Source organism: Lepisma saccharinum, chromosome 1 (genome assembly GCF_977018435.1).
Source record: "Lepisma saccharinum chromosome 1, izLepSacc3.1, whole genome shotgun sequence".
Classification (NCBI taxonomy): Eukaryota; Metazoa; Arthropoda; class Insecta; order Zygentoma; family Lepismatidae; genus Lepisma; species Lepisma saccharinum.
The window spans coordinates 172,705,052-172,769,480 of NC_139229.1; the positions used below are offsets into that span (position 1 = coordinate 172,705,052).

At 37.4% G+C, this 64,429-nt stretch overlaps 2 protein-coding genes across 3 annotated transcripts; one reads left to right on the forward strand and one right to left on the reverse strand.

Annotated features, from left to right (window-relative positions):
- The first annotated feature begins 4,637 nt into the window (after nt 1-4,637).
- Nucleotides 4,638-60,634, forward strand: Med (Smad/Smad4 homolog Medea). Of its 2 annotated transcripts, none has more exons than XM_083142719.1 (12): nt 4,638-5,255; nt 16,433-16,583; nt 21,169-21,273; nt 33,523-33,697; nt 34,649-34,831; nt 36,804-36,980; nt 37,980-38,177; nt 41,563-41,809; nt 51,226-51,394; nt 52,989-53,127; nt 54,074-54,204; nt 59,062-60,634. In XM_083142719.1, exons 2-12 carry the CDS (start codon nt 16,452-16,454, stop codon nt 59,140-59,142), a joined length of 1,737 nt encoding a protein of 578 aa, XP_082998845.1. In that variant the 5' UTR covers nt 4,638-5,255; nt 16,433-16,451; the 3' UTR covers nt 59,143-60,634. The 2 variants fall into 2 exon arrangements, with proteins under 2 accessions (XP_082998845.1, XP_082998854.1); XM_083142728.1 differs by having other exon boundaries at nt 41,605-41,809.
- A 2,412-nt stretch (nt 60,635-63,046) lies between these two features.
- Nucleotides 63,047-63,769, reverse strand: LOC145987187 (protein GVQW3-like). Its single transcript, XM_083121703.1, has one exon. It carries the CDS (start codon nt 63,767-63,769, stop codon nt 63,047-63,049), a length of 723 nt encoding a protein of 240 aa, XP_082977829.1.
- Nucleotides 63,770-64,429: the final 660 nt, after the last annotated feature.

A 64,429-nucleotide genomic window follows, 5' to 3' on the forward strand; every position in this document is an offset into this window, starting at 1 on the left:
GATTGCCCTTTTGATGTCTCTCATGTGGTTTCCATTCTGTTCTAGCGTGGTTCTAAGATGGGTGAATAGTGATTGTAGATTTTCCTTTTCTGAGATGGTTACTGCTTTGTGGGCTAGTGTGTTCAGAACAGCAAGACGTTGTGCCTTGTGGTGGAAACTATGTGTATTTAGATAGAGCTCAGTGAGAGTGGGTTTTCTATACACACGATGACTGAGGGCTCTATCTAGTTTGCAGCGAATTAGTATTTCCAGGAATGGTAGGTAGCCGTGGCTATGTGGACGACCAGCATTGCATAGTTTCCTGGAATTCCTTAACAACCACTTTCAAACATCAAGCTTTTGTCATGGAGATAAAAGAAGATGGCTGGTCAATGTTAATTTGACATAATAGGTTGCCTAGTGCTTTTACCTATACTTATTATAACACTACATTTCGAGAGAGCACCTCTTGTCTCATTTGCAGGTGAACAAATTAATTTTTGCAGAGCTGTCATAGTTTGATCTCCACCATGGAAAAAAAAGAAATTTCTTCACCTGAAATCAAGAGGTGTGTGTTAGAATAATTATAGATAAAAGCACTAGACAAATGATAATGTCCAATTAACATTGTCTGCTAATCAGTAGCGAAGCATGTACTGATGAAGGAGGCAAGTGATGTTCAGTTCAACATGCATATAGTACAATGGCATGCTGGAATAGGAGGTGAGGGTAAAAGTTATGTGTATAGTCTCTGCAATCATCATATTTACTTCCAAATTTCTCTAACGTTATTCATATATATTACTAAATACCTTACGAATGAACGTTCCGTATACGACTAAAGGGGTATGGAATTAACTTGAGACAACATGTTTAAAGTTCGGTAAATCCGGTGTTGGTTGCCGCCCCTTCTTCCACAATTTTCATTTTCACACTTTTCTCTTTCGAGCTAAATGGTGAGATTTAAATTGCTAAATAATACACAAGTAGAGGCACATATTTTTGGTAAATAAAAAAGCAAAATTTTGGTACAAAAACAGCCAATTTCGGGTTCAAAAGTGGTAAATAAAATGAAATTTCGCTGTTATAGCGGTGAAAAAGTGGTATATAAAATCACATTTTAGTTCTAAAAATGTGAATATAATCCTAAATTTGATTTAAAAACTGCACTATTACACAAAATAAACATATCCCTTCTAATAGCACATTAAATCATTACCAGAATGTTAAGTTTATTCCTGTATAAAGGGGTCCATTTTTGCTTCTCAAATATTTACAGCAGAATTAATAAATTTTCCGTAAATTGCATAACTCCCAGGATATTTCAGACTTCAGAAAGTGTCACGTCGGTACATAAACTGTAAATTTCGTGTTTAAGAGTCTATTTTGCATTTTGCAGTTCATTTGGCATCATTTCGTGACAAAGCAGGGTAGAAAAATGCACCTCACACCTTTCAGAAACATGAAAAATTAATATTACAATGTGATATTTCACATTTCGTGTTTTCGTCAAAAACAAAATATGCATGCCTCTTTACATAAGGCCTCCCTGATGGTGTAGTGGTAACATTGTCACATTGTAGTCAATGGGTCCTCTGTTCAATACCCAGTTGAGGCATAATCTATGGTAGTTTGGATCTTACTTTATAATGTCCTCGTCCAGGTCTGATTAACCTATCTGTGCAAAAAGTGAACTTAACCCATCTCAAACAAACAGAAAAAACACACAGTTCGCCATATCAACCGTCCCCAAATTCATGTTCGTTTCGATAAATTCACAACACAAACACCAGCAACACACTCTCACTTCCTCACAAATTCTTTCCACAACTACAAAGCATTCAAACAAGATCACCTTGAAAAGCTCTGAAACAACAGAAAGTGATAACAACTTATTTCCTTAATTTTATCACTAACTGGGGAGAAGATATCGGTTTGGAGATAGAAATTACGCTGTGGAATCACAATCATTTACAACAGAAAGAGTATGTATGTAATGTTTAGGTAATAAAGTGCCATAATAATGCAAAATGTTCCTGTGTTCTTAATGTGTACACTGTATACAATTTACTTTGCGCTGCTTACAAATATCAGAAGATAGTTATTTTTTCAGATACTTTTTTTCCACCCCAAGTTCTATTCAAGAGCCATCAATTTATTCAATTTACTTGTAAAATTTGTTAAACAGTTTACTTGAATTACTGTGTAAATAATTTAACAGTTGCCAACACTGCAGCTGTCAACACTGTTGATGTAATTTGAGCTGGATGCAGGGTGCAAACTGCAGACATTCCTCTTCCTGAAAAAAAACAATTGCTCGCCTTTTCCATCTTTGTCGCAACCCCTAATGTCAAATTTTTGATGCATTTTAAAATTCACGAAATGCAAAATCATTTGTAATTTAAGTGACACATGGAATTTATAACAATGATAATAGCTTCTTTCAGTATTTTATGATGAATAATTCACTGGTTTCTGCTGGCAATGTCTCCTCCTGCTTTCGGTTGCTTTCCGAGAAGCACAAGGCTCTAGAATGCTCAGCTTTTCTCTAAGGGTTGAGGTCTATTTCTCCAACAAGATTTCATGCGTCAGCTTATGATCCTTGTGGGTCCGTTGGTTTCCCATTGAGGCCGCCGCGAGTAGAGGAACTGGTGCTCTTGATAGGTTGCTGAGGGAGTTTGAGGCCGTAAGATTTTGCGAAAACGATTGTGATGGAAACTAAATAAGGCTAAAACATTAAGTACATTAAATAATATCCTAATAGTGCAAACAGTGCTTGCATTGCGTGTACTATATCTTTGCCACTGCTGCTAATAAAGAACCATTGTCACTAACATTGAAGGAACTATGTTATGTGTGGAAATATGGGTTAGTGTTGTGTGTTTTGTTAAGCATGATGAGTGACTTATCCACACACGGAATACAGGCTTACACCCCCCAGATGGAAAATTCTAGATAAACCCCTGGCCCATTGTGCAAGTTTGTGTCATATGAGTAGCCTGGTGAATGTTTTGAGAACAGTGACATGCCGAAAGGTGGGTTGGTGGGAGTCATAACTCAACCTTTGGCCAGTATTCCTTAAAAAAAGAACATCAAAGGTAGGAAAACATGGCAAAATGAGGGCTACTACTAAGAGAAGTATGTGTAACCCCCTCCTTTTGAAAATCCTGACCACACCACATTGAGAAGTATTAATAATAATGTTACTTTCAACTAAAACCATTTGTGATTTTATGTTATTGATAGGGTTACCAAAGAGGACATTTTTAGATATATCAAAAGATTTTTACAGAAGCACTGTTGACAATTAGGGGTGGGCAACTGCCACTTTTGCTCCTGTACTATGCTAAACGTTGTCCATCAAGAGAAAGTAAACTGTCCTTGCCTCCCCAGTTTTGGTAGCTTGCCCCTAATTGTGGAACCCAATTGCCGCCACTGTTCAGAATTGTTTATATATATATATAATTATTCTGATGTCATGAAACTCAAATCAAAGGAAGCTGCAGAGTCTCGCATATTCTTATATATTATTAAAAACTTGCGGCTCACCATGAGCGGTAGATGTCGCAAATGCTTTGAAATTAAAACCTCGCACGGCATGGTGGCGACAACAGAAGAGATGTGAAAGTCCATTTTTTTTTCTTTGTTGGAAGAAAAGTTTCTTGTCTTTCCACATGCCTTTGTGGAAAGGGGCAGCCTGGTCAAATTTTTGCATCCTATACTGTCATTGGAGAATTTATCCAGAAGATAGATTTCCTTTTATTGTGCATGGATTTCTCCACATAATGAACTGTAGTCAATCTATATTTCATTGTTGAAAGTCTTGTAGCTGAACCCCACACTGCATGAATGATGCAAAGAAATGTACCATTCTTTTTTTTATATGAATTTTGATTTTGTCCAGCAGGAATTTAAAAATATGAGAAATGTCCTGCACTGTGAGTGAACATTACAAACATAAGGTTTTAAAATTGGCTTCCCAAGAAAGAATAAAGGGGATGATATTAGTTTATATCAGGCAAAGGGCAAAGTGAATTTTTAAATCAAGAGAAACTTGATAATTGACATACATGTGATGCAAGATGAATGGAAGCAGCGGTTTATCCCCACACCACCACCCTATAATTTTTCGCAAAGGCACAATTTGTAGTAATTTTAATTTACCTTTACCCGCCCCACTCAGTATGGACATTTCTGGAAACCCCTGTACCACAGATCATTGGAAAATTTTCCTTTTAATGAGGCAGTATTGAGAAGTTCATCAGGGCAAATAACGTAAGTAAGTGCTGGCACACTAAAAATTTAAATTTTATTATAATTATTATTCTCGCATTTCCTTTGTCTTCTCCCTCTACTGTGTTAACTGATGCCCTCCGTCGATGATTCCTTTTTTTTAACCCCCCCCCCCTTCAGGATTTTTTTTTGTACTTCGGAAGTGCTGAATGATTTCGCTTTTGCCATAAAATCTTAAGCTAAGAGTTTGATGTAATAGTTTTTAATGTAATATCAAATGAGATACATCTTTGATTCTACTTCTTAATTCACTTTCCGTCATAGGTAGGTGAGATTTCCGTTCGGGAAATCTATTTTCTATAAATCTGCCAGTGGCGCCTTCAGCGGATGTTTCCGATTCCGATACTAAGTTGTTTTGTGAGCCTGTGATGAGGTAAAACAGTAATTTGTTGTTTGTTACGTGATTTAATTTTTACATGTGAAATACTAAAAGAAATATATTAAAAATAACTCGTTGCTTATTTTCAGAATACCAACTAAACCAAAACAACGAAATAATAACTTGGTACTTGCTGTTTTGTGTGTATGCTCGCGTAAGCTGTAAGCGTATATGACATTGCGGCTCCATTTCATCAGGCTTTTTCCACCCTGAACAAGGAGAATGTGTTATGTGAGTGGAAAAATTAGCAGAAATCGGAGTGAGTGGTGTATGTGTAATAAATTATAAGTGTGTTTTGCTCACGGAAGTTTTAAGAAACAACCCGTGTGTACAGGATTGCAGACCATGCAAGGCTGCTGCCAGAAACTAACAGGAAGTCGCACACGTGCTTGACAATATAATTTATGTTGTAACTGTTCTGCAAACTCAACGAGATATGCACATTACGCTATAGAAAAAAAACAGTGCGAGATATATGTAAATTATGAAGCAAGGGAACTGAAGTTGCAAATCAATCAACCGAAGGCCTGCAGTTGTGATTATTCTTGTTGACAGAAGCGAAGTATTTCCAAATAAAAACAAAGGAAATTTTGACTTAAGTAAGGTGAGTTTAGGTTTTTTCTAAGTAAGATTTTTAAGTCCGTGTATCACATTCTACCTCCCCAATAAAATGTAAAGAAAACAACAAGAAAAACTAAGTCTGTAATGGTCCACCTAGTGAAATGTTAATGCTGCAGAAAATTGTACCTGTAGACAGAAATGGGCCCAAGTTCCTTTTGTTTTATTGCGATTTCATCATGCTACGAATACAATTTTTACATGGTTCGATTTCGATGTACGTCTGTTAACACATACTGCGAAGTTTGATCGATTACTTAAGGTTTTGTTAGTGTGACTTGAGATGACCGGACCCCTCTCCGATTTTCTTCATATTTGATATACTCAATAATTGAGGCCGCCTAATCACGAATCTGAAGTTAAGATTTGTCAGTCACGTCTATAAATTGCGAACCATTGACTCTAGCCTCACGAACCATTGGCACATGGTTAGGTTAGTTTCGGTTAGGTTAGGCAAACAGTTAAAATTTGGTGTCGTGGTAGTATCAGGATCTAGAAATTTGAAATAATTGTGAACCATTGACGCTAGCACCACGAACCATTGGCACGTGGTTAGGTTAGTTCGGTTAGGCAAACATAGTTAAAATTTGGTGTCATGGTAATATCAGGAATATATATATATTTGGTTGTGAAACAAAAAATGTGGCGAAAATCGATAGTTTTCATTCTGAAAACTAACGCCTTATTTTCGCTTATTTTGCAATTTCTAGACGTTTCCTACAAATTTTAAGTTCAGATTCGTGATTAAGAGGCCCCAATTAGTGAGTACGCGAAATATGATGAAAATCGGAGAGGGGTCCGGTCATCTTTAGTAATTCCGTTTTGTTATATATGTGCTTTCATGGTTAGGTTCCCTTAGCATTAAAATAAAGTATGTAAATGCATTCTACGGTTTAATTGAAGATGACGGGAGTGTTCCCCGATTTGTTTGAAAGATAACAGTATGGTATAGTGAAAACACATTCACTCGTTTATTTCCTAATTATTTACATTTGTACTTACCTGTTATGCATAGCGGAACATTTTTGAACGTGGAAAAGCATAATTTTTCACATTACAATTATTTATTGTTCGTTGCTAATTCACTTTCATTACACATAATATGGCGGGCAAATCTTGACTCACGTTGTCTATCGTCAGCTGATATGCAGTGTTTCCAAACTTATTAACCGAAAAATGCCGCACAAACTATTTACAGAAGGTTTTTAAGCGAAAATGGATCCACAAACCATTCACGGAAGGTTAGGTTAGCAAACATAGAAAATTAAATTGGAAAAAAAACAAAACACTTACACGTCATCTTGTAAAACTACCGGGTGGTTGCTACACTAACACTTACTAACTGAAAAATGCCGCACAAACTATTCACAGGAGGTTTTTAAGCAAAAAAAAATCAACAACCCATTCAAGGAAGGTTATGTTCAGTCAGGTTAGGCAAACTTAGAAAATTAAAATGGAAAAAAAAACGCTCACACGTCATCTTGTAAAACTACCACGTGGTTGCTACACTAACAGGGGGTTACATAATCGAACGCATGGAACATTTGATTCATGTAGTCGACTGTAATGGTGGCAAGAGCTATCGTGCATCGGAGATAGGTTAATGTGGAATGCTATTATCATTTTTTCTTGTCTGTATAGGAGTAGTAAGGGGATAGGACTGTCATAAAGGGTGTCGGCAGACCTGAAAAACCGGGAAAAGTCAGGGAATTTGAGGTGTCAAAAAATGTCGGGGAATTTTGTCTTTTTTTTTCATTTAAGATATTGTTATGGAACCCTGCACGGGAACAGCAATTCTTGTTGCTAAGTTTCGCCCTCAACTTTTTATGCCACTTTTATGCACGACACAACCACAGCACCAGAAACCAGTAATGGCAGGAGGAGAGAGAGAGAGAGAGAGAGAAATTTCCAGAGGGGCAGAAAAATGTGTTAAGCCTCTAAATATTACGTGGAATATAAATTGAATTATAATTTTTTCTTGTCCGTATGGGAGTAGTAAGGGGACAGAACTGTCAACAGATGGAGGGGATGGGAGTCGTAGTAAGGCATTTTGTTGGACAAACTGAAGCAACATGGAAACAAGTATGCTCCATTGATACATACAATTTTTGTCGAATATTGCCACCCGACAAAGTATCTCCGACAGAAATTGCGTGCATGGCACTCTTATGGAATTGATTTTTGTTGGATGTCTTCGGACTGCATCATCCAACAAAAATCGCATGCATAAACAAAAGCTTTAGACTGCAAATATGCTGCTGGAATTTTATTACTCTTCTGGCTCACTTCACTTTGTTTAATGTAGGAGTGTTTACAAATGTTTTCTTCAATCATCCTGACGTATTACTGGTTTCGAACAAGTTAACATAAGTTTACAATAACATTGCACTATTCTTAGATATCAAGAAGAATCCAACAAAACAGGATATATATTGAATACTATCACGAAAAAGTGAAACATAAACCTGCATTTGTGAATGTTATAAAAATTTGTCAAGTGCATGTTCCCAACCTCAAATTTACTGCAACACTAGTATTGCAATGAAATTAACGCCACTCTGTCCTGTCTGTTTAAACTCATGAGAGATGGTCATTAATCTCTCACTGAGTGAAGTTAATGTCCAATATTATGAAATAAAATTAATATTAAATACATAAATATTTTAATATCATATTTACTCGAATCATTCAATCATGAAAGCATATCACTTTCTTCAAGAATTGACTTTTCTCTGCCAGCTCTGCTAATTTTCACTTTTCATCTACTGATATATACGAGGGGTGGCCAGAAAGTAATTTCCAATTAGTAGGGACCTTGATTTTTCGCAAATGCGAAAACCGTGAAAATTTTTAATTGCTGCGAAGTTGTGTTTATGAATGTGCAGTGATGATGTCTGGTCACACATTTCTCGCTCATTCGAAATAATGCAAATTGTTGGCATATTTAGCACTTTTTTTTTAAAAAAAAGTCCTAAAACATTGAAAAATTCCATGAAATCCAACATGCTTGTTTTTCTAATCTTAAATAAACAAAATGTACCTTATCTGTGTACATAGAACGTGCAAGTTTTCCAAAATTTTATTCAAGATTAAACTATAAAGCTTGTTATACATGGCCACATTATACTGGCCACGGTGGCTCAGTCGGTAACACGTCTGACTACCATGCTAAAGGTCCCGGGTTCGATCCCCGGCCGGTTCAAATCCGGGAACTTTTCTAACGATGGAAGTGGCCCCTGCGCCCACCCAGCATCGAATAACATGAGTACAGGGGGGGGGAACCCTGGGGGGTAAAGGCAGTCAGGGGCATGATGCTGATCACATCACCCCCACTCACGACCGGATCAAGAAAGTGTGGAGCGTTACCCGCACAACCCCTATACGCCTTCATGGCTTGGTGCTATGCATAGGGGAGCACTTTGCCTTTACCTTTTTTTGTTATAACATTTGGGCTGAAAAGTTCGTAGGCTGACTCATAGATGGCGTTACTAGAATTAAATCCATGTGATTTTTACTTAGTACTAACCTTCAAAAGATACGTGTATAAATTTCACAGCTGCCGGATAATTAGTTCGTGAGATATAGCATTGTGAGTGAAGCAGCTTTTGTTATTGTGAAAAAATGGATAAAAGAGAATTTCGTGTGTTAATAAAGCATTGCTTTTTGGCGAAAAAAAAATACTGTTGAAGCCAAGGCTTGGCTTGATAAACATTATTCGGACTCTGCACCAGGAAAATCAACCGTTGAGAAGTGGTTTGCTAAATTTAAACGAGGCGAAATGAGCATCGAAGACGATGCACGCAGTGGACGCCCCAAAGAGGCTGTTACCGCCGAAAACATCAAAAAAGTCCACAAAATAATTTTAAATGATCGTAAAGTGAAGTTGATCGAGATAGTTGAGACTTTAAAAATATCAAAGGAACGTGTTGGACATATTGTGCATGAATATTTGAACATACGAAAGCTGTGTGCAAAATGGGTGCCGCGCGTGCTCACAATCGATCAAAAGCAACAACGTTTGATGATTCGGAGCAATGTTTAGCGATATTCAACCGTAATAAAATTGCTTCCCCATCCACCATATTCTCCAGAACTGGCCCCCAGTGACTTTTTCCTGTTTGCAGACCTTAAAAGAATGCTCGCTGGAAAGAAATTTAGCTCTGATGAAGAGGTAATCGCTGAAACTGAGGCTAAAGAGAAATCGTACTATAAAAATGGCATCGAAAAATTGTATGACCGCTATAATCGTTGTATCGCCCTCGAAGGCAACTATATTGAATAATAAAATCGAATTTTGTCAAAAAAATATTTTTTACTATGTTAGCCTACGAACTTTTCAGCCCAACTGTTACATGGAATAATTCCGACAGCCACATTAAATCATGTATTTCCATAGATTTTTTCAACTTCTATCAAAACAATTTGCATCACAGAGCAAAGTGGCAGGGTTGTAACAGAAGATCTAGTGGGTATCTACCGTCACAAGGGAGCCGCATCTTCACTATTTGTCGCACGAGATGTGTTGTGAATTACCAAGCTAAGTGTGCACCATTGGCATTTGTCGAGCGAGAAATAATGGAGCTCGGTCGTTAGGGCATCTGACTACCATGGGAGAGACCCGGGGTTGATACTCTGCAGGGGAGAACCGGGATCTTTTCTATCTTTTCAAACTGCTCCGGTGCCCACCCAGCATTGTATCAAGCGGGTACCTGGAGGAAACTTTGGGTAGTAAAGGTAGCCAGAAGCATGGTGTTGATCACATCGCCCCTATCTTCGGCTGTGATGAAGAAAGTATGGGGCCATTTGAAACAGTAGTTTAAAAACACCATGAAGGTATAATTTTAGGTATTTGCCAGAAAATGCGCTAAAATGAAAATGTGAATTTTGGGGAAAATAACACCGAATAATAAAAAAAATAACAAAAAATCAAGGTCCCTACCGATTAGGCATAAATAAAACAGGAATATCAGTAGTAATTTATTTAATCAGTAACAGTGAGTCCTAACAGCAAAGTGTCTGACAGCAAAGACTGGAACTATCTCTACAGCAGTGTAGGTGTCAAATCCTTGTCCTGCCAGAAACCTCTTCAGTTGAACAAAGAGATGGAAGTCGGTACATGCAAGGCCAGGTCTTGTACAGGGAGTGGTCCAAGATCTCTCACCTGAAGTGATGCAAAGGGCCCGCTTGTACTCAGCTGGATGGGCTTGTGCGCATTTGATTGGCCTTCTGTGATCGTCTGACCATACTATCACTCATGATATCCGGTCTGCAAACGTCACACAATTGCTGGTGGTTCTGTGCCAAATTCTGAGTGTTCAAAATTCTGATTACTACAGGTAGGCTACATCGCAGTCAGTGGGAGACTGTATGAGTGCTGCAATCTTTAACCTAAAACTGTCCTAAAATGGCTGCATTGCGACTGTACCAGATTACATCTACATGCCACTTCTTCCTGCTCGCATGTGTGTGTCGCTCTCCGGCCACTAGTGCTGCATTTAGGCACCATTGGAGCTTTTTTCAGGATGCCCCTCATATATGAACTTTTCAGAAGCTTTTATTATTAGAGTGTTCCTGTTTTAATGTGTGGTGAGCTAAATCAGGTACCTATACAATACAAATTGCTTGCGTTAAATTTCTAATACCTACATACCCTTTTGTCAGCAATAACGGTGTAACTGCATGTTGTCAGTTTCTCAGTACTTCACTTGGATATACCTTACTGAAGCAGAAATCTCATTGATAATGTAGGGAAATATGACACTTTCTTTTGTACAATTCAGTTGTTTCACTTATATCCAAGAGTTAACTTGTTTGCTTTACAGAGAAGAGAGAAGTAGCTTTATGCATCGAAAAATGAGTCTGCACTCATGGCTCTTGCAAGCAGAGGGTTCCAAACCTCAGTGGAAATATCAACATATAATACCAAGAATGGATAAGGAGACTGATAAATTACAAAATGTATTTCTTAATCAAGTATTTTATTTTAAACTTAAAATTCCATAATCTTTACCTACCTTGTGAATTGTAAATTCACTATTTTGCAGTTTGAATTCAAATCATAGAGAATAGAGAAATTGTCAATTTCATAGAAGATAATATTGGTACTTAACAAATCCATACCTGGATCTGAATGAGTTTATTATTTCCATTTGCAAAAACATCGATTTAGTTTAGTTTGTAATTGTCAGGGAAAAAGGTAAATTTTGTCCTGGAAAACCTGGAAAAGTCAGGGAATTTAATTTCTGCTTGTTTGTAGCCACCCTGGTCATATCACTTTCTTCAGTAATTGATGTCTGCTAAATTTTCACATTTCATCTACTGATTTATACGAGGGGCATCCAGAAAGTAAGTTCCAATTATCAGGGACCTTGATTTTTTGCAAACGTGATAACAGTGTAAAATTTTAATTGCTGCGAAGTAGTGTTTATGAATGTGCAGAGATGTCTGGACACATTTTTCACCCGTTCAAAATAGTGAAATAACGCGAATATGGCATAAAATGTGAATTGTTGGCATTTTTCGCCAATTTTAAAAACTACTAAAACAACGAAGAAATACCTTGAAATCTAACATTCTTGTATTTTTTTAGGCTTATTGAAACAAAATGTGCCATATGTGTGTGTGTAGAACGTGCAAGTTTTCCAACATTTTTATCCAATAGAAAACTATAATGCATGTTATACATGGAAAAATTCCGATACACATTAAATCACATATTTCCCAACGATTTTTTAACTTCTATCAGAACAATTTGCACTACAGAGCAAAGTGACAGGGTTCTGACAGGAGATCGAGTGTGTATCTACCGTCACACAGGAGCCGCATCATCAGTATTTGTGGCACGAGAAGTGGTGTGATTTTAGCAGGGATTGAGTGCTCACCTACTGCCACAGGGGAGTCGTAACATCGGCATTTGTAGAGCGATAAATAATGGAAAATAACTTCTTTAAAAATTGGTTCGAACATATCAAACTTTCAAGAAAATACATAGACAATGTGACCTACAATTGAAAATAAGAATTTAAGAGCACAATGGAAGTGTACGTTTTGGTATATTTGGCAGGAAAATGTTCTAAAATAAAAACACGAATTTTGGAAAATATAACACTAAAAAGTAAAAAAGAAAGATAATGCCAATTTTTGATGCCATAATATATCGGTATCTGTCTTGTGAAATTGATTGATTTAGAATTTGTGGGTGCACCAGCAAGTATGGCCATTATGCACCATTCAGTATATATCAGGAGAAATCCCCTTATCTAAAACCCTTACCTTAAAATAAAAAACGGGTATGGAAAATAACTTTCCCAAAAAACTTCCAAGGTATCAAATTCTCACCAAGAAGCATAGCCCATGAGACCTAAAATTCGAAACAGTACTTTAAAAACACCATGAAAGTATAAATTTAGGTATATTCCCCAGAAATGCACTAAAATGAAAATGTGAATTGTGTGTGTGAGGGAGAGGGGGGGGGGGGACTAATGGCACCAGTTTAGGAAAAAATAACTAAAAATCAAGATCCCTAACGATTAGGCATAAATAAAACAAGAATATCAGTAGTAATTTATTTTACTTAGTTTATAATTGTCAGGGAAAAATGGAGCGAATGAAGAATATAGAAAATCTCTCCAATTTCGGTAATTTTTGGTATACTAACTAAATTTGGCCTTGTAATCACGAATCTGTTGTTAAAATGCTGGGGTCACGTGTGGAAATAGAGAAAAAAGATGATGTAAGTGGATTTTTTTTTACAGCTGTATTGCATTGTTTTAGGAACAAAGTTTTAACTAAGCTTGCCTAACCTAACCTTACCGGATATGGTTTGTGGGGCTACCCATGCATAATGTACTGATTAGAAGGCCAAAAGTAGTTAATATACCAAATATTAACGGAATTCGAGATCCTTACTTACCCTAACCTTACCGAAAATGGTTCGTGGGGATATAAGTTAAATGTTTTCCCAATGAGCACATATTGTAACAAAATATATGTTTTGTAGCACTAGCTTCCTCACTGTGCAAGATGCCATTTTTGTAGAAGAACGCTTGAACACACCATTGCTTAACTTACCTCTAATCAAAGTCAGTCATCTGTTCCGCCATGCTTCAACGATAAATGATCTTCAAGTAACGAAGCAACAATTAATGCTCTGAAAGTATCGAAGGAACAATGTAGCAATGCTGTAGACATCGCAACGAATGCCGAACGTCACTTGTTCATATCATCAAACATGGTTCCTGTGTTTCTGATCGCGGTAATGAAGAATGTAATTTTGCAACATATATAGACGTAAGTGTACAATTTTTTCACATGACCCCCAAATCTTAACCCCAGATACGTTACCAGGACTGCATGTTTAGTGAGTATAGGAAGTAGGAAATAGATTGGAGACATTCTCTGTATTCTTCATTCTTACCGAAAAATGTAAATTTTGTCCTGGAAAACCTGGAAAAGTCAGGGAATTTCATTTCTACTTGTTTGTAGCCATCCTGCATTATCTCCATATGCAACTTTCATGCTGCAGAGACAGGCATTTGTGAAGGAGTCTTTATGTGATTTTTTTAGTAGATGTTGACAAAGAGTACTCTACTAGAAAATGAAAAATTTTACACAGGTTAGTGCCATTTTGCACCATGAAAACATGTGATTTGGTATTGGTGGATGAGTTACCAGGTTGAGTCAAAAGTTTGTTCTTTTTTCCATGTGGGAAACAGTGAAGCTGGAGAAAAAGCCTGGAAAGCCAAGCGAGCACCTCGCGATGGGCATGTGTCGTACACACCACCTGATACATATATACACACAGGCACAACATATTTCGACAAGGCACAGTGCAGTTATGGCGGTCTGTCATGGAGGTCGACAAATTGGCCCAGCGTATCTTATTACGACATTTTAGAAAAAAGGGGTGAAAGCTGTGAGCGCTGCGAGGGTAATTTGTGTAGTGGAAGGTGAGGGCAAAGTGAACATTAGGGCAGCACAGAAATGGTTCAAGCGGTTCTTGTCTGGGGGACATGAGTGTGGAAGACGATCCACGATGTTGGAGACTGGGTGCCATGGATGCAGATGCCCTGCTACAGCACATAACAGCCGTTGCAAGTGCCAGTACATGGCAACTGGCATGGCAGGTTGGATCGTCCCAAAGCACCATGATGTGGTGAAGGTGAATAGGATGAGAAAAAGTGTCAAAAGGGTGGATAAAAATGATGGAGACAGTGAAGACTTACCACACAAAAGAAAGGAAGTGTACACTGTCTCCTTCATCATTTATATATGTAAAACTGGATAAGAAAGTTCAGCTGCCCCTGTACTATCCACCAAGTGGGTTTGTCTCTCGATGGCCTTGACTTGTTCCCTACGAGTTGACACCACAAGAGGCTGAGCGACGAGTTTCCATCTGTCAACAATTGCTTGAAAATCGACGGTAAGACAAATTTTGACATCGCATTGTCACAGGTGATGCTATTCTGCCGGTGGTAAGCTGTGGTTGCGGCCATGGAGAAGCAATGCCATTTGTTGAGGGAGGGAGTTTGAAAAGAAGGTCATGTTGTGAATGTGTTAGAATATCGATGGTCCAGTGTTCTGGAAACTCGTACCAGATGGTTGTGCTGTCGATGGGAAACTTTACGCTATACAACTGCAGCGGGTTCATGATTCTATGCTTCAGGAGTACCCTACCCTTGTTGCGGGTTGATAACGCCCCATGTCACCAGTTACGAATTGTTACCCAGAAACTGCAGAACTTTGAGGGAATTGAAGTGTTGCCTCATCCTCCATACAGCCCTGATCTTGTATCATCCAATTACCATTTGTTTCGCTCTCTTGTGCATTTCCTGCAAGGATGACAGTTCGACACATTGGATGCTGTGGACAGGGGTGTGTGAGTTTTTGGCCTTGAAACCAGCCGAATTGTATCGTCATGGGATCATGGCTCTCATGGAACATTGACAGAATACCATACAACAGAATGGCCTATACTTTGCAAAACAAGTCCGATGTCATGCCTTGTGTCTCCAGTATCAATGTCCATGTGCAAAAACGAGCAAACTTTTGACTCACCGTGATAGGTCTAGAGTGACTTAACCTTGTATCCATTTCATTTTATCATGGCAGGGGTAGACAAAACTTGAAAAAATTCAGGTGCCAACTGCCTTTTCTCAGGAACCTGGTTCTTTTCCATGAAAAAAAGCCATAAATCCAATTAAGATACAGCTACACACTTTGAAATGTGACCTTAAAACATCAAATTTTTAAATTAATACAAGATTGTATTAAAAGTAATTAATTCTTGCACCATAGTCACCTTCCAAGAGATGATTCTAGCAGTAACAACATAAATAACTATGCAATATATTCTAATATATGGCCGCCAACTCTAGCATATCGCTGCAGATTTTATAATTTGGCTAGCAACAGTGCAACTATTTATATTGACATGTTTATTATTCTGATTTAGCGATGCACATGAAAAAACACAAACATTAAAAAACTTATCTTGTAATTGTTATATATATATAAACTCAGGAATAGGATGAGAAAAAGTGTCAAAAGGGTGGATAAAAATGATGGAGACAGTGAAGACTTACCACACAAAAGAAAGGAAGTGTACACTGTCTCCTTCATCATTTATATATGTAAAACTGGATAAGAAAGTTCAGCTGCCCCTGTACTATCCCCCATCATTGTAATTAGCCAGAATTTTTAGATGAGTGACATAAAAATAAATTAAATCAACCGTACTACTGCTGTACTCCTACACTTGTTGATATTGACAGTATGTATGGTATAGTTGGGGAACAACATAAATATTTCATTCTTCCCCCCACGTTGTGCTATGCACAGTAGAAAATAATTAAATTTGCATGGATGCTATTATATTACAGTTCAAGTTTCACAATATACAAATAATTGTCAAATTTACTGGAATTCATGGAACAAGTCGAAAGTATTTTGGATCATTATAATTTTCAAAATATATATTTCCCCTCAGATATTTTTCTCGGAAAGGTGGTAAGCCAAATTTCCATTAGTGTGAGTTAATATACCTTGCAGTCCAAACCTACCCAGAATGTATACATACCAGAATAGCTATAGTGACACTTGAAATAATGATCAGATGACCAAACAAATATTTTGTTTGTACCTGATTTTATTTTTTCATTGCAGCGACATTAGAAGTGATACCATGACATCAAATGCTCCTACATCTGCAGACGCTTGCCTGAGCATTGTCCACAGTCTCATGTGTCACAGGCAAGGAGGAGAGTCCGAAGGATTTGCCAAGAGAGCTATTGAGAGTCTTGTCAAAAAGTTGAAGGTGAGATGAATTCCATTACAATCAGGGTCGTGATATTTCAGGTGAAAATACTGTCTTACAGTACAAAATCACACAAATCTAAAGTAAGGCATGATGGATGACTCAGAATTCTATCACGATAACCTTCAGGTCTGCACTTGTCATTTGGCAACCCCAGTAGCATAGTGCTAACACTGTTACCATGTAATCAGGAGATTCTGAGCTTGAATAAGGCACATTGCACGTGGTTCAGGTCCAGTGGTGATTAGTCTGAGCATAAAGTGAACTTAGAGAGGCTGCATTACAGGTATCAGCACCAACACTGCAATCTTTTATCTTGTACATGCGTATTGCTTTCATTGTAAAATTATTTCTATTGTAGTTTACCATTCTTAAAAGCACATAAACACAATTTTTGATGTAACATTTTGGGAGAACACATTCTTACTTCAATTTTTGTTACAGTTACAACAATGGAATAAATGTAACAAACATGTGAAGAAGCAGTTATACAATAAGTCTTCTCTGTAATGTTACATTTTTTAAACATAACTTAACTGTGAAATGGTATTTTTATTGTTTTAAGTAAAGATGATGTCAAATTGTGTATAGTTCTGATCACAACTCTGTACTTTTTTTTTCTTCTGATGTTCCTATACTGGTATGTACTAATTACTGATCGGGTGTTCTTTGTACACCACTCATAGAGGAATTCTCGCAAAAATGTGTGATGCCAGTCAGGTTCAAATAGTCATATCTCTTGATCTCATGGTAGTCCCTAGCACACCATGCTATGATGCCAGGGGTCCTGGGTTTGAATACCAGCCTGGGCATGGGTGTTTCTTGTGAGTGTCCTTTCATCATATAATCGCTCATCCTCATCATAATAGCCTAAAAGTGACAGAAAAGCAAAGTAAAGAAAAAAAATGAATCAATCAATGAAGTCCATGGTATTCCCAAAATGAAACTTGGCATAATGTTAGAGTATTCTTACATGCACAAATTACAAGGTAACCAAAAAAGGTCTTGCCATTCTAGAGCAGTGATAAACAAAGAGCGATACAGTGGACGGTACGTACCTTTAGGTTTCGAAGTAATCTCCATCAGCATCCAACACCTTTTGCCAACGTTCCTGCAGCTGCACAATACCCTGGTGTAAAACTCGGCGGGCTTGGATGCAAAGAAGTCCGTGAGTGCGTTCCGCAGGTCTCCCTCATTTGGGAAGGATCTCCCACGGGGCTGGTTGTCGAGGGAATGAAACAGGTGGTAATCTGTTGGTGCAAGGTCCGGTGAATATGTTGGATGGCACAGTGTCTCCCAGCCAAGTTGCTGAAGGGTCTCCCAGGTCCTCTTTGCCACATGTGGCTTGGCATTGTCGTGCAGGAACAGCACACCCTGGCAATTCACCAATGCCGGCTCCTCCTGCCGCAATGCACGGTGCACTCTTTGCAACTGCTGAGAGTAGAGGTCAGCAGTGATGGTCTGACCAGGTGGAAGGAGCTCGTAATGCACCACTTGCCGACAATTCCACCATAGAGAGAGCATAACCTTTCGTGGGTGCAGAGGTGGTCTTGAGGTGTGAGGAACAGGGTCACGTGCCGACAACCAATGTCTGGTACCCTTGGGAGTGTCATAGAGGACCCACTTTTCGTCACCAGTGAGCAAGCGATTAAATATGGGTGTGTTCAGGTGCCGAGTGAGCAAGGACAAACAGGCTGTCACTCGTTGTTCCTTGTTGGCTGCCGACAATGTGTGGGGTACCCACTTGCTTAACTTGTATGACTTCCCTATCCCATGCAGGTGCAGTCTGACTGTTTCAGCGGAAACATGGAACCTTTCTGCAAGTTCATCACACGTTAGACCACTGTCCTCAATGGCTGCATTCAGAGCCTCGTCATCTAACACGTGTGGTCGTCCACTGCGAGGTTCATCCGAAAGGCTCACATCTCCCGAACGGAATTTCTGGAACCAATGCCTGGCAGTGCGTTCGTTCACGGCATTCTCCCCAAATGCCTGGCAAATGCGGCAACTTGATGCGGCAGCTGACAGGCCCACTTTAAAGTCATACAACAAACACACGCGAAAAAGCTGCTTCGATGCCTCCATTTCTCTTCAACACTGGATGAGCTATGACTGCTGTGTGTGCGCAATGTGCCTGTATTACTGACAGTCGATGGTCAGACTAACTCCCAATCGTTTGGCAGGCACGTGCATCATTTAGTTTCCTCTCTGTGAGCGCATGATAAATGGGACGTCAAAAACGGCAAGAACTTTTTTGGTTACCTTGTACATTTTTATAAATTTTTCAAGAAATCAGTTTTTAAGATATTCAATGTCAAAGGTCACTGATCGTAACAATACAAAATGCACAAATATAAGCAAGTTATATGTCATTGCAAAGATTGTTTCTAATGTGGCACCAATGACATCTGTAACTGCAATAGCAACTGAGTTATGACCATTTGAAGTTGACAAGGTGCTGGCGAAAACGTTAACTACTTCTCCCCTCGATAATGTAAAAATTCAGATCATTTCAAGGCTGGAATTTGATATCTATATTACACTCATTATGGTGAACCTATGTGCGAAAAATTAGAAAGATTATAGAGGGTTGAGTTGAGGACTGGGACACTTTGGCGTGGAATGACCCATGTACATAAGGATTGCAAATTAATTGGAAGATGCTTAAAGTTTTTCATACATAGCAATGTATTCCTGGCAAGCCGAGATTTACATTTTTTGAACAAGGAATGATATTTGTCCTCTCTTATTAACATTTGCGTCACTTATTGTGGGTTACTCATAATGATGAGTTGATGAAATAGAGAAATAGATGAATTGTGCTTTTTCATGCAAGGATACATCTGATCTTTAGCCAGGATTGTAATGTAGGATCCCTTCTTCGCAGCATGCTACCATATCCAATAGCCCTTTCTAATTTGTTTCACTTTTTGACACTAGTCGTACTGCAGGTGCAACCCAGTGTCAGGTTATTGAAAGGAAAATGTGTTCAACCAATTGGATCCTGTACGCAAGAATGCCATGTTTTTTTAAAAAATGCCAGCCTGCTTCATTCAATGTTAATTGATTGATTAGCATGTACATGTGATCACACAGCACTCTGTACACTCCTACAGAATATGGTGCAAAAGCCTGTTAAGGGATGACTTTTGGTTGCTTGAGTGTTACCTTCGGTTGTAACTCAAGTTTGGCTCAACCTGTTGTGTTTTCTGTTACTTCTTAATATAACCTGCAGTTATAACAATAAATAAATACAACAAATAATCGGTGCTCTCAAATCAAAGTTATTTGAATAGTTATCATACCATAATATTGTACGAGTGATCATGGATATTGGGAAAACTTAGTTCTAGCTTGAATTATAGCCTGAAATTTAGTTTAACAAAATAACGACTATTTATTTCCTGGTTAAGAATACAAACAAATTGTTAGAAATAATCCCAGCATAAACAGAAGTACATGATCTGATGCTATTAATTCAATAAAATTCTGTCTGAAATTGGAATATTGGTTTGTACGTAGGCCTAGACCAACAGTACTGGTGTATAATAGATGTACGATAGCTTTACCCTTGCACACAGGATTAGTTCTCTTATTCCTTGATTGAAAATAGTCACTCAAAGAAAATTAAATTTTGTCTGAAATTATGTGCAATTCTTGAATTTATTTCTTTACCTGCTGATGCTGTCCTTTAATCCCAGATTAAATAACATGACATCCTGACAGTGTCAAATATACAAAGTTAACCAATAGCATTGTGCAACAAAGTACTTGGATCCTCACCAAGGTAACTGCAATTCATATTTCTTAATCCTCTTTCTTTCTGATTAAGGAAAAAAGACCTTGGGTGGCTTGAAAAAGGGTATTCTAAAAAACAACGAGCTACTCTGAGTAACTAAACATTAGCTCTTCACCAAATGAAGAATTTCTGAACTGCCATTGGACTAGCCATGCTGAATTCATGCTAAGGTTGCCTCTCACGCCCAAAGTAATGTAAGAATGCCAACCACTTTATGTAGGCCCTTTGAATAATAACCAGTAAGTGGGAATTCTCCACCCCTATCAACTTGTAAGGACAATATTTTAAAAAATACTGGTTTCTGCCAGCTTGTTTCCATATTCACACAGTTCAACTCTATTGTAGAGATATGGAGATTATTAAACCGAGAAAACCTCGTCATGTTAATATTCACACTTGTTTATTTTAGTTCTTTCTCTTTTTATGTCTTTGTACTTTTTTCTTCATTTGAGCGTATATATTAACATGACGAGGTTTTCTCGGTTTAATAATCTCCATATCTCTACACTATAGAAAGTCATGTTAAAATCTGCATTCAGGAAAGAATTACACTGCCATTAAACAACACTATGTGACACTAAATGAATGAAGTAGACAAGTCAGTGTTGCACTTTGTAACCAGCTAGGCATGTGAGTTCAAAGAGTGCAGCGACCTAGAAAGGACTACTGGTTTAAAAAATAATGCAAATTCATTCAGCCAACCCTCATTTGCTGTATGAGTAATTCTGCTATTTGATACTCGGATTGTTTGAAGAGAGTCAATAAATTGTCATGTGTTCCTTGCAGGAGAAGAGAGACGAGTTGGATAGCCTGATAACAGCCATTACTACAAACGGTGCTCATCCCAGTAAATGTGTAACAATACAACGAACTTTAGATGGTAGATTACAGGTATGTATGTAATTTTTAGAGTGAGACCTATGTGGTTGGTGGATCCACTTTTGTTTAGTGACTAGCCTTTATGCAAGTTGTCCAGAAAATCCTCAGTGAGGATCTAGATGCTCATTTTCAGCATTAACAGGACAGTGTGGAAAATTGATTTAGAAAGCTGAACGAGAGGTATGGAGACTTGATATGCTTGCTGTTCATGTGTCATGTCAATCGTGTAAGTCATGTCCATTAAGAGGTTGTTGTGGCTGAGTTAGTAATTAGAACAACATTGAAAACCTTTCAGGAAAAATGAAATTTTTCCATGCCCCAGAGGATCCACCAGGATGTAAGTTTGGAAACAGTCCTGGCATATCGGCTGATCACATTTGCCCTCTACAGGTGGTCATCCATTTTTGAAGATTTGGTTTCAGCATGAGAAATAAAGAAAATAATTGCAACAACGTTAATATCCTATTTTTTAAAGAAATGTACCTTTAAAAGTCAAGTATTACTTGTAGTGGAGAGAATTCACGATGGATGGCGTGCCAATGCTGAAGGTAGATATTACTGCTTACCACTAGTATCAGATTGCACCGCTAGATGGCAATGCTCATTTTTGACAATTAAAGTCATGTCTCTTGTTATGGCCGGAGGCTATCGAAGTATACATTTCTTAAAGTTTGAGCCCCAAAAGGTTTGCTGTCACCTTATGCACAGGGGTGTTTTGGTTTAAGGGTGATTTTACGGGATGCCGTAACTTGCCCACGAAAAATTATAATATAACATATACAGTGCGTTACGCTCCATGCAGTTATAAAAGTGTATATTGGGCTTTATGCATTAAATAAGCATCAAGGGGTCCTTGATACACACACTTAGGTATACAGTGTTCAATTAACGAGGAAAATAACAGTCGAATTTCTTGGGTCGAACGTGGTGTGCAAGGAAGAAGAAGAGACGCGTTGTGGTTCCCACAAAAATATGGATGTTATGGTACTTGGATGAAAATATGAAGTGGTGTATATGTCGGTGATATTTACTTCCGCACGTTATACATGTGGTTGTGATGTCATGATCTTCAATTTTGCATGCTCGAATCATGACTTGCTGTAATCGTAAGTCGCGAAGGATCAGCTGATCGTGATATTGAACGATAAATGGAAGTAGGCCTAACGTTCGCATGATGTCTCCTGCCCTTTCCATGGAGGTATGCAATTGTGAATTCATAAATGTTGCATGAGCTCATGTCCCAGTCCTTAAAAGGGTAGTTCTACCAAATTTAACGTCTACCACCTAAGCATGCTTGTGTGTGTATTGTGAGAAGAAAAATAATCGCTACTTTTTGAACCTCATGGTACGAGAACAATGGCTAGCGACACTATTACATCGAAGGTTGTGTTGTACTGAAATCACGAATAGAAAACATGTTACATTTGTTGAGAATAGATAAAGCTTCGTGCATGTGTGATCTTATGTAAAATGTTTCTCGAATTTAGGTTTTGAGAAAGCATATTTTCAATTACTATTTTTGTGTCAAGGTCACATGACCATATATGGGCATACATATGGTTAACGTAGTAATCGTATGCTAATCGTTTTCAAAGGTCGCAAATAGGTAGGTGACCATCATTGAACTGGTTGTTCAAATAAAAAGTAAAATCATTATTAGTTTTGACCTAATGTCATGAATATTAATGGCATTGTTGACAAATTATTACAGAAGGTTGCCCACGATAAAAATAGTCGACTTTTATTGGCCATCGCGAATGACGCCTTGAACTGCTGTTATGTCCCGATACAGAGCTGGCTACACTGGGGCCTGTACTAGATAACAGTATCAGTTCAGAACGATCCGTGGAACGATGAAGGTAAAAGTGACAGCTTTCTGGGAGGGGTTCATTTGTGGACTTTCCGCCGCCCATTATAGTCACTCAGCAATAGTGAAATGGTGCAAATAAGAGGGTTTAATTGTCAGCAAAGCTGGTGTGGGTCTCATCATCCGATGATGAGCCCAACAGGCCCCTGCGGAACGTGGTGGGCTGGAAATTGTGAGGAGATCACGACCCCAGCCCACTCGAACTCCCAATACAGTGTGCACCATTAGGACATCAGTGACACCCGACAATCCCCCAACGCAGAGAAATTTGGCTATATGCCTCGGTATCTCAAAAGGCACAGTTTCCAACATCATCCGGAAGAACCTCTTATTGGAAGTGCATCACAAAGCGCATGGACACCGCCTCACAAAGTGCCACATCCAGGAGAGGTTCACAAACGCCAGAAAACTGTATAAAACATACCTTGCAGGGGACAAGTAGAAATGGGTGTGTACCCTGGATGAGGGGTGGCTCTACCTAGAGTCGTTTTCACGTTCAGAAGACACAATGGGCTCTTATGGGCAATGCTTTTCTTATGGGAAATACGAGCGCGCTGTTGTGAAATTTCTGGATTTACAAATTTAGCTTAAGTAAAATCTGTACCTGCAGTTTTGCAGGAAATTTTGTAGAGAATACGATGGTGAACACAAAAAACTGGTAACTTGCTTACATAATTTTAGATAAATTAAAAACGCAAATTTTTCCGTGAAAACACAATTTTTACATTGTTTTCATTCCTAACGTTGAAACATGCCGTAAAATTGAAGCATTCATTATTAAAAAAATTGACACTGTTTTTTAATTGTCATAGGTGATGGTGGTACTCAGAATTTATGAATACTTTAAAGCATATTCGCATTAAAAAAATATTAAACTAAAGTATGTGAAGATTTTTTATATTCGTGCAGTAGAAAATGTCGTCGCTGGCCATTTTTTGTTCTGTAATTCCAAGTAAAAACGTCCAGCGACAAAGGTGTGGAGAAAATAATGAAATTATTTTTTATAACCACTCAAAGGTTCCCAGAAATATTACTTCCATGCATTTGGAGTTTCTTTTTAACCCATACCGCGTGCGAAGTAAGGAGACGTTGTCTGGCCATCTTGAGCCGACTCACCGCAGCATTCCGGCTATCACCACCAAGTTTTTGAGTTGTTATTTTATTTCCATTCAGTAAACATATGAACTTCATGCAGTTTGTGATAATAGAATTGAAATTACTTAAATTTAATAATTGACAATTATTTCCAATGCTGCTGTTGTGAGCAACATTAGTGCTGTCGCAAATACACGTTGTTTTTGTTTACATTACTGTCGACATTAATACTGAAATGAAGATCACCTTTCAGTTTCCAAGGTACACATAAATTCATAGACACCATATTAACCTTTGAAAGGCTTTCCAATACGTGACAAAATATGGGGCTTCAAGATAGAAATATGACATGCCTTGCTTGAGTCATTCATGTCTTATCAGTTCACGTGGGCCATAACTCATTTGTTTGTTTGGGTTGCAACTTGAATTTAACCCATGTGCCAGGTTCCACTTACTTGAGGGAGAGATCTACTTTGGTCTGTTTAGACTTTTTCCCTCTCCCGAAAAAGTGTTTTCAGTTGTGTGAGCTCTCAGTGATTTTTACTTTTTTAAGTGATTTCTGAAGTGTCATATTCGTGCATTACACTCGCGTGTGTAGTGATCTCAATGGATCATAGTAAAAAGGGTAACTGTAACGTTCACAGTATAATATTAATATTAAAAATTACATATAATTATCGTTATATATACAAAATATGTAACACCTTCATTGTGAAGGAAGGTCATCATTTCCCGGCGACATGAGCTAGTGCTGTATTGGCAACACTGTGTGGTTTCTCCATAAGCGCCGTTGTGTCTTCTGAACGTGAAAACGACTCTAGATGAGACCAACAGAGTTCGGTCCATTTTCTACCGTCCAACAGACCCGAAGAGCCGTTCTGACTTTGTGCTGCAGTTCAAGGAAAAGTTTTCCAAGGTATTTCTGGTGGTGGCCGGATATTGCAGTCTGGGAACGCTGCCACTCGTCAAAGTGCCTTCCAACACCAAAGTCAACGCAGCTTACTTCCAGGAGAATGTTATGGCCCCTCTGTATGACCCACGCATTCCCCGCCTGCACGGTGATGAGATCACACATGTATGAATCCACATGGACAAGGCCACCAGCCTTACCGGTCTAGCATCCCAGGCATTCTATGCAAGGAAGGCAGAAGAGAGAGGAATTCGAGTGATCCCATTTTCGTTCATCCTTGTGAAATCTCCGGACGCCTCACCAATGGACTACTGTGGGTTTGGACTCCTCAAACAGGCACTTGCTCAAGGCCATCCCCGTACTTTGCAGGGTCTTTGGAAAGTTGCCAAAGGGGTATGGCGAGACATTCCCCTTCCCATTGTACGCAGAAGTTTGCTACAGTGGAAACTACGCTGCCGGGCGATCGTTCGGGCCCGTGGCCGTCACATCGAACACAATCTGTGGTGCTGCAAGGGGATTTACTAGGCAGTTACGAGGTTCAAAGTCGACTATTTTAATCGTGGGCAACCTTCTGTAGTATAATGTAAACAAATGAACTAAATTGATGCTGGACGTTGGAAACAGCTGTTCTGTTTGTTCTATAATATCCCGTGTATTCTTTAACGTGTATGAGATTCTTAAAGTAGGTCATTGCTTGCGAGCAACCGTTGTGAATAATGCCCATGTAATAAATAAGTACAGTTATCTTTGAATTCTATTTCATCCCAAATATGTGTCCAAACATCAGTAGGTGTAATTTGCTTGCTTGTGTGTGTATATTAGTGTTTTTCCTTACAGGAGGGAAAACTTTGGAAATGCTGGTCATGAAACAGTTGTATTAACTTAGGGGAGTACACACACCCAACTGACAGGGGGTAATGAAAATTAGAGCTGCCTGTGCTTACGTTCTAAGCTGAGTCATGTTTACATTTAGATGCACCACTGCATTAACTTTTATTGAGCCACACACTAACAAAGGGGCATATCTAAAGTAAAGTCTTAGGTGCAGGTCTCATATCAAGAGATATTATTATTGATATTGGCTCAGTGATAAGTGTGTAACTGTGTTGCAATTTAATGACATGTGAAGTCCTGCTGGGGTACCTCTGCATGTAGTGTTGATTAAATAGGAACAGAATAGAAGTTATATACATATTAAGTTTGAATACTTTCTATATTTGCATATATATATATATATATATATTTGAATAGTGAACACCAAACAGTATTTGTTTAGATCAGTCAGTTTCACAGTGGTAATCCTCCAACCTGCATGTAAACGCTACGAGGGAGACACACGAAAGCCAGTCTGAAAGCAAAAGTTGAAAGTTTTTGTAGGTAGGGAATATATGGAACTGGAGCTGGAGTTTTTCGTGACGTTATTGTGTAAGGGTCATCCTCACCTCTGACGTACCGTCTCACCCTAGTTTTTGGAAAGTAAATGGTTCTTCAAGGACTATTTGGAATTTTATATCAGATTGACAAAACATCAGGATTTGATATTTCATATTGGTTCATCCCTACTGGAGATTATATCTGTAGCTTTCTGCATGTGAAGTTTAATATTGGTTTAAAACCCAAATTTATATTTCACTGGGACATACTTTAAGGAGGAGTGGTAGTGGACTATTTTCTAGGGAGAAGGATAATATAATGAAAGTTGATGGGCTTAATGTTTTTTTAACATACAAAACCTGTTTTCCTGCAAAGCACCACTTCCTCCAAGGTCTATAAACAGTTAATATATTGGCTGCTAAGTTATCTCAAAAATATATTCACAAACTCACATATGGAAATATATGTTATCCATTACAACTATATGATAGAACTTGCCTAAAATATTCAGTTTCAACCCAATTTTGCTACTTTTTTTTGTACTTCCCAGGCAGTGGGTTCCAAAACCAGGGGGCAAGGTGCCAAAACTGGGGGGGGGGGGCAAAGACAGTATATTTTCCTTTGTAGATAAGATTTAGCATAGAGCGGGGCAAAAGTTCCGAAAAGTGGGGGGTGGCAACTCGCAACCCCCCCTCCCTCTAATCGCCACCACTGTCCCAGGTTATTTGGACTTCATGAATGGATCTCAGAATTTTTTGGATCATGGATGATTTGACTGAATGCAGATCATTGAGCTAATACTTTTCGATACTGGCATATTGGTATTTGGTATTGGCTCTACTGTTAACTTATCTGGATATCCTAACATGCATAGGTTTAAATTACAGATGACATCTATGAAATATTTTATAATTAAGGCAGACTAGCAGCACATATGTTCAAGATAATTTGGAGATGTGGTCCAGAAAGCGAGGTGCCTTGATTTCTATGTGGAAAGTAGAGTCATGTTACTAGAAGTTGTCTTGGCTCTTTTTTCTTGTGCAATAGTTGTCTAGTCCCAATAACCAGTCATTAAAAAATTATGGTAAAGGTTGTGGGGAAGTGCTGCTAATATAAATTTCCTATATTGCTGATATGATAATTGCTACAAATTGTCTGTGTAGACACAGATCTCTTAGATATAATAATAAAATGTTTTTGATGGCTTGCTTTGTCATACTTTCAAGATTTGGAGGGGGTAATTGAAAGGAAATAAAATTTATAGTCATCAATGTTGGTTTATTTATTATGATATGTGTAAATATGGGTAATGTTACCACCATATAAACATGTGGGTTGTAATTAACAGGTGACAGATTGTATTCCTGGTGTTGACAAAAAATTCCTACGATTGGAATCATGCGTAAAACTAACCAGAGTTCTGTAAACCTATATGAGTAAATCAGTTTACATGATATTACATATCATTTTACATATCCTCAATATTCTGACCACAGGGAATATCTTAGAGTTACACAATCATTCCAGTCAGTGAGGTTGTAAGTACCGGTGTGCGTTGAGTTTATTTCAAGAGAATGCTTATGAAATAAAATTTCAAATGATAGTATGTTGCAAGACTGGAGCTGTGTGATTGAACTCATATCAGTTTGCATCAGCTGAATTTGTGCACGTGTAGCAGAGTACTAAACTGCTTGCCAGTAAAACACACATGTAAGCTTTATGAGCAAAGGTCATGTTTATGTAGACAAGCACTAATTTTAAATGCGGTTAATTGAATTTTATTGCTTCTCCACAATATTGATGTTACCCATGTTTTTGGTTCTTTTTTCATTGCATAAGACTGCATTAGAAGAATATGATGAGAGGACTTTTCAGATATGATGTCCAATTAAAAAATATTTTTATTTTAAGCAATTATTTCAAATATCATTGCTTGAAGTTTGCAAGGAAAGCATTATTTTTTTTTTATTTGTTATTGTCTAATTCTTGTGTTATTACACTCCATGATTGATTTGTGTTATTTTTAATCAGTGATATTTTTTTTTAATCTTGAGCCCTTAACTTTGTACTTGGCACCATTCTGTTAAGTCTTACAAGAGGCACAGAGTTTAATCTGCAATTATTTGCAAACTTAGCCATAGGAAGACGAACTTGTGTAATTGCCATCTTCCTCCCAAGTACTTTGTACATGTCCATATTTTCCACTTGGAATTCATTTGATTCCAGAATATGCTGCAGTATGTTATTTAAAAATATTCAACTTTCCATTTTATTGGTCAGGGTGTAATACAACAGAATATCCAGTCTTTAATGAGTCAATACTGCATGAAATATCAAGCCAAGCCATGCCATGCCCCTTTACTATCTACTTCACTGCAAATATGTTCATATAAGTTGATTTGGGAGGGGATTTTTCTTGCTCACTCCTTGGTTCGTATCAACAGCAAGTGTGTTGATTCCATTCACATTGTCATTTTTGTGTGGTTATTCCTCAACCACTGATCTCTGCTTTCTATCTCACTGCCAAGCACATTGTTGTTGCATTATCTATGGTGGTTGCGGTAAACCCAGTTATAATGTTGTAGAGATGTGCCGATATGAAATTTTGCCTGATACCGAAAAAGTACCTATACCGATAACTGATATTCTATCAAATGATCCTGAATGTTTCAAAGTAGAGCATGGAAATTATCCATAAAAGTTAACAAGAAAAGGGGAGAATTTTGCTCTAAATTATAAGATATTTATAGATATATCAGATGAGTAAAATAATTTGTAATTTTACGGATACACTGAGAAGCCTATAACTGCCGATACCTGTCGAGTACTGACTAATCTGTCCCAGCCCTATAATATTGTATGGGTGATGTTCTGTATTCCCATATTTCATGTTGTAATGTGGAAATATGAAACATTCTGTATACAATATTGTTGCATTCATTTTGCAGGTGGTATACCAGTGATTCTTGCCGAGTCTCTCCATCTGCAAAGTAGTAATTCTGATTGGAGCACACTTGTGCCTAAATTTCATTAAGAAAATAAATTATTAGCATTATACAGTGGACTCTCTATTGTAAGTTCCCACTTAAAAAGGAAAGGGGAAAAACTGGAAGTGACAAGTACAAGATCCAAGAAATAATTTAGACATTTTATTTTATTTGGATATGTAACATTAAATGTTTTACACAGTGTCAAGTGTTCTTCTGTGTCAAAAAGCTTTCAGTAGGCCTTTGCCAATGGCTTAGTAGTAATGCTGTTGCCTTGTAATCAAGGTATTTGGATTTGATCCCCTGTGGAGCCACAAGCAAGATATTGGTTTTTTCCATTGATGAAAATCTGAACTTGGAGAGCACCTTAGAGTCACTACTGAAAGCCCCATGCATCTCCTTGATTTTCTGTAATGGATTACTGAAATGCAAAATCTATCATTTATTACCACATTTCTAAAATATTTTACATATCTGTCTGACTGTCACTTATAATAATAATCCAGGGTTTCTACCAGTCAAGAATGTCAAGAAATCAACATGTAGGTCAAGAAAGTCAAGAATTTTTACAATTGGGTTGTGGTTAAGTTTTCTTCACTTGGTTTTTTAAGAATTACATTGTATGCATGAACGTTTGTTAAACTATTAAGTAATGTGGCCATTCTCCATCCAGGATGAAGTCTGATGCATTAATTTTTGCACACATTAATACTTAAAGCAAGTCTAAATCTCTTATTAAAGTACAGCTTCAGTTTTCATCGTAACCGGCCTTATGGTAGGGGTTTTTCATTGAATAAAAATATTTTCTTAATTTCCAAGTATACCTAAGTAGGAGCCGATTAAATAAATGCTAAGAAAAAGGGAAAGAAAGGTCAAGAAAAATGAAAGAAAGTTGAGAATTTTGGATTTGATATTTTGGTGGACACCCTGCAATCTCCCCACGGATTTTCTATTCAACACAGATCATCTATATTGACAAATCTGTAAGGTAGGATTTGAAAGATAGATGGTATTTGTGTTAGTAGCTTTCTTTACATCAGTCTTGAAAGCCAGAAAATGATGAGATGGTGCTCAAAGCACTGACCATGTATTACCTAATGATGAGCTGCTTCGCTGGTCCTGGCCCTCAGTTATTTTTTTTAACATTGGAGCTTTTTTTAAGGCATGCAGTAGACAACAGTGTGCTTAAATAAACATAAAACAAAGCTGCCATGTATGTTGTTCGATTCTTTGCAAATGTTGTAATGTTAATGATAAAATAGCAAGTGATTTAAGTTCCAGAAGCTGCAATTTCAGGAACCTTCCTTCAGAAAGATTGAAATGCAATGAAATTTATGAAGATCAAATCAATAGCTTTCCAAAGCAATATGTATATACTATACAGCGTACGTTTTTAGAAGCGATATTGGGCAGAGCCACGCAGAGGGTGTGCGTGGCGACCAGCCAATAGTAGGAGTGCAACGTTGTACAGTTAGGATACTGCGGTGCACAAGTTAAATGCTGTATTCTGTTTTTTTTTTGCACGCAAGAAGTTTCATAAAACTCGCCACTTTAAGGTTCATCATAAGATGGGGAAAGACATTTTGAACCTGACTGTCCGATGAATTTCCGTCGCCTATAACTGGAGATATTGCTTCTTGAAGAAACACGGGAAACAGCACGTCTCAACACACACACACAAACAATAACTCTTTTAATTTCCTTCTGTTTTTTTTTTTCGTTGCCATCGTGTTGACGCCGCTGAGTTGTTGTGTCTTGGAAAAGCTATGGGTGTTGAATTCAGCTGAATATACACAATGACCCTTCATTATTGTCGGCATTCAGGAACATTGCTCTGCGAATCTGAGTCAGTTTGAGTTCAGCATTTTCGTAGCAAGAGCGGTGTAAAATTATTTTACTCGTATGCCACGAAGAATAGTTGTGAGAATGAGAGGACCCTTATTGATTTAATTTATATTACTTTGCTTTTCTGCCACTTCTGGCTAATCGCGGAGATAAGGATGACTGATAATATGATGAAATTGATGAAGGGACACTTACAGACAGCCATTCCTGGGCCTGGATTTGAGCCTGGAGCCTCTGGCATCGTAGCGTGCTGTGCAATATAACCCTTATGTTCGATAGTTGTGCAATATTATGTGTTCCGTGAGTGTTACTTAATAATGTCGCTCTCGAAACCTAGCACCAGTAGGCTATTACAGGCACCAAGGGTAAAAATAATATGTTCAGAAGAGATAAATCTTATTTTTGAAGTGTATTCTTACTTCAAGGAATTGGCGTCGGAAGAAGTGCGTGCTGAAACAGTGTTTCTCAGAATCGAGAACTTACGGCTAAAGTTGTGCTGTAACACTAAGAGAATGCTTGAATGGTATTCATTCAGTGCCTTTTGATGTATCTATGATATGACTTGAACCAAGGGACCACGTGACAGATTGTTATTTTTGTCCCACTGTAATGCGTGGTTATTTCTCGAAGAATAAAAGCATGTGTGTATGCCGATATGTCTAAGTCGGTACCACATAGTGAGGGATTCCCAATTCCTAATCGCTATCCACCTTAGTAGAATTGAACATTTCTCGTGTCCGGGAAGGTTGTTTCAAATATAAAAGATAGTGTTAGATAGAAAGAGATAGGTAAGTTACTTTTTTCAAAACTTTTATTTCATCTGGAAATTAATTGAATAAAATCGCCCAATGTCGGTGCACCTGGTACTGGACTCTTGACATGGCCGATGTTGCCCGTACACATTTTTTTAAAAAAAAAATACGTATTTTTGATGAATATGGCATAAATAACAGATTAACACCATAAATCGTCTGTAATGCACAGAATTACTCTCACAACCCGTAATATGCCTTCATTGAACGGTACTGTATGCACGGGGAACTTTACCTTTCATTTTTTACTTTCTATGCATAGAATACATAAAAATGTATCATTATTTTACGAGTTCGATAAATACCCATAGAGACCATCGACACACATAAAAAAATATTGCAAGCGACTCCATATCTTTGTCTTTTATCCATGTTTTTCTTTCCTTGGTACAATGTTTTTTTTTCACACCATACAAGCTTTTATTCCATACTGAACGTTCATGCAGAGAATTATTTTGATGTTTAATTTTTATAGAATATCCATATACATAAAGTTAATAATTAATACAAGGTTCATGTCTCTATTGTTTTTTGTACAAAAGTTAAGAATGTTCAAAGTGTCTGTTCCGTGACATTTGGGACATCCTGTATATCTCGGAAATGTAACGTGATACACAAATTTTGAGACTTTCTCTGAATTCCTCGCACCAAAATTACATGTTATTTCATCCAGGATACAGAAAAAAAGTTGAAATTTGTTTGTGTAGTGTTATTTTATTGATCTATGTTTATAAATATCTTAAAATTTAGTGCAAGATTCTGCCATTTTGTTGTAATTTTTATGAATAATCTCCATGCCCTACTCTTGAAAAAAGTAAATGTCTAAATATGCAACTTCTTTTGCACTTCAGTCACCTGGAAACAAATGTTTATTAAGGAGATCAATGAACTATTCAAGTTCTTCAAGGACCATTTGGGATTTATATTGAATTAATTGGTAGAGTATTGGTGTCGGTACTTTATTGGTATTGGCCAAAATTTCATATCAACCCATCCGTAGTATATACTTAGAAAGGTTGTGGTAGTGAAGCAGTGAGTTTCTGTGTGATTGGTGGTTACCTAAGCCAAATGTTGAAATATTGAAAAGAAGTTTACATGAAGTCCTCAATTTCTTAATGCAGGGAATATTTTTGTTATACATTGCTGCCACCTCATAATCAAGAGATTCCAGGTTTGGTTCCCTGTGGATGCACATTGCACTAATTTTGAATCACTCTTCAAACTGTTAATACAATTGCAATTGACCTGTCTGGTCCATGACGTTATTAAAATAAAGTTTACCAAAATTCTGACCCAGCTTTACTCATCTAACACACATGCTTACAGAGCTAAATATGCTCTTTTCACTGACATTTCTGTCTTGTCCCACAGGTTGCTGGTAGAAAGGGTTTCCCACATGTAATATATGCAAGGATATGGAGGTGGCCAGACCTGCACAAAAATGAACTCAAGCATATAAAATATTGTCAATATGCCTTTGATTTAAAATGTGATTCTGTTTGTGTGAATCCATATCATTATGAAAGGGTGGTGTCACCTGGAATTGGTGAGTGTTCATTGTTTTTCCTTATCTTTTTAAACATGTTGCACATAATTTTGCATGTAGTTCTATAATAATTTACAAACATGATATTTATATGTTGCAGTCTGATGAGCAAGATGTGCAAGAGTTAACACAAAGGACAAATTAATCAGAGCTCTGGTTACTTTATGGCAAAAGTGTGCCATTTTGTTATTTTTATTAATATAGAGATATTTGTGTACCTTGATTTCTGTAAAATAAGATTAATCTGCTTTCATAAGGCAAAATGTACGGAAGTAGCCAGCTAGCATACATTAATTAATAAGCTAGCCTATTTTCCATGGTATTAGCATTAAACCTGAGACTGATTCAGTGATGCGAAATTTGAAATTATGTATTATTATAACTAATTATATCTCAGAAACTAATAATCGTTGAGTCAGAAATGATATCTTGGTTTGTTCAGTATAAACCAGGCTCTAATATCATTCTAATTAAAAATAGGTATGTTTTAGTAATTAGAAGATGAAAATTTTGAAGAAATTCCTTTCTTTTCAGTAAAAATGAAATTTGATCCTTAAGGATTTTTTTTGTTATACATTTTTAGCCATTGTTTTATAACTGTATCTTGAATCAAACTAAAAATAAATATCTGATGAAGGGAGCATTTGTTCTCCTGAAATATCACAATAAAAACTGTGTTTTTATGCTTGTAACAACCATAGACTACAAGATAAATAATTCTGCAAATAATGATAGTAGAAACACAAATGATACCTTACTTACATAGAACAATGACACTGAAATTCACCCTGCTCGAATGCAGCAAATTAATTGTGTCACCACGCATAGTGTGCATTGGTGAAACAGCAGAAACTATAAGCCTACACAGGAGCAAAGCATGGTATGTAATGTAGGGAAATGACAACTTGTATGTTGAAACTCTTTATCACTGATTTGTATTTTCCCCATCAGATCTCTCAGGCTTAACACTACAGACTCCTCCAGGACGACTGGTGAAGGATGAATACTCAGCTGGGAGTGGAATGGAAGTAGACAGTGATGCTCCGGTTCAACATACACCACAAACTATACAGCATCACCCTCCCCAATATCCCATGATTACACAGCAGCAAACACAACCACCCTCGGCAGCAGGTAATTTTTAATTTGTATCCAGTTGTAACACGGAGAAAGTATTTATTTGTACCCAGGTTAAACGGGGTAAAGTTCTTAATAGTAATAAGCAAGGTGGTACCTTCCTGGTGGCGTGGTTTTGGTGCATCTTGCAACCCAGGTTCAATTCCCTGTGAAGGCACAATGCACAGTTGTGTGGATCCAATTTTACAGTCCCAGCAGCCTGTATGAGTACAAAATAAACTTCAAGCAAACTTAACTTTTTTTTTTTTAAAAAAAAAAAGTGATACTGACACTATGCATAAGCTGATAATTGCAACAAATGTGCCTTTGTTACTAAGAAGCTTTTAAGTTGTCCATCATATCGTATTAAAGAATTATTTACTTTCGTAGGGTATCACAATGTATGTATGTAGCACAATTTTTTTCATGTATCAAAGGACAATTCACTCATTCAGTATGAGAAAGTGTCACATGCATGGGCTTAAAAATCTCATGTTCACTTTCTTAGGTGCACATAAAATTCTACACATGCATTAACAGTCGTCATCCTTATTTCGCCACAGAACTCTTCCAGTTAGCGCATGCGCACTTGTATAGATAGTCTTGACTAACATAGGCAAATTGTCTATTACCCTACTTCATTTGATTATCTTTAATTGAGCATGAATTCATTGTATTTTCCAGAGCAATATTAGAAATAAAGTCCAAATATCAGGTCATTTTTAATAAATGGAAGATCCAACGAAATTGGTACATTAACATAACTATTCTTCATTCTCCTGTTCACTATAAATGTGTAAATAGGCTACTGTGCACTCGATTACTGGATTAGGAAAAATTGTATAGAGTATGGAATTTGGGCTGAGGATTTTGGGCCAAACCCACATTTGAATACCAATCTTTTTTCTCGGTCTGTATATATTTTTTTTTTTAATGTGTGTGTCCCCATCCTCTTGTAACATAGATTCATTAAAAGTTTAGTTTTAGGTCTGTTAAGGTGATAATTTTCTGTATTCTTGGACACTTAAGAGGGAGGGCTAATTGCTTTTTATATGTGTCGAAGTTGGTGATTGTCTCTCGTAAAACCCAGTTTTACTTCATTTTATACCATGGTATAATATTATGTGGGAAATGAACTTCAGTTATTAAAATGTAATAGTACGTTTTTTCAGGAGACCAAGCTGTGAAACTTAAAATGTGAGAAGATGTATAATCGAGGAAAATTCATAGCATTTTGCTATGTTGGGACGGACCATCAAGATTGAATGTATAATGCAAGAAAATATGATATCTGGGAACGTAAAATCGGAATTCCACTGTACTAAGCATTTGCAGAGTTTACCTAAGATATAAATTATTTCTTAAATTCAGTTTAGAATTAACAAGAATATTGTATATGAAATTGCAACTTTTTTTTTGAAACTATACTATGAAATTTGTTCCTAAAGTTAAAGTGGTGAACACTATTTCCCTGATAGCTATGCCATATTTTAGTGTTTTAAAATTTCTGAGTAATTCTATAGGTTTTACTTGGCAAGCATGATTCTCCAATTATAAATTTCACAATTTTCATCTGTTATCAGTGTGTTTATTCCTTGGAAGGTTTGCATATCCGCAGCTTGCAAATTATTAAATGAAAATAAAAGTTTCTTACGTGTGGTTTTAGAAAGGAACCTTTTAAACAACGTATAAGTAAAACTTGTATTCTTATGTCAGTGTTTTGGTATTTTTTGTACTTAATGTTATATTGGTTATCTACATTGTTACTACTCAATACATGTTCATTATTAGAAAAGGCTCTCTTATTATAGAGGAAGGCACTGTGTTATCTATTTACACCAAAGACATTTAACTTACTGTTTGTAAAGTTTATTCAGTTCATGAATCTCTCCAAGACATTACCATTTCCTTTCAATGGTGCAGCGGCAAAGAGGAAACCATTGCACGAGTGTAATGCTTTGTTGGCTATTGTATTTTTTTTGTTTTTCAGCTGGTTCTGCTGCTACTCTTACATTGACTCACACAGCAACTCCGTCCCAGAGTCAAACGCAGGCAGCGCCTACTCCTCCAAGCACATTGGTTTCACCTTCGCAAAGTAATTCAGCATTTTTCAACCAAGACAGCTTGCCATCCACTGCTGAAAGCCAACCAATCACCGGAAGTATTGGTAATTTCTGTATTGATCTATATATTTAAGAAAATCCACATCTGTTTGATCCGAATATGTAGCAAGTTTTACTTACTTTGAATTTGAATGACACACTGCACGAAGTGTTTATGTATAAGTATTTAACCATTCGCCAACCTTAGACTACCCACGTATTGTTTTGTTCACTGTAACAACACAAAAATGTCATTTCAGAATTTATAAGTGGAACCCTGATTTTACATTTTTGTGGTGTAAAAGCTAAAAGTACAGGATAACGTAAATTCCAGGACAATGTTAGAGCACTTTGTTCCATTGGGACCATGATTGAATGTATAATGCAGGAAAGTATAAAATCAGGGTTCCATTGTATTTGATCTGATTTTGTAGATTTAAAATTTTATTTTTTACTATAAAAATGTCAATAACAGTGTGTCATTGTGTTAATTGGTATCTATTAGTTACAGATCATATCAGTGCATCCTCGATGGCACAGTGGTAGTGTCATCTCCTTGTAATCAAGGTGTCCCAGGTTCGATACCCAGTGAAGGCACATAGTGGTTTAGATCCCACTTTAAACTGTAGGTCCAGTCCCAATTAGCCATACTGTGAATAAAGTGTACTTAAAACACCAACTCAATCAATCAATGAAACCGATTATACTTTCACGTATAGCATACAATTATGTTAACTTTGTTTCAGAAGCATTGTTTGTTTTTGTATCTATAAATGCACCATATAAAGTATTGCCATACTGCCAACCTTTTATGTAAATGTTTTTTTTTTTATGTAATGGTTTGTTTTGCAATATACAAAATTAAGAAAAATGTACTTGAAATAAACATAAGATGACATACTGTTGGGTTCAATAGAAATTCACTGCATGAAATTAATGTTGAAGAATATATGAGTAATTAATATTAGGTGTCAATAAGAATGAAGTGGATCATTTTTGTGTTTCATGCTGCACTAAATCTGAATATTCACACTTACGTCTTTGTTTCATTCCAATTTGTTTAGCGGGGAACAGCCAAAGCCCAATAACGTCAGCTCCTGTCTCGCCACATCTCCAGCAGAATGGGTTTAATAATTTGAACCAAGCGACGACTCTCAGCCAGAACTTCACCGGAGCACAAGGCACTTGGACTGGAAGCAACACATTAACATACACACAGAGTATGCAGCCCCCAGACCCAAGGTCTCATCATCCTGGTTATTGTAAGTTTTATTCTTCATTCCCTTATAAAATGGCAGTAGCATTTTAAATATTATACTGAACAAAGTGATGCAAATGAATCTGTGATTGAAAATTCTTTGTATGTGCATTGATTTGTAACCATGATCGGAACCTGTAAATATGATTACCTGTGCCAAGACAATGCCAACTAACTTGGCTAGTTTGCTAGTTTACATGCAGTAAATATCAATCTGATATTGACCTTAATAAATGTGTGTTTTGTGCTAACTGCAGTGCAAAGGAAATTGCATATTTAGACATTTACTTGTTTAAAAAATAGGACAAAATTATAATAATATGGGAGAATATTGCACTAAATTATAATACAGGGTGTCTGGCTTAGACCTTTAACTTTACAAAAGAGCATAATTTTGCAGAGAAACCCAATTTTATTACCAAAATTTACATTTTGGTAGAAAAACTCGTGCATTTTTTGTCCCAGCACCAGCACTTCACACAACCTCGACATGAGCCCTTCCTGTAGCACAACAGATGTCGAACCGATATTCTAATTCCGTCCAGGTATTCACTAGCATTTGAGGGGTCACATTGTTAATCGCCTGACGAATTCTGTTACGCAGATCTTCCAAGTTCTCGATGGACATACTGTAAACCCCCCAAAAGAAAAAGTCTCGGGGGGGGGGGGGAGAGATTCGGCTAGCGAGGAGTCCAAGTAAGTGGTTTAGATCCTCTTCCTATCCATCTTCTAGGAAAATTCTCATCGAAAAACTCATGAGGATTGTCACTTCCCCAAATATGGCAATTATGCTTGTTAACTTGTGTGGAATGCAGGTTCATAAGAAAAGCATTGTTGAAGCATTGTTGTTGTCAAGTTCGGTTAACAAAAACGTCTGTTTTTAGGTTTATCATCGGGATAAATTTGTTGATGTAACTGGATCTTGTACGCCCGTAGACGTAACCTTTTCTGCACAACATCATGGATAGTAGACTGAGGAATGTTGAGATCTAAACTTGCATGTCTTATTGATTTTATTGGACTTCTTGTGAATGCAGTGCGAATCACTTCAATGTTTTCCTCTGATACCTTCCGCTTCGCGTACTTCCCGCGCACCGACACAACACTTCCAGTTTCTCTTAGTTTTTTATCCCACTTAATAATACCCACATAGGAAGGAACATTGTCTTGATGTCGAAGATTGAATTCACCCCGAAAAGCACGTTGAACAAGCTTCACAGATTTGTTTTCTGCCAGTGAAAGAACGCAGAACACTTTCTGCTGAACCGTCCACTCCGCCATCTTGGAATTTATACGTTACACGCACATGTGCGTCACGTCAACTCGAAGTACTGGTGATTCTCGCAAATGGCCACGGTTGCCAGTCCAATACAAACAATAAGTTTCATTTGAAATTGAATGTAAGTAAAGTTATACTGTTTTGTAATGTTAAAGGTCCAAGCCGGACACCCTGTATATTTATAGATATATTGGGTTGGTAAAATAATCAGTAATTTTACCGATACACTGATCTCCCTATATTGGCTTATTGATGAGAGTACTGATTAATGTGTCCCATCCCTACTGAATAGTAATTCATGTTTGGGAATATAAGATGTGGTTGATAATAATTAGACGTAAGCAAGTTAGTAACTTTTTCCACAAAACCAACTTGTTCTATTGCTATCCGTTTGGGAACTCGTTGCTTCATTGCTGGGCTGGCTTCCAGTTCCTGTCATTTCCCTGCATGCCGCTAGGAGTGCTAGTGTAGACAGTTTGTCTGCTATGTACGCTGAGTTTAAGTTGTTGCAGTACCAGCAGCCGAATGTTTAGTTCATGCAGAAAGTGCACAATTGCATTTTCTCTTTGATTTTGGTGTCAAACAGCATGTGCAATGTATGCCTGGTTGAAAACTTTTTGATTTTGTGTTTGTTGAACTTGAGGTGCTTTGCTAATCCAGTAGTTGGTTTGTTTGTTTTTTTCATCAGAGAAGCACTGTTAATGCGAACTGCACTCACACTGGGCATCATATACTCCTGATCAACTTTCAACATGGTGTAGCAAAGCAGAGATGCAGGTTCAACAGCCTAACCATCACCAACCAACCAGCAACAATAAAATGAAGTGGATTGCCTTCCTTTACCACGGTACCAAATACAACGGCCTTGCCAAGACCCTGAGACAACTTGACATGAAAGTAGCACACAAACCAGTGACAGAAATAGAAGTGCTGTAAATAAACACAAACAATATTTCGGCTTACCTCTTGACAACCCAGGAGTATATGACACCCGGTGTGTGTGTAATTAGCAGATCAATCAGAACCATCAATGAGCATATGCAACAGCACTTATTTGATCAAGTTTGTCAGGCATACATCGCACACACTGATTGACACCAAAATCAGAGAGACGGATGCAATTATGCACTTCCCACATGATTGAACATCGACAGAGATCAGGCACGTCACATTTGGCTCTCACTACTGCAACAGTTAAGTTGCACATAGCAGACAAACTGGCTGCACTTGTGCTCCTAGCGGCATGCAGAGATGAAACAGGAACCAGAAGCCAGCCAAGCAGTGAAGCAACAAGTTACCAAGCTGATGGTTGCAGAGGCCACAGAAATTAATAGAACCTCTACAAGTAAGTTTCGTGAAAAAAGTTAGTAACTCGCTTACGTCAAATTATAAATATAGTGGAACCTCGATTTTTACGTTTTTCTGGGGACCAGGCTGAAAAAAACTTACAATGCAGGAAAATGTAAAATCGAAGAAAATTTAATAGCATTTTGCTCTATTGGACCATGAGTATTGAATATATAATGTGTGAAAATGTAAAGTTGGGGTTCCACTGTAATAATGTTGAAAATAGTTATTTTACAACTTAATGTCTTCACGACATGAAGTATAGGGGATATTCAACAAAATATACATAAACATATTTTCTTTATAATTGAAATGCACACAAAAGTATGGAAGCAAGTGTCTTCGTAATACATTAAAAACATTGATTTAATTCATTTAGTTTATTTTACAGTTTAGTTTACCTGCCACTTTTGGCTAATTGTGAGGAACCTGAAAAACATGTGTGTGTAATGGAATACACTGTTTTGAATCCACACCATTCACTAGAAAACAATTATTCCTTTTATACTTTTTGCTCCTACTTTGAGCTTCTCTGTTGTTGTTTTTTTCCTTTGTTTTTTCAACGTCTGATGGAGAACAATTGCCCTTTCTTGTAAAAGTAGGGGAGCATTTTCTAATTTACCACGATGTAGCATCCCCTTCTTTTTCTTCTTATTTTATTATTTTTAAACTACGTTTTGTTATTTTTTTGTTATTTTTGCTGGAACATACAAGAAGAAAATAGTACCTGGGGGTTACAGGGCAGATTGTGTAACTATTCTAGGGTCTCACCAACAACAGTTGCAGCATGACATGTCCTTGACAGGGATGCTGTCGACGCAGCCAGCCCCGGAGTATTGGTGTTCCATTGCCTACTTTGAACTGGATGCACAGGTTGGTGAGACCTTCAAAGTGCCATCTTCCTGTCCTAGCGTCACGGTGGATGGCTATGTTGATCCATCGGGAGGACACCGGTTTTGCCTTGGAGCCCTCAGCAATGTGCACAGGACAGAACAGAGTGAGCGGGCAAGGTAGGTGCAAGCATGGATTCTCTTAAACCACATTGTTGGTTTCATGGACCAAGTAGAGAATGTGGAACTGGAGTGTTCTTGGATGGATTGGTAGCAGCTTTGTTGTTGCTATTAATACTCTTCCAGATCTTTGACCTTGGGATATCTTAAGGATTTGTTTAGGCACCATATTTATCAATAAATGTAAATCATTTTAAAATCTGAACTATTTCTGTTATGAAGACACACTTTTAATCCTAGAAATCTAACGTGTCCTGTGCCAAACGTTAAAGCTAACCAATCGTCTACTAGACTACTGATTTCTTTAGAATTTAAACACAGTATAAATTTTGCAAGACATATACTGCTGGACAAAAAAAACCGGACACTTGCATTTTTTATGATAACGCATAAATTCTGATTCGAAGGCTAAGTAAATGTTGCAGAAATTATTGGAAATAAGAAAACCTGAATATATTCAACAGAAAGCAAATTAAAATTTATTGTTAATAAGTTAAATTAGAACATAAACGAAAGTTACAGAAAACTACCAAAAAAAATCTTAGCAATATTTTTTTTTTAATATTGTTAACTGGTACTGGTGGGGTCTAATAGCGGGTGTTACCTCCCCTGGCATCAATTACAGCTTGTAACCGCCGTGGCATACTTCGAATAAGGTTGGCAATCACTTCTTGGTCCAATTGCTCCCATTCTTCTTGAATAGCACGTCTTAGCTCTTCAATTGTTTCTGGAACTATTGCGCGGTTTCTGATATGTCGTTTCAGTTGATCCCAGACGTGCTCTATCGGATTTAGGTCCGGACTTTGTGGTGGCCATTCTAATCGCGTAATCGCAACTTCGTCCAAGTACTCCGTGACAATATTCGCAACGTGAGGATGCACATTGTCATGCATAAAAACAAAGTCCGGGCCTATGAATGGTGCATATGGTACTACATGATCTGCCACACATTCTGTAATATACCTGCAAGCTGCCATTGCCTCATTATCTACAAGAACCAACTCTGTACGTCCTTGTAAAGAGATACCTCCCCAGACCATGACACCACCACCTCCAAAGGGTGTTATTTCAACGAAACAACATTGTGCATAACGCTCATTAGGTCTTCTATACACATGTTCAAGCCCGTCTGATGAACGTAGGTTGAATTCTGACTCATCAGAGAATAAAACCTTTTCCCACTGCTCCACATTCCAACGTAAGTGTTTTGTAGAAAATTCCAGTCTTCTCTTCCGGTGACGTGCTAACAACCTGGGACCTGCAGCCAGTCTCCGAGATGATAAACCACTTTCATTCAGTCTTCTACGAACTGTTCGTGAAGAAACCGCAGTTCTATGAACATTTCTCAAATGCTGTGCCACAATATTTGAAGTCGTACGACGGTCTCTTAAGACTATGATACGCATTAAACGATCTTCCCGGGCTGTTGTGCATCGTTTCTGACCAGAACCCGGTCTTCTACCATAGGAACCGGTTGCGTCATACCGTCTGAGAGCTTCATGGATAGTACTTCGTGCTATATTTAGCACCCTAGCAATATAGTGTACACTACGACCATCATCACGAAGAGCTACTGCTTTTACACTACCTCTTCACGTCTCATTTTCAAGCTAGCAGCAAACTTACAATACACTTGCAAGAAAAATACCAGCAATGACAATGTCAATAATATATGTTACTATGGTTACTATGAACCAAAATTCATGCCTCTAGACATTAAACAAAATAACATCAACAGGAATTGAAAATCATTAAATTAAAACAAAATTGCATGAAATTAATTTTGAGCCTACTAAGTGTTCCAAATAAGTAAATACGAGTAAATAAATAAATAAATAGATAAATAATAAACGGAAAACTGTGGAAAATGTTCAATAATGAATGTTCAATTGTTCAATACTTAACTGAGAGCGTAATTAATAAGTAATTGCAATTCAGATGTCAAATATTAAGGTGTCCGGTTTTTTTTGTCCAGCAGTATATTTTATTTACTACAAAAGTTAGTATTTACTTACAGAAAATATGAATAGCATGCAGGAATACAAAATTTGTATTTTTATAAGTCTTGTGAACACTCAAAAAAACACTTTGACTGGTGTTCAGGACACACAACTTTGGAGCAAATTCAGCAGAAGAATCAGGTCATCCTCCGCTTGCTTGAGGGGCATCCTTTCTGGTTGTTTTTGAGCAACTGCATTAGTTTTTTGCATTTCTACATTCAGGATGTTAGCAAAATCTTGCAAAGTAGTCATGGAAGTTTTAATGTACAGTCAACTCTCGATTCTACGACCCCGGGTATAACGACCCTCTCGAAGTAACGACCCTTTTCCAGGGAACCGTGAAAAATTTAGAAAAAATTAGAAAAATTTGGAAAACAAAGTTGAAAAATTGAAGGAAATCGGCCGAAAAATGAGTTGTTTTTTCCTCCACTCATTCCCTTTACGAGCGCTTTACCGCTCACAATTGGGTCTGAATTAAAAATAGACACCACCACACCATGCTTGAGTGATATCCAATAGCACTTGACCTCTGCCCTCCCCTCCCTCAAGTGCACCAATGTTACCCCACACCCGGCGGCCGCTTGCTCTTGGATACGCGAGAAGAGAAGATCGAATGTGCTTGGATGTTATTTTAAATTGACTTGACTTGTCAAGCTGCTGAAAACTCGCGGGTTGCCAATGTGTATGGCAGGTCAAGCTCTTTCATTGATAAATACACCACCTTGAGAGATAAGATCGCATCGCAAAGCTGTTTTGATTTGAGGATAACGAAATTCGATCTCCAGAAAGGAAAACAAGAGTTCAAATAACTTCATGTTCTGCGCCTTCTGATAAGCAAATCTGTAAATTTAATTTGCATTCGCTTTTCTTCAGAACCATTCATCTGGGGGGGGGGGGAGTGTTCAATGTAGGAATGGTCCCTGAGACCCATTAAAAAGACATTATTCGAGGGGAAAACGTTTGGAGGGGTGGGTGTTTGACTTCGAGAATACTCCTAAATCCAACATTAAATCGTCCGTGAGAGTAAATAACGATCTACCATTTTGATACGTGAAAATGTGCAGTTTCATAAATCTTGCTTTCAGTTCATTTATGCTGATGGGCTAATCGGGACTAAATATACAGTTTAAAGTGAAATTCAATTCCAAACCCGAATGATTATCGACTGCCACGCTGTTTAATGACGTGTCCTAGAATACGCATTGGGTGAAAACAGATCGCAAGTTGCACATTTCCTTTTTCACGCTGGATTACAATGCAAGTCAAGGAAGGAGTTTGGACTGCTCCCTTGAATGGGGAAGGAGGGTGAATGAAGTTGGTTGAAGCAAAGAAAAGTTACTTTTTTTTACGATGTATTTTACACAGCACCAGAACTAAAATTAGAGCCCTGCCTTTTTTTTTTTTGTCTGGTACCTAGAAAGGTTGTGTTGTTTCTCCCGAGAGATCTAATCTTACCAGTTAATCTTGTAACAGACAATGCTCCAGTAAACCCCTATAAAATCCAACATTCATTCTGCCTATTATCTCCCGACTTTTGCTGGCACCAGTCTGACTGGTGTCAAGATTCTTCCAGTTTCATTTGCAATAAGCGAGAGATTGTTTTCCTTTCCATTGGTCTCAGTGCAAACAGGTTTTTCATGAACTAGAATTGTAAGAATTTCCTGGAAAAGCAACAACTGTGCACAATTAAAACAAAGTAACATTATTTTAAATTCTCTTTTGTGAAAACTTTTTCATGTTCTATTTTCCTTCTCACAACATGCATTCTGTGCATAACAGGTTGTATAACTACCAGGATAAATAGTGTTACCATCTCCTAGGCATCTTTGTGTCCGTTTGAGCTCCCTTTAAGCTGAAAATTGGTGCAAATTCCAATAACGACCCTTTTCCCGGGAACTGTGAAAGGTCGTTGAATCGAGAGTTGACTGTTTGTTGAGACCAACGTTTCGTTGCCAGATGACGCAAAATTAAACACACACTGTAGGAATGCTTCTAAAAGGACACTGATACTTCCCTGTCAGTATCTGAACCAAATGAAGGTACAAGGGGCAGGGAGCAGAAGAGTTAATTGGAAGGGGGGGAAACAGGAAATCGGCACAACATGCATAGTCTGCCAGATGACGCATTAGCTTTCTATGGTTAAAAGAAATGAATTCTATATGCATCATAACAGGGTGGCTACTCACTGGGAATTCCTTGAATTCTGGGAATTGTGCGTGAATTATTTTGGCTTCGGGAATTATGCATGAATTCTACTTGAATTTTTCTCCGTAGACGTGAAAAATTACAACTTTTTTAATCCAAATCCTATTCACATTTTATGCAAATAAAAATTATTTTTGTAAAATTTTCTTGCTCGCTTCGCTCACACTTCCTCCTTTTTTAGTCTTATCAAGTTTATTACCATAGCTAGGGGGCGGTGGGAGTTGGCCCTTTGTGCCGAACTATCTAAATGAAAAAAATTTGTAAAATTGATTGATTGATTTGTAGTTTTAAGTCCACTTTATGTACAGAAAGGCTTATCGGGACTGGACATACAGTTTGAAGTGTGATTCGAACTACTGTGCCATGTGTTGAAAAAATAATTGAAATCGCTTCTAACCCCTTTTTGCATAATTTACGAGGATAATAACGTCTTTGATACTACTACTACTACTACTAATAATAATAATATAATAATAACAACAACTTGAATCCCCACTTGGGCATGGATGTTTGTGACTGTCCATTCATCAATTTCATCATATCACTCATCCCCATCTTCGCAAATTAACCAAACATGGTACAAGAAACAAGGTAAAATAAAACAAATCAATAATGATAATAATAATATTATAATAATAACATTATTATTAGTAGTATTAGTACATTTATCCTGCCACTTTCTCCCCACCCACTCAGACAAAAATTTGTGATTGCACCTCGGATTGTAAATAGAAACTCAGCACCTTAAATTAAATATTTTAATTATATTGCGTATACCATTTAATTGAATTATAATTTTTGGATGTTGGAATGACATAGACCCTGTATAGTATTAAGATATTTATGTGTGGATGTTGAGAGGCGGTAATACGTAAGGGTGAAATAGAGAAAACATCTGCTTGAATTTTTGGAGAGTTCGCCTTGAAAACCGGGAATTATACTTGAATTTTATCATGTCCTAGAGTAGCCACCCTGCATAATAATTGCTGCTTTAAGATTGGCTTGCCCAAATGATCACAATGACACCATCATCCTTCAGCACCCCATACTCTATTCCTGATGAAAGTTGTGTGAATTACTCACAATTATAATAATAAAAATATATTAAAAACTTACGTTTTGCGAGTATCTATGTTGCTTCTGCTACGTTTCGGGACGCAACTGCTCCCTTCTTCAGGCTGTTCACTTTTAGGTTATACTCAATTCATAACCGTGTCGACCTTTTATTAATTATAGGATGTGGGATTGGTAAGTGAGTGTGGTTAAAAACAGTAAAAACCTAACACCCATAACAGGTGCAAGTCATATTACCACACTGTTTTCCTGATTAAAAACGGCTCCTTGAAACGTTAAAACTTTAACCCTACGTACACCAAGGGGTTACGCGTAACACCGCACACCAAGGGAGGGTTAAAAAATGTCCACCACATAAATCATTATTTTCTGTCCCAGAAAATTTAATATTCTTCTCTATTTTGTAGTATCTATAAATTAAGACAGCTGAAGGCTACGAACAGAGCAGGTATTAAGTATATCACCTTTATTATTTGTTAATCTTACAATATATTTTAACATTATGGAAATTCTATTAAGTATATCACCATTTTTATGTGTTATTCTTACAATATATTTTAACATTATGGAAATTCTATTCACATATTTCCCGAATTATAAGAGCAATGATGTAGTACTACAGACATAAATTATTTTTGTTGTTGGAAGCTACAGAGTAAGCATTATTGTCTTATATTACTTTCTAAAAGTCATTGTTGACTACTCTGAATCAATAGTCTTGCGTTTGCAAGAGCGGCACACGTTACTTTTTCCACTGTTTTCACAAACAAAGGCTTCACATTTTCCACATACAACTGTTGTTTTTGCAAACTTGTTCAACTGTACATTTTTTGATCTGGTTTCTTTGCAACAAAGAACACATCTTCCTCTTCCTATTTTCGGTTCTTTTACATGCACATTATGGTAACACGTTACACCAAGGGTGGGTACTTTATGTCCACCATGAAAACTTTTTTTAAATGACAGAAAATATGACATGATACTAAAGAAATATCCATAAAAATTCTTATCCGAATCAAAGTGTGGACAATTTTTAACCCACCTTGGTGTACGAAGGGTTAAAACTAAATAGCCACGGCCCGCGTGTGCTGCAATTGCAATTGCATACTCTAGCTGGGTCTGCATAGAAGTCCAACCTTTCCACTTTTTATTATTTCACCACTTCTCTCCTTCACTGCCTAATCTTTCCATCAACATCTTGGTGTTTCCGTAGATTCTTCGTCACTTTTTGTGCAATGTATGCTTTTCTCTTCATATGCCCAAATCACCTCAACCTGCTCTATTCTCTCCTTGGCCATTCCATGTCAAATCAACAAGGTCCTCAAGCTTATATTTTTAATTTAATTGAAATTTGGCATCCTGAAAGGGCCACCTGAGGTAGGAAAATGTGCAAAGTTGCAGATCCATATCTTTTGTATTTCCGAAGGGTGCAAAATTTGTGATTTGGATAATTTTTTTCAGCTTCTTGTTAACTTTAATTTGAAACATTTTGACAATCAGGAAACCTATGGAAGTGTTTCAGATTGCATTGGAAAGGTCTTGAAGGGCTCTTTCATACGTAGATATTACATGCCTATATCAGGATAAAAAAAACAAAAACAATTGAAAGTGGTGTAAAGAAATGTTGGTACTCATTTCCTCAAAAACTGACCATTTAAATTTTTTTAAAAAGATTATGTGTCATACATACACTACTACTCAATAACAATAACAACTTTAAAAGTGGGATGCCAATGGGATCTGGAGTTATTTTAGATTTAAGTTAGGTTAGGTAATGCATGATAACTTATTTTGATAGACAAATTACTATAATTCAAAAGTAAAAGTATAACAGAAGTGAAACACAATATTCTTTGAATTATTAACGTACATGAAGCTGATATTTACATTCAGAGTTCTATACAGGGTGATATAAAAGTCCGGTCCCATAAGCAACTCCATTATTCTTCACATAACAAAAAAAAGAAAGAGAGGGAAGTTGTTGGATATAGTTGAATTTCACTCTAAAGTACTTGAATTATCAACGTAGCATGCATCGTTCAGACTGTACACTGGTACGGGCCTCATTGATAGCTGAAAATGTTGCATACTTGGCCCAGAATACTGTTTGCCATCCCAATACCATACAGTACTGGGTGAATTAAGAACTGATGACAATAATTATAGGTAGAGTAGACAAGTAAATAAAAAAGTGAACTTGTGACGAGCACTCCCGTCCCTCCCAAGAATAGTATGAAAGGATAAGGTCCACAAATTAGTATTATTATTATTTATTAGTTTAGCACAAGATACATCTCCCAATTATGTTGAACATAATATACTATACATGAAAAAAAGAAAAAAATATAAGATTAACATCTATGCACACAATATTTACACTAATTTATGCATTTGCTGTATTTTTTTCTTTACTGCGCTAGATGAAACTGAATATGTCAAATTCTACAGTTTTTAATAGTTCGTTCACCGTGTCTTATATTTGCACTGCATTTGCATTGACTCTCAGGCCTCCACGATGGTGCAGTGGTAGCGTCGTCACCTTGTAATCAAGGGGTCCCGGATTCGATACCTGGTGGAGGCATGCAGTGGTTCGATCCCACTTTAAACTGTAGGTCCAGACTCGATTAGCCTTACTGTGTGCATGTCTCTCATTCACGTTTTTTGTACTTGTTTACCAGTAATTATCATCATTAGTTCTTAATTTGCCCAGTACTGTATGGTATTGCAATGACATTACAATATTCTGGACCAAGCATGTGATGTCTTCGGCTATCAATGAGGCTCATACCAGTGTACAGCCTGAACGGTGCGTGCTACATTGAAAATCCAAATGCTTTTGATTGAAACTCACCTGTTTCCAATAACTTTCTCCTCTTTCAATTTTTTGCTGTATGCACTAATAACGGAGTTGCCTTTTGGTCTAATTTAATCCTAATTTTGCTGCATTGATTTGCCAAGAGGAAAGTTTTTCATGGTATAATTAAAAAGCTATCTCTAAAATGTGGACGATGAGCACAAGTAATGACAACAAGTTGTTTATTGTTGTACTATAACTAAAGTGTAAATCACCAACCCTGAGACCTTCTGTAAACAAACCGTCTCACCGATTCGATGTATCACTGAACATGGAAACCTTCCCGTACGCATAGAACTCGCCATGTTGAAAGTGGCACTACTTCCTTGCTGTTCACATGATTATTTTTAGAAATAACCAATGTTATAAAATATCATTATGTACACAAATCTCTAAGCTCATTGAAAGTTTCAATGCATATTCCTACAAAATGTTCACACTTATCTTGCCTTGCCATGTCACCAAGTTATTTTACGAAGTGCACTATATTTGGCGGAACAAAAATCGTTATTAGGATGCTTGTCAAAGTTTCCAACCACAATAAATTTACGAAGTTTCTTTGTCTTGTTTTGATCATCATCATCAATATATTTATTGGACTTACAGCATTGCATATGGCTGTTTATGCCCATTATATATTTTATTTACATAAGATACAATTTACATAAAATCTACAAATAAATTTCAAATACACTCCTATGTATATCAAACCTTAGAAAAATTCATAACCATGTTATATCATTTTGTCTAAAAAAATGCAAGTAAAATATATTCAATTCGCATGCAAGAAAGAAGCCAAATTTATGGGAAATGATTACTGGTGCAAAGAGTTAACCATAAAGGTGAAGCAATAAGTACAAAAGAAAGAGCATTGGGTTTAATGAGAGACGTCATTTGTGGCAGAGTATCCAATACTACAAATTGGCCATGGTTTTACCTTATGTAATGAATCTTGTAACAACGCTGGATTCTCGGTGAATTATTTTTCTTCTATGAGTTTGCAATGCTTTTTGCATGCACGTGGTTTTGTTTACAGAAGGTCTCAGGGTTGGTGATTCGAACTTTACTTTCACATTTTCTGGAGATAACCACTTTTTCTCCAATTTGTTCCATGTTTTGACAACTTACTCTGAATATATTATCATTATTTAAACTGATATGAGCCACACTTCATTATAGTATATCTGAAGATTGGAATTATTCAAGATGGCAGGAAGCAGCATTGGATTTGTTTTCAGTAGGTTTACAAATGTTTCTTCATATTTTGTTATGTACGAATGTAGGTTACACATCGGGAAAGGAGTTCAGCTGGATCTCAGAGGAGAAGGGGATGTGTGGCTGAGATGCCTAAGTGACCACAGTGTATTTGTTCAGAGTTATTACCTTGACAGGGAGGCCGGAAGGGCCCCAGGGGATGCAGTGCATAAAATATATCCCAGTGCCTACATCAAGGTAATGATAGGTTATTTTTCTCTTTTTACCTAAACCTTTTTCCTAAAAATGTTTATATTTTCTTTCAGAAAAGTTACAATTATAATGTCATCATTGAATCCAAACAAAGTTTGAAAAGTGCACACTTGAAAGTTCCTGTCTAGAGAGGCTCTTCACACATGTGAGGCTCCACCCTAAAATTCATACAGTTTTGTGAAATTAAATTGCCAACAGTTTTCTTCATTGAAGCACAGGTGCACTTTGGTGAGGCCCTCTTTGCTTGTTGAAAGGACATACAATGGTCTGCAAAATCTTGAATTTATATGGTGTTAATACTGCCAAGTACTAGGACAACCATGGAATATGCACAATACTGATAATTAGTAGTTAATTTGCAAGTTTTCAGGAAGAGAATCATCCAGTATGTTGTGAAGGCATACTGTTACAGCACGTCCGTGATGGCATAGTGGTAACTTTGTTGCCTTGAATCAAGAAGCCTGGGTTCAATACCAGCTGGTTTGGATCCCACATTAAACTGTAGGTTCACTCCTAATTATTCTTTCTGTGCATAAAGTGACTAAATCAAACTCCTCCAACAAACAAACCATCGCTGTTGTAATAGAAATAACTTCTACTGTTATTGGTGAAGGTCGTCCAATTTGGTCAAATATTTGGACAATGATGCTATCAACTTGATGTTTGGTTGGTTAGTGTAAGAATTGTTGTTAATAGACCTCTTTTTTCCAGTGTTAATTATGAAAGTATATGTTGAAGGATTCCATGACACTCCTAGTTTTTTAATATCTTGTGTGTGAAAACTAATAGGGTGTTGAGTTTCCCTGAACGATTCCGTCAGTGTTTAGGACAGTGGAACCCCAATTTTACATTCCCGGATTTTGCATTTTTCCTGCATTCAATATTGATGGTTCCAACACATCAAAATGTCATAAACTTTTCCTCAATTTTACATTTTCCTGCATTTTAAGTTGTTTATTTTTTTCTGCTTGGTCCCCTGAAAATGTAAAATTGAGGTTCCACTGTATATCAGTGCTGTTGGGACACCACTTTTGTAATGTGAATCCTCCCTTGTGGGACAGTTCTGATACTTCTGCTACTTCCTCCAATGTAATCATCGAAATAAAATTCATGCTGTAATACTTGAGATGCATATGGAAACTTCGTGCTATACTATAAGGAATGCTAGGTTGTTACGTGGTGTAAGTGACAGTTCAGACTTGAATTGACTGAATAAATGTGCCAATTGTACAGGCAAAGGAACTGACGTGGCTCAAAAAGATGACAAGAAGAAGTCAGTAGCAACTTTCTGATGTGTTTGCAAAGGTAAAATCTTACATTTTCAACTGTTTCTTTAATTTGAAGTGCCATCCTACACTACTGTTAATGGGATAAAGGTGAAAGAAGAAGTATTATATGAGTTGTCAATTGTAAAATGCAGGATGTATAGTGATGTATATTACAACTTCTTTCAAATCTGGGAATGATGATTATTTGAAGGCACGGAGTACTCATGTATATATCATATTTGTTGTCATTGTTAACAAGTTGGGTTAAGTCAACTAAAGTAATGCAAAGTATTTACATTTTTTTTACCCAGGTATTTGATCTGCGGCAATGTCATAGACAGATGCAACAACAGGCTGCCACAGCACAAGCAGCAGCAGCAGCACAGGCAGCTGCCGTTGCAGGTCATATACCTGGACCACATTCAGTTGGAGGTATTGCTCCTGCAATCAGTAAGTGAAAAATATTTGTGTGTTACCTGCAAAAGTGTGATTCAAGTTCTCTAGAAGGGTATGTAGTGAATCATGAAACACACATTGTGTATGTGTAATTCCTGTTCGTAACAATGAACTGCAACAACTCGAGGCAGGTATAATTTATGGTTGAAAATGCAACTGCTAGAAGTTATGTGTAGAATTTAATGGATTTAGGAATAGGGATTTTGTGTATGAAGTGAAAATTTTACATTTTAGAGGCATATAACGTTGGTTAGCAACTCTAGCAGTTGATATTTTTCTCAGAACCTCAGAACAAATTGGTTGCAAACTATTCTTATTCATTTTTTTCTCACCTGTAATTGGTGGTTAAAAATCGCTCAATTAATTTCTAGAATTACCTATATGCAATCAGCTGACAATAAAAAATGCTTAAAAATACCTCAATGGATGAGGCTTCATAATGTAGGAAACACATTGTGAATGTCTCTCTTGATCTTCGTGTTACAAGAAATCAAAGTTAGGGTTTTGATACTTTTGAAACACACTGTATGTTTTTTTTTAAATTATTATTTATTAGATGGGACGTGGAGATATTTAAGGTTTTATTGTGTTAACTTTGCTGTTTAGTGCCATTCTGAACCAAGATTTCAGCTGCCCTACTCTGTAAAATCAGCATGATGGTTTCCATTGATTGTGTATTTCTTGTTCCCCAAACTTGCTGATCACTTTACATTTCTTTTGGAAGCTGCTCTGTTTTATGAGGAAACTGAAGAGTCTGTAAAGAAAATTGCTAAAAATCCGTAGGTGGACATTTTTAACTGCCACTCTAAGCTGTCAGAATTTGATATAGATTATAGGAATGAATTCTCCTGTCATTATGAGATTTCAATAATGAATGTGTTATAATTGCTTATGTAGGTCGTTCTTGGGCAATATCATAAAACTATGTAATTTTTATTAGGTTTAAGTGCTGCAGCCGGAATTGGAGTGGATGATTTGAGACGTCTTTGTATTCTTCGGTTAAGTTTTGTTAAGGGATGGGGTCCAGATTATCCACGGCAGTCAATCAAAGAAACTCCTTGTTGGATCGAAGTAAGTATTTTAAATTTTATGCCTACTAGTAAACTATTAACTTAATATAAACACAACCAATAATGGTGGTATCAGAATCAAAAAGTAGGAGTTGATGCTTTAACGGAGAATCCAGGTGTCTCTTGGAGTTTACAAAAATCTAGCATAATACTTTCATGCAATTAAAATACTCTATGTGGTTAAAAGTATCCGGACACACCGCGAAACGTGTGTTTATCATAAAGGGTGACACAGTACTGCCATCTACCGCGTGGAACACATATACAGCGAACACAGTAGTCTTCAGACAGTGTGAGACAGCAGTATGGGATGGTCTGAGGAACTAACAGACTTTCAACGTGGTCAGTTGGTTGGGTGCCACTTGTGTAAGAAGTCTGCGTGTGAGATTTCCACCCTCCTAAACATCCCTCTGTCCACTGTTTCCGATGTTATAGTGAATGGATGTGTACAACACAAAAGCGTGCAGGCCAACCTCCCATGTTGACCTCCAGAGACCATCGAGTGTTGAAGAGGGTCGTTCAGCATTATCGTCAATCATCCATCGCCACCATCACACAGGAATTCCGAACTGCATCAGGATCTACTCCAAGCACCATTACTGTTTGGCGCAAGGTGCGGCAACTTGGTTTCCATGGCCGAGCAGCTGCCCATAAGTCAAACATCACACAGACAAATGCCAAATGTTGCCTCGTGTGGTGCAAGGAGCATTGAAACTGGACCATAGAACAGTGGAAAACCGTTGTGTGGAGTAATGAATCACAGTACACAATGTGGCGATCCGATGGTAGGGTGTGGGTGTGACGGATGCCTGGTGAACGACATCTACCAGCCTATATAGTGCCGACAGTGAAATTCGGAGTTGGAGGGGTTACAGTGTGGTCATGTTTCTCCTGGAGGGGGCTTGGCCCTCTTGTTGCTTTACATGGCAATGTCACGGCACAAGCTTACGTTGAAATTGTAACAGCTTGCATGCTGCCTACCGTCTAAGACCAGTTCTGGGATGACCATTGTGTCTTTCAACATGACCGAGCACCCATCCATACTGCAGGGATTGTGGGGGAGTGGTTTTGACGACAACAACGTCCCACTAATGGACTGGCCTGTGCAGAGTCCTGATTTGAATCCCATAGAACATCTCTGGGATGTTTTGGAATGCCGACTTCGTGCTAGACCACACCGATCCACATCAATACCTCATTTCATTTTGGCGCTCTGCGAGGAGTGGGCTGCCATTCCTCAGGAAACCTTCCGGCACCTGATTGAAAGTATGCCTATGAGAGTGAAGGCTGTCATCAAGGCTAAGGGTGGGCCAATACCATATTGAGTGCCAGTGTTCCCGATGGAGGGTTGCCCAAACTTGTACTTTATTTTAAGGTGGGTGTCCGAATATTTCTGATCACATAGAGTATATTAGGGAAGGAACAGATTAATCGGTACTCTATCAGTACCTGCCAATATAGGCACATCGGTGTATTGGTTTATCGGTAAAATTAAAATTAAAATCTAAATATTTTATAATTTAGTGCAAGATTCTGCCATTTTGTTATGGATAATCTCAAAGCCTCTACTTTTTAAAAAATTGAATGTGTAAATATGCAATTTCTTTTGCACTACAGTTACATTGAAACACTGAAACACACATTTTTTAAGATCAGGTTCTTCAAAGACCATTTAGAAATTTGTATCGGATCTGTAGAATATCGGTTATCAGTAAATTTTATATCAGTATAGGCCAAAATTTAATATCGGTCCATTCCTAAAATATATGTATACAGTCGGCTCTCGATACAATGACCTTTCACAGTTCCCTGGAAAAGTGTCGTAATTTCGAAGGGGTCGTTATTGGAATTTGCACCAATTTTCAGCTTAAACGGAGCTCAAACTGACACAAAGAGTCCTAGGAGACAGTAACACCATTTGTCCTGGTAGTTATACAACCTGTTATTTACAGGATGCATGTAAGCAAAATAGAACATGAAAACGTTTTAATTGTGCACAGTTGTTGCTCTTCCACAAAATCCTTACAATTCTAGTTCATGAGAAACCCGTTTGCACTCTGATCTTCAGAAAGAAAAACAATCTCTTGTTTATTGCAAGCGAAACTCGGAAGAATCTTGGCAGTCACACTGGCGCCAGCAAAAGTCGGGAGATAATCGGACAGAATGAATGTTGGATTTTATACAGGTCTACTAGAGCATTGTCTGTTAGAAATTTAACTGGTAAGATAAGATCTCTCAGGAGAGAGAACCATTCAAGGCACCAGACAAAAAGAAAGAAAATAGGCTGTAAATTTCGTTCTGGTTCAACTGTGTAAAATACATCATAAAAAAAGGTCATGTTTGCTTTGCTTCAACCAACTTCATATTCATACCCCTCCTCCATTCCAGGGAGTAGTCAAAAACCTTCCTCGACTTGCTTTGTACTTCAGCCTGAAAAAGGAAACCCGCAACTTGCGGGCACCCAATACCAGTGCGTATTCTAGGACACATTAAACAGTGTCACACTCAATAATCATTTGGGTTTGCAATTGGATTTCACTTTAAACTATATTTAGTCCCAATTAGCCCATGAGCATAAAATGAACTCAAAACAAGCTTTATGAAACCTGCACATTTTCAGATGTCAAAATGGGAGATCTTTATTTACTCTCGCGTTATTCAACAATTTAATGTTGGATTTAGGAGTGAGTATTCTTAATGTCAAACACCCGCTCCTCCAAAAGTTTTCCCCTTGAATAATGTTTTTCTTTAAATCAGTTTCAGCGTCCATTCCTACATTGAGCACATGAATGGTTGTGAAGAGAAGCGGCGATTATATTGTGTGCATTTTCTTCCAACACTGCTCTGAGTGTTCAAGAAGTTTATTCTCATGTCAGATGCAAAATAAAATTTACAGTTTTGCTTATCAGAAGGGGCAGAACATGAAGTTGTTTTAATTCTTGTTTTTCTTTCTGGAGATCGAATTTTGTTATCTTCAAATCAAAACAGCTTTGAGAGATTCAAAACAATGACTTTTTCCTTGGTGCTGGGTGAGTCATTGCTGTTATCAGCAAGGAACAGCTTTGCAGTTGCTAGACAAAACACTGGCGCAATAAAAACAACAAGACCAGCGAAAAGTTCAGATGGCCGATGAGATAATCCAGATAATCCTCGGCATTTTAAAGATAACGCATCTGTCGAAGACTGAACTTTTATCAGTAGTATGAGGAAGAAAGAAATGATCCTTGCTTTACCTTTTACCATGCAACAGACAATAATACGGGCAAGATTTCCTATGCAGACAACAGCACTAAATGCACCTGTGGCGGAGAATGAGCTGGGAAGCGGGGATCACTTTTTCTTCTTCTTCTTATGGTTCTTGTTTGTTTTCAAGAATGTACTGGTTGCTCAATTTAATGTCAAAAGAAAGAAAGAGGGGTCCACTTCCACAGTCACCTGTAATCAGCCCATGTGCACACATGAGCAAGAAAATCATAGCTGAAACAATCTGCACCCCCACCTTCTATATGTTTAATGACAGGAAAAGAGGGAGAAGTCACTCAGCCAACGGAAGACTTTTTGGGCAAATATTATGACATTGGCAGAGTTAGGAAAACATATGAAGTGGGAAACTGGAGTTATGATGCACGTAATATCAAAGTAAAGTTTTGCGGAAACCTGGATGACAAACGCATTAAGCGGGTTGACTATCTTTAGTTGCCCTATGTGGCTTTGATTATCTCTAACAGTTTCGCTTTTTTTTTAGAAGTGTTACAGGGATTAAGAACACGTTTTAACTGAAAACGGTTACCGAAAGTTGTCGGCTGCAAGGCCAAGAGTTGCTCACTCACGGGAATCTGCTAAACTCTAGGTCAGAACTGGACACAGATGGCCGAGACTTCCAGGCACCACACGTTTGTACTTTGGAACATTCCTGCGATTTCATTTGTCAAGGTGGTGTATTTATCGATGAAAGACTTTGACCTGCATTACTCCAGCAGTCATTTCGGGCTGCTCCCCCTCCCCCGTGGCAGCAGCTCTTAGGACAAGGAAACAAGTCAAGATCGATTTAAAATAACAGCCAAGCATATTCGATCTTCTCTTCTCGCGTATCCAAGAGTGAGCGAAATCACAATGGCAAAACAAGCCTGGCACGTTGTGTAGTGGCCGTCGGGTGCAGGGTAACATTGGTGCGCTTGGAGGAGAGGAGGGCAGAGCTCAAGTGCTATTCGATATCACTCAAGCCTGGTGTGGTGGTGTATATTTTTAAATCAGACCCACTTGCGAGCAGTAGAGTGCTCATGAAAGGAATCCGTGCCAATAACTTATTTTTTGGCTGATTTCCTTCAATTTTTCATCTTTTTTCCAAATTTTTCACGGTTCCTTGGAAAAGGGTTGTTACTTCAAGAAGCTCATTATATCAGGGGTCGTAGAATCGAAAGCGGACTGTAATTATGCTCATTATTTTGCAACAGCATTGTGGAGAGAAATTGATACTGTAATTCAGTGATAATATTATTTAAAAACAAAACGGGTAGATTTCTGTGGTATAGTTCTAATAGAAAACTTTCGTATTCAAATTTATAAATATTATCAACTACTTTGAATTGTTACAATTTTGATGCATCCATCAGAGGAACTGGAAACTTAGCACTGGTATCAGTTCAAAGTTGTATCTGCTTATCACTAGAAAAATACTTTTGTAAAAAAATACTCACGACTTGGATATGTTATGTTTTGCGGGGGTGATTGATAGTAAGCACCCTTTAACGAAGATATTTGGCTGGAAGTGCTAGGTGTTATTTTTTATGTAACATTTTTGTGAACAAAGTTTATTTCAATCAAACTATCTTCATAAATATAACCTGTATCATTTTAGGTTCACTTGCATCGAGCTCTGCAGTTGTTGGATGAAGTGTTGCACACAATGCCTATAGACGGTCCGAGAGCAATCGATTAATAAACCAGATGATATTCTGTTATCTGAAGAAATCTTTCCAGCCCAAATAAGATTTGAGTAGTTCGAAGATGTGTGAACAGTAAGTGAGTGAAAGCAATTGGAAACCTGTTTTCAGGTTGCACTTTAATGGTGTTTAGGACACCAAATCAGCCTCGGAAGAGTACAAGAAAGCAATTGAGATTAAAATGTAAGTGGTGTCTTAATGTGTATTGTACAGTTTTTTATGTAACCATTTTATCATAAGAGAAAAGTGAGGTGTTTTTATTAACTTTATAGAAAACAGTCTACATATTCATGTTGTTTTGTATTGCAGAACAAATTTTAAATAAGCCAGTACTTTGTTCATCTGAAAATAATGGAATGCACATCTTTATGTAATATGTGACTTTATTTGTTAGAGTTTTTCACAAAGCATTCTTAAATTTGTGTTGATTTGTGAGAAGTAATGAACATGAAGGAAATTAGAATGCATAGTAAATTGAAAAAGCCCACATTTTTAACCAGGGTTTTTATATGCCTTAAAATTTGCACCAAAGTTATTAGAAATATGCCCTATGTTAACTCTTACCGTATGTTAGAAGTATTTTTTTTTAATACAGAACACAAATTACCCAATTTTTAAAAAAACATTAATGAATTGTTATGTAGTATCATAATAGATTTCATCACATACATATGCACTTTGTGGTAATTTATTGTTAATTAAATAATTTATGTTGTGACGAGTGAATCAACTGTCTGTCTGTGGAGTAAAAGTTCCTAAAGAATTTGTAGAATATTTTAGTATTATGAATTCGGTTTGTGTAGTTGTAAAAAAAAAATGCCAGCACATTCCACATAAAATAGCAATGCAAATGCACAATAGCCCTTCCTCTCCCTCCCCAACCAATGAGTGATGAACTCCTGATATTCAAATCCTCAAAAAGCTCCACAATCAGATTTATTTTGCGTATGTAAATGGAGGTGCGTGAGTTTCGTATTTGGTCATGGATTGTGGTAAAAATTACTTTTTATGTGTGTGAAATACTTTGAACAGTCTGTTAGAAGTATGAGCTGTTGCATGTATTATATTGTTCTGCCATGTTTTGTCACCTTGAAATGTCCAGCGATCTAACTTTTATAATGTGTGAGTGTATGTGCTTGTGTATGTATTGTAAATATTATAGTTATTGGTAGAAATTTGTGTGTGTGTGTATATATATATATAATACAAATATATTCATATATATTATGTATATCTATAGTTAGGTGGAAAGATTAGGAACACAGGCTGTGATGGTACACATAATAATGACTTGTGAACTGTGATGAGGGTCATGAATATTTTTTAAATGAGTAATGAAGAGCTTTTGAAAGGATTTTGCCAAATATGAAGTTTTCTATTTGTGCCAAAAGAAGAGCTGCACGAAGAACAACCGGAAATGTAAATGTTGTTTTATGCAAATGCATGATACATTGCGCTGTGTTTGTTTTACTGTGCATGATGAGTTGCATTTGTGTGTGTGTGTGTGTGTGTGTGTGTGTGTGTGTGTGTGTGTGTGTGTGTGTGTGTGTGTGTGTGTGTGTGTGTGTGTGTGTGTGTGTGTGTGTGTGTGTGTGTGTGTGTGTGTGTGTGTGTGTGTGTGTGTGTGTGTGTGTGTGTGTGTGTGTGTGTGTGCGTGCGTGCGTGTGCATGCGTGCGTGCGCGCGCGCGCGCTCTCTTGTGCTTGCTTCATATGCATGTTTGTTTGTGTGTGCTTGACTAGGGAAGAGAGTAGTTTGTAAAATTTGAATAGGTATTATTTAATCCTGAAAACAATGGGGTTATAAGGTGTATTTTCATGTGAAATTACAAAATGCTGATACATCAGTTTGTAAGAAATAATACCAAGACGATATGCATATTGAGGAAAACTTATAAGGTAATTTTATAATATTTCTTTTTGTAACGTAAACCATGTTCATAGGCTGTATTTACGCCCCATGTAATATGAATGAAAGCAAGAGTTTTTTAATGTTTCACTTGAAACTGCTCAAAACATACTTTATGTGCAAGAGAAATTTGCCAGCATGTCTGAAGCAACACAGTTCATCAGTACCATTAAAATAAAATGAAGTATATTTTGTAAAATTAGTACTTAGTATATTTGCTATAATACAGCTCATGGAATGCGATTTGTGGAAACAACTGCATTTGAAGATGCGATGCTCATTTTATTTGGAAGTACTCCCATTAACTTTCTATGGAATCATTACAACCCACAAGTGTCTGTGAGTATACATACTTGATGATATGTATATCTTAAACTTTCATTCCTTATTTTTAAATAATAACCAATAGTTGTTTTTTTTCCAGTGAAATGTGTATTACTAAGTTATTCACTGTTCATTGAAAATGTTAGTGCATTAAAAAAACTGCTTTTACACAATCTTTAACAGATGTTACATTTATGTTCTTTTTGTCTGGTAACAAAAAGCATGCTTGACTTGCCTATTTTAACAATATACCAGATATAGGGAGAAATTAATCAATACCAGAGTGGTATTAGTTGATGAAGGCATATCAATTTATCAGTAACATTACCAATCATATACTTCTCCATATCGGTGCACCATAATTTTCATTTTATTCTTTTCATGTATAAAAGTTGGTGTTTAGTAAAATAAATTCAAATAAAGTAAGGTGAAAACCCATCACTTATGTAAGGAGGTGAATGGATCATTCAGTTTCTTCATTTTGTATTGATCTGTCAGTATCAGTTATCAGTATTGATAAATTTTATCTTGATTCTTTATTGTTATTAAAAATTTTGTGTTGACTCATCCCTCTCACACATGATGTAATTTATTGTTTTCAGAACAAATAGATCTTTCAAAATTGGAGACGTTAATATATTTATGATAGCGATTGGATTACTTTGTCTACTAATATTACTTAGTAGTCAATCATGCTGTATTTGTAAATGTGTCAATCCAACGTCCCTGTACAGCCTCCCTGATGGCTAGTGGTAATGATGTTGCCTTGTAATCAAGGGGTTGGGGTTCAATCCTCCATGGATGCACATTGCACAGTGCCTCAGATTCAATTTTAAGTTTTGTCCAGTCCTTAGTAACCTATCTGAGCAAAAAGTGAGGCTTTCTGTTTCATTGTAATAGTCTTCACATAAATATTTGAAATTCATTGCCTTGCCGTAACACCAAAATTGGAATTTTGTATCTTACAAATGTAAGTTTTTGTGCTAAATTTTTTGTGGAATTGATTTTTTTCACAAATATGTTCCATCTATTTATCAAAGCTCACGAAAACCTACTTCTAGCTGCAATTGGAAATTTTCTTTCAAATGTACTCAAGAAGACAGGATTCACATCAGAAATATATAGGTGTAGTTCCTCTTTTTATATATTTGAACATTTCAGACTCGTTACGGATTAGTAACATTATACATGTAAACAGCAGGTTCCCACTCACCTGCCAATCCTGGAAAATTCAGGGAAAATATTTTTTTTAGCTTGACAGAATTGAAGACTCAGAAGAGATTTCATTTTTCCTCCCAGCATTTTTATTTTTTTGTGTGAAATGTTATCTTCATTTTATTTTTTGTCATATATACAAGGTGTGGTTATTAATTTCCAAGACTGCTCTAATAACACCAGAACAGATGATGTGAAAAACTTACCCTTTTAATATGTTTCGAAGTAATCCCCACCTGCCATAATACACTTCTGTGCTCGGCTGTATAAGTTGCGGAAACAACTTTTAAAGTCCTCTTTCGGAAGGCTCTTCAATGTTGACGTCACGTGCTTCTTGATGTCTTCAACATCCACAAACCGTGTTCCTTTCAGCACAGTTTTGAGTTTTGGGAACAAAAAGAAGTCTGCGGGGGCCAAGTCAGGAGAGTATGGTGGATGATGCAGCTCTACGACATCATGCTTGGCCAAAAATCGCTTCACTGGCAACGCAATGTGGGGGCGGGCGTTGTTGTGCAACAGACACCAACTCCCATTCTGTCGTGTCAGGTGGAACAAATTCATGATGAATCAGTCCTTCACTATCGAAGAAAGCGATTAACATGACTTTGACCTTTGATTTTTGAAATCGAAACTTTTTCTGTTTAGGGGAGCTGTGAGACTGCCATTCTGCGCTCTGTCTCTTGGTTTCAGGGTCGTATTGGTAGCACCACGATTCGTCATCCGTTACTATCGAATCCAGGAAAGCAGGGTCAGCGTCAGCGTTGTCAATGTGTTCACCACACGTGTCCATTCTGTGTTGCTTTTGTTCATCCGATAAACAGTGCGGAACAAATCTGGAACACATCTTGCGTTTCCGTAGGTCTTGCGTCAGAATTTGGCGAACCACCTCTTTGTCGATGTTCAGTTCACTGGCCAGTATTCGAATAGTCAGTCGCCGATCCGATGTTACAAGCTCGCGCACTTTCTCAATTGTTTCAGGCGTACGCAGGGAAATCGGCCTTCCGGTGTGGGCGTCATCTTCAACACTTCCGCGCCCGTCCTGAAAACGTCCATACCATTCAAATGTTCGGGAACGGGATAATGCTTGCTCACCATACACTTGCTTCAACATTGCATGTGTTTCTGTCGCACTTTTGCCCAGTTTGAAGCAGAATTTGATGTTCACCCTTTGCTCCATTTCTGCACTTCCACAACACCACTTTACCACTTCGACAACAACACTTCACCAGATACATTTCGACGAGTCTTTCCCAGCCAAGCTCTTGTCTCCAACTGGCGCGTGCTTCGGGGTGCATGTGCAGATGTACTACCTACTGGATACCAGCAGCACCCCTCTCGGGTGAGTGATCGGTTTCGTGCTGTGACGTCAGTCCTGGATATTAATAGCCACACCTTGTATATTCAAGAGTGTTGAATAAACTTCATATGTTTGATTAACATGCAAAGATAATACAACACTTATATTTGCTAGTATATTAAATCATTATAGAGTCATCTTAAAAATTGTTTAGAATTTTCTACAAAAGTTGGGAAATTTGGTTTTGCAGGGAATCCTTAAATATACATTTTTTTTTTTCATTTTTAAAGATCAAATAAGAATTTCAGAGTGGCATACCAGGCAGTCAAAATTTGCAATGTACTTTTTGTTACAATTTATATCCAAAAACTAAAGATGCTACTCCTTAAAAGTAAAAATAAAAAGTTGTTGCAATTCCTTCCAAGTGTCCATGTTAACATCTTTGCTAAACTGGTTAATAATTTGTCTTGCACCAAACAGTTACTCATGCCTGTTTGCAACAACTTTGTAATAACTCGGGAGTAAAAAGATCTGTGGGTC

Excerpts from the sequence above, each read along its gene's own strand:
- Med (XM_083142719.1), top strand. The coding sequence starts at position 16,452 with ATGACATCAAATGCTCCTACATCTGCAGACGCTTGCCTGAGCATTGTC. Across the intron at positions 41,810-51,225 it reads GAACAGAGTGAGCGGGCAAG|GTTACACATCGGGAAAGGAG; the intron begins GTAGGTGCAAGC and ends GTACGAATGTAG. Across the intron at positions 51,395-52,988 it reads ATCCCAGTGCCTACATCAAG|GTATTTGATCTGCGGCAATG; the intron begins GTAATGATAGGT and ends TTTTTTACCCAG.
- LOC145987187 (XM_083121703.1), bottom strand. The coding sequence starts at position 63,769 with ATGGAGCAAAGGGTGAACATCAAATTCTGCTTCAAACTGGGCAAAAGT.